Source organism: Ambystoma mexicanum, chromosome 10 (assembly GCF_040938575.1).
Source record: "Ambystoma mexicanum isolate Mex_15411 chromosome 10, UKY_AmexF1_1, whole genome shotgun sequence".
Taxonomy (NCBI): Eukaryota; Metazoa; Chordata; class Amphibia; order Caudata; family Ambystomatidae; genus Ambystoma; species Ambystoma mexicanum.
In genome coordinates this window covers 588,068,510-588,140,598 of record NC_090932.1, presented here as the reverse complement: position 1 = coordinate 588,140,598, position 72,089 = coordinate 588,068,510, and positions in this window count along the sequence as shown.

Below are 72,089 nucleotides of genomic sequence, written 5' to 3'. Positions count from 1 at the left end.
GAGTTCTCACGAACGAAGGAATACAGGAGCCAAGTATCCTGCAACCAAGAGGCTGGACCGAGGAATCGCTGGTGACCCGCTGAAGGACTCCTCCTTTGCACTGCTGTCGTAATGTGAAACCCTTTCCTCCTTTGATCGAACCAGAAGGCCTGTACTGGTGCTTCGACCTTTGGAATAGCAGGAACAGCTATTCTCGGCAACTTCATCATCTCCTGCCAGTAAGCCTTCGGTAGCGTCTCTGGGCCATCCAGTTGACTGACCAGCTTACACGGGAGCCCTGCTCTGTAACCGCCGCCTGGTTGTGTAGTATCTCGAGTCCTTGTCACTCTCCCACGCTTCGTACACTTGGCGTTCCCAGGTCTGAAGGGAGGAGTGTACATTTGGCTCAGATACACACGGCCGCTCCGTTGTCCTGCTGCGGCAACAAACTGTGCAGGTTTCTTCGATTGGGACGTCTTTTTGCTCTACACGACGACGAGGCATTCCCGGCTCTTCTGAACCTGCCAGCTGCTGAAACTGACGTGGAGAAGCCTGGGTCTGCTTGCATCGGGGACCGGTGAGTAGCATAGCTAGGATCTGGTCGCCCTCCTGCAGTAGCCCATTGCTTTTCCCCGCTGTGTAAAACAGCACCCTTTTTGTCCGTACTCGCGCTCTGCTTCTGCTCGCTGTGGAGGCTGCGCTTGAGTCGCGGAACCTGTTCTTCTTCTATTGTGCACTAAACCGAACTGCCTGACTTCCTCCGAAGAGCTTCTCCTTTTGCCCGTTGGCACCAGCACGTGCAGGTACTTTGAGCACAAGGCTCCACTCTTCGCAGGGCTCGGACTTCCATCTAGTTAGGTGCCTCTGAAGGCGAACTGAGTCTAAAGCATTATCGCACTGCCTGTTTTCCTTCCCTTTCAGGTGGACTACACATTTCGTGCATATAACGCTTGCGACTGTCGTATTTGTATATATATTGTGTTGATATGGTATGTGTTGGTTTAATATTGTTATAGTGTGATTTTCTCGCTACGGTCGTTGTTTTAAAGGCCTTAAAATAAATGTGTATATATTTTTGATATAACACCTGTTTGGAGTAGTTTGTAAGTGATCTTGCTTTGTGTGCTAATTGCGGCCTTTCAGTCACCCTCACCCCTCTTGAGACCTAGTCTTGACCGCCGCGATCGCTACCTTGATTGGTCTGGCTCGTCCAGAGGTTACCCTGTTCCAAGTAATTAGGTTGGCCTTCTGAACTTCTGCGCCACCAGGACAGAGTTCAGAAATCCGTCTTAACACATTTGTTATAGGATGGTTCTCAGGTTTGGTTTTAGAAGCATTAAGATATCACATCTCATGCTATAGGAAGGGTCTCATGTTTGGAATGGGAAGGAGTTGGATACACATCTCATGTTATAGGAAGGATCTCAGGTTTGGTATTAGAAGCATTGAGATATCACATATCATGCTATAGGAAGGGTCTCAGGATTGGAATGGGAAGGAGTTGGATATCACATCTCATGCTAAAGGAAAGGTCTCAGGTTTGGAAGGGGAAGGATTTGGATCTCACATATGTTTTAGGACGGGTCTCAGGTTTGGTATTAGAAGCATTGAGATATCACATCTCATGGTATAGGAAGGTTCTCAGGATTGGAATGGGAAGGAGTTGGATAGCACATCTCAAGCTATCTCAGGATTGGAATGGGAAGGAGTTAGATATCACATCTCAAGCTATAGGAAGAGTCTCAGGTTTGGAATGGGAAGGAGTTGGATATCACATCTCATGTTATAGGAAGGAACTCAGGTTTGGTATTGGAAGCATTGAGATATCACATCTCATGCTATAGGATGGGTCTCAGGATTGGAATGGGAAGGAGTTGGATATCACATCTCATGCTATAGGAAGGATCTCAGGTTTGGTATTAGAAGCATTGAGATATCACATCTCATGCTATCGGAAGGATCTCAGGTTTGGAATTAGAAGCATTGGGATATCACATCTCATGCTATCAGAAGGGTCTCAGGATTGGAATGGGAAGGAGTCGGATATCACATCTCATGTTTTAGGAACGATCTCAGGTTTGGTATTAGAAGCATTGAGATATCACATCTAATTCTATAGGAAGGATCTCAGGTTTGGTATTAGAAGCATTGAGATATCACATCTCATGCTATCAGAAGGGTCTCAGGATTGGAATGGGACAGAGTTTTATATCACATCTCATGCTATAGGAAGGATCCAGGTTTGGTATTAGAAGCATTGAGATATCACATCTCATACTATAGGAAGAGTCTCAGGATTGGAATGGGAAGGAGTTGGATATCACATCTCATGCCATAGGAAGGGTCTCAGGTTTGGTATAAGCAATGAGATATCACATCTCTGCTATCGGAAGTGTCTCATGATTGGGATGGGAAGGAGTTGGATATCACATCTCATGCTATACGAAGGGTCTCAGATTTGGAATGGGAAGGAGTTGGATATCCCATCTCATGTTATAGGACGGGTCTCAGGTTTGGTATTAGAAGCATTGAGATATCACATTGCATGCTGTAAGAAGGGTCTCAGGTTTGGAATGGGAAGGAATTGGATATCACATCTCATGTCACAGGAAGGATCTCAGGTTTGGTATTAGAAGCATTGAGATATCACATCTCATGCTATAGGATTGGTCTCAGGATTGGAATGGGAAGGAGTGGATATCCCATCTCATGTTATAGGAAGGACATCAGGTTTGGTATTAGAAGCATTGAGATATCACATCTCATGCTATAGGAATGGTCTCAGGATTGGAATGGGAAGGAGTTGGACATTACATTCTTGCTATAGGAAGGGTCTCATGTTTGGAATGGGAAGGAGTTGGATATCACATATGCTATAGGAAGGGTCTCAGGTTTGGAACGGGAAGGAGTTGGGTATCACATCTCATGTTATAGGAAGGGTCTCAGGTTTGGTATAAGCATTGAGATATCACATCTCTTCTATCGGAAGTGTCTCAGGATTGGAATGGGAAGGAGTTGGATATCCCATCTCATGCTATAGGAAGGGTCTCAGGTTTGGTATTAGAAGCATTGAGATGTCACGTCTCATGATATAGGAAGGGTCTCAGGATTGGAATAGGAAGGAGTTGGATATCACATCTCATGCTATATGAAGGGACTCAGGTTTGGTATTACAAGCATTGTGATATTACATCTAATGCTATAGGAAGGGTCTCAGGATTGGATTGGGAAGGAGTCGGATATCACATCTCATGCTATATGAAGGGTCTCAGGTTTGGAATGGGAAGGATTTGTATATCACATCTTGCTATAGGAAGGGCCTCGGGTTTGGTATGAGAAACATTGAGATATCACATCTCATGGTATAGGAAGGATCTCAGGATTGGAATGGGAAGGAGTTGGATATCCCATCTCATGTTATAGGAAGGATATCAAGTTTGGTATTAGAAGCATTGAGATATCACATCTCATGCTATAGGAAGGGTCTCAGGATTGGAATGGGAAGGAGTTGGATATCACATCTCATGCTATAGGAAGGGTCTCAGATTTGGTAGAAGCATTGAGATATCACATCTCATGCTATAGGCAGGGTCTCAGGATTGGAATGGGAAGGAGTAGTATATGAAATCTCATGTCATAGGAAGGGTCTCAGGTTTGGTATAAGCATTGATATATCACATCTCTGCTATCGGAAGGGTCTCGGGATTGGAATGGGAAGGAGTTGGATATCCCATCTCATGTTATAGGAAGTGTCTCAGGTTTGGTATTAGAAGCATTGAGATACCACATCTCATGTTATAGGAAGAGTCTCAGGATTGGAATGGGAAGGAGTTGGATATCACATCTCATGCTAAAGGAAGAGTCTCAGGCTTGGAAGGGGAAGGATTAGGATATTACATCTCATGTTATAGGACGGGTCTCAGGTTTAGTATTAGAAGCATTGAGATATCACATCTCATGGTATAGGAAGGGTCTCAGGATTGGAATGGGAAGGAGTTGGATATCCCTTCTCATGCTATAGGAAGGGTCTCAGGTTGGAATGGGAAGGAATTGGATATCACATCTCATGTTATAGGAAGGGTCTCAGGATTCAAATGGGAAGGCATTGGATATCACATCTCTTGCTATAGGAAGGGTCTCAGGTTTTTTATTAGAAACATTGAGATATCACATCTCATGCTATAGGAAGGGTTTCAGGATTGGAATGGGAAGGATTTGGATATCACATCTCATGCTAAAGGAAGGGTCTCAGGTTTGGAAGGGGAAGGATTTGGATATCATATCTCATGTCATAGGACGGGTCCCAGGTTTGGTATTAGAAGCATTGAGATATCACATCTCATGGTATAGGAAGGGTCTCAGGATTGGAATGGGAAGGAGTTGGTTATCACATCTCATCCAATAGGAAGGGTCTCAGGTTTGGAATGGGAAGGAAATGGATATCACATCTCATGTTATAGGAAGGATCTCAGGATTGGAATGGGAAGGATTTGGATATCACATCTCTTGCTATAGGAAGGGTCTCAGGTTTTTTATTAGAAACATTGAGATATCACATCTCATGCTATAGGAAGGGTTTCAGGATTGGAATGGGAAGGAGTTGGATATCACATCTCATGTTATAGAAAAGGTCTCAGGATTGGAATGGGAAGGATTTGGATATCACATCGCTTGCTATAGGATGGGTCTCAGGTTTTTTATTAGAAACATTGAGATATCACATCTCATGCTATAGGAAGGGTTTCAGGATTGGAATGCGAAGGATTTGGATATCACATCTCATGCTAAAGGAAGGGTCTCAGGTTTGGAATGGGAAGGAATTGGATATCACATCTCATGTTATAGGAAGGATCTCACGATTGGAATGGGAAGGATTTGGATATCACATCTCTTACTATAGGAAGGGTCTCAGGTTTTTTATCAGAAACATTGAGATATCACATCTCATGCTATAGGAAGGGTCTCAGGATTGGAATGGGAAGGAGTTTGATATCACATCTCATGCCATAGGAAGGTCTCAGGTTTGGTAGAAGCATTAAGATATCACATCTCATGCTATCGGAAGGGTCTCAGGATTGGATTGGGAAGGAGTTGGATATCCCATCTCATGCTATAGGAAGGGTCACAGGTTGGAATTCGAAGGAGTTGGATATCACCTCTCATGCTATCGGAAGGGTCTCAGGATTGGAATGGGAAGGAGTTGGATATCACATCTCATGCTATAGGGAGGGTCTCAGGTTTGATATTAGAAGCATTGAGATATCACATCTAATGCTATCGGAAGGGTCTCAGGATTGGATTGGGAAGGAGGTGGATATCACATCTCATGTAATAGGAAAGGTCTCAGGTTTGAAATGGGAAGGATTTGGATATCACATCTCTTGCAATAGGAAGAGTCTCAGGTCTGGTATTAGAAACATTGAGATATCACATCTCATGGTATAGGAAGGGTCTTAGGATTGGAATCAGAAGGAGTTGGACATCACATCTCATGTTATAGGAAGGGTCTCAGGTTTTGTATTAGAAGCACTGAGATATCAAATCTCATGCTGTATGAAGAGACGCAGGATTGGAATGGGAAGACGTTGGATATCACATCTCATGCTATAGGAAGGGTCTCAGGTTTGGAATGGGAAGGATTTGGATATCACATCTCTTGCAATAGGAAGGGTCTCAGGTTTGGTATTAGAAACATTGAGATATCTCATCTCATGGTATAGGAAGGGTCTCAGGATTGGAATCGGAAGGAGTTGGATATAACATCTCATGTTATAGGAAGGGTCTCAGGTTTGTTATTAGAAGCACTGAGATATCAAATCTTATGCTACATGAAGGGACGCAGGATTGGAATGGGAAGGAGTTGGATATCACATCTCATGCTATAGGAACGGTCCAACTTTGGTATTAGAAGCATTGAGATAGCACATCTCATGGAAGGGGCTCAGGATTGGAATGGGAAGGAGTTGGATATCACATCTCATGTTATAGGAATGATCGCAGGTTTGGTATTAAGAGCATTGAGATATCACATCTCATGCTATAGGAAGGGTCTCAGGATTGGATCGGGAAGGAGTTGGATATCACATCTCATGCTATAGGAAGGGTCTCAGGTTTGGTAGAAGCATTGAGATATCACATCTCATGCTATAGGAAGGGCCTCATGATTGGAATGGGAAGGAGTTGGATATCACATCTCATGTTATAGGAAGGGACTCAGGTTTGGTATTAGAAGCACTGAGATATCAGATCTCATCCTTTAGGAAGTGACTCAAGTTTGGTATTTGAAGGAGTGAGATAATAAATCTCATCCTATCGGAAGGGTCTCAGGATTGGAATGGGAAGGAGTTGAATATCACATTTCATGCTATAGGAAGGATCTCAGGTTTTGTAGAAGCATTGAGATATCACATCTCATGCTATAGGAATGGTCTCAGGATTGGAATGGGAAGGAGTTGGATATCACTTCTCATGCTATAGATAGGGTCTCAGGGATGGATGGGAATAAGTTGGATATCACATTTCATGCTATAGGAAGGGTCTCAGATTTGGTAGAAGCATTGAGATATCACATCTCATGCTATAGGAAGGGCCTCATGATTGGAATGGGAAGGAGTTGGATATCACATCTCATGCCATCGGAAAGGTCTCAGGTTTGGCAGAAGCATTGGGATATCACATCTCATGCTATAGGAAGGGTCTCAGGATTGGAATGGGAAGGAGTTGGATATCACATCTCATGTTATAGGAATGATCACAGGTTTGGTATTAAGAGCATTGAGATATCACATCTCATGCTATAGGAAGGGTCTCAGGATTGGATCGGGAAGGAGTTGGATATCACATCTCATGCTATAGGAAGGGTCTCAGGTTTGGTAGAAGCATTGAGATATCACATCTCATGCTATAGGAAGGGCCTCATGATTGGAATGGGAAGGAGTTGGATATCACATCTCATGTTATAGGAAGGGACTCAGGTTTGGTATTAGAAGCACTGAGATATCAGATCTCATCCTTTAGGAAGGGACTCAAGTTTGGTATTTGAAGAAGTGAGATAATAAATCTTATCCTATCGGAAGGGTCTCAGGATTGGAATGGGAAGGAGTTGAATATCACATCTCATGCTATAGGAAGGATCTCAGGTTTGGTAGAAGCATTGAGATATCACATCTCATGCTATAGGAAGGGTCTCAGGATTGGAATGGGAAGGAGTTGGATATCATCTCATGCTATAGGAAGGGCCTCATGATTGGAATGGGAGGAGTTGGATATCACATCTCAGGCTATCAGAAGGGACTCAGGATTGGAATGGGAAGGAGTTGGATATCACATCTCATGCTATAGGGAGGGTCTCAGGTTTGGTATTAATAGCATTGAGATATCACTTCTCATGCTAAAGGAAGGGTCTCAGGATTGGATGGGAATAATTTGGATATCACATTTCATGCTATAGGAAGGGTCTCAGATTTGGTAGAAGCATTGAGATATCACATCTCATGCTATAGGAAGGGCCTCATGATTGGAATGGGAAGGAGTTGGATATCACATCTCATGCCATCGGAAAGGTCTCAGGTTTGGCAGAAGCATTGGGATATCACATCTCATGCTATAGGAAGGGTCTCAGGATTGGAATGGGAAGGAGTTGGATATCACATCTCAGGCTATCGGAAGGGACTCAGGATTGGAATGGGAAGGAGTTGGATATCACATCTCATGCTATAGGGAGGGTCTCAGGTTTGGTATTAATAGCATTGAGATATCACTTCTCATGCTATAGGAAGGGTCTCAGGATTGGATGGGAATAAGTTGGATATCACATTTCATGCTATAGGAAGGGTCTCAGATTTGGTAGAAGCATTGAGATATCACATCTCATGCTATAGGAAGGGCCTCATGATTGGAATGGGAAGGAGTTGGATATCACATCTCATGCCATCGGAAAGGTCTCAGGGTTGGTAGAAGCATTGGGATATCACATCTCATGCTATAGGAAGGGTCTCAGGTTTGGAATGGGAAGGAGTTGGATATCACATCTCATGGCAAAGGAAAGGTCTCAGGTTTGGAAGGGGAAGGATTTGGATATCACATCTCAAGTTATAGGACGGGTCTGTGGTTTGGTATTAGAAGCATTGAGATATATCTCATGGTATAGTATGGGTCTCAGGATTGGAATGGGAAGGAGTTGGATATCACATCTCATGCTATAGGAAGGGTCTCAGGATTGGAATGGGAAGGACTTGGACATCACATCATGTTATAGGAAGGGTCGCAGGTTTGTTATTAGAAGGATTGAGATATCACATCTCATGTTATAGGACAGTCTCAGGTTTGGTATTAGAAGCATTGAGATATCACATCTCATGGCATAGGACGGGTCTCAGGATTGGAATGGGAAGGAGTTGGATATCACATCTCATGCTATAGGAAGGGTCTCAGGATTGGAATGGGAAGGAGTTTGATATCACATCTCATGCCATAGGAAGGTCCAGGTTTGGTAGAAGCATTGAGATATCACATCTCATGGTATAGGATGGGTCTCAGGATTGGAATGGGAAGGAGTTGGATATCACATCTCATGCTATAGGATGGGTCACAGGTTGGAATTCGAAGGAGTTGGATATCACATCTCATGCTATCGGAAGGGTCTCAGGATTGGAATGGGAAGGAGTTGGATATCACATCTCATGCTATAGGGAGGGTCTCAGGTTTGATATTAGAAGCATTGAGAAATCACATCTAATGCTATCGGAAGGGTCTCAGGATTGGATTGGGAAGGAGTTGGATATCACATCTCATGCAATAGGAAAGGTCTCAGGTTTGGAATGGGAAGGATTTGGATATCACATCTCTTGCAATAGGAAGGGTCTCAGGTCTGGTATTAGAAACATTGAGATATCACATCTCATGGTATAGGAAAGGTCTCAGGATTGGAATCGGAAGGAGTTGGATATCACATCTCATGCCATCGGAACGGTCTCAGGGTTGGTAGAAGCATTGGGATATCACATCTCATGCTATAGGAAGGGTCTCAGGATTGGAATGGGAAGGAGTTGGATATCACATCTCATGGCAAAGGAAAGGTCTCAGGTTTGGAACGGGAAGGATTTGGATATCACATCTCAAGTTATAGGACGGGTCTGTGGTTTGGTATTAGAAGCATTGAGATATATCTCATGGTATAGTATGGGTCTCAGGATTGGAATGGGAAGGAGTTGGATATCACATCTCATGCTATAGGAAGGGTCTCAGGATTGGAATGGGAAGGACTTGGACATCACATCTCATGTTATAGGAAGGGTCTCAGGTTTGTTATTAGAAGGATTGAGATATCACATCTCTTGTTATAGGACAGTCTCAGGTTTGGTATTAGAAGCATTGAGATATCACATCTCATGGTATAGGACGGTTCTCAGGATTGGAATGGGAAGGAGTTGGATATCACATCTCATTCTATAGGAAGGGTCTCAGGATTGGAATGGGAAGGAGTTTGATATCACATCTCATGCCATAGGAAGGTCTCAGGTTTGGTAGAAGCATTGAGATATCACATCTCATGGTATAGGACGGGTTTCAGGATTGGAATGGGAAGGAGTTGGATATCATCTCATGCTATAGGAAGGGTCTCAGGATTGGAATGGGAAGGTTTTGGATATCACATCTCATCCTATAGGAAGGGTCTCAGGTTTGGAATGGGAAGCATTTGGATATCACATCTCTTGCAATAGGAATGATCCAAGGTTTGGTATTAAGAGCATTGAGATATCACATATCATGCTATAGGAAGGGTCTCAGGATTGGAACGGGAAGGAGTTGGATATCACATCTCATGCTATAGGAAGGGTCTCAGGTTTGGTAGAAGCATTGAGATATCACATCTCATGCTATAGGAAGGGCCTCTTGATTGGAATGGGAGGAGTTGGATATCACATCTCAGGCTATCGGAAGGGACTCAGGATTGGAATGGGAAGGAGTTGGATATCACATCTCATGCCATCGGAAAGGTCTCAGGTTTGGTAGAAGCATTGGGATATCACATCTCATGCTATAGGAAGGGTCTCAGGATTGGAATGGGAAGGAGTTGGATATCACATCTCATGGCAAAGGAAAGGTCTCAGGTTTGGAAGGGGAATGTTTTGGATATCACATCTCAAGTTATAGGACGGGTCTGTGGTTTGGTATTAGAAGCATTGAGATATATCTCATGGTATAGTATGGGTCTCAGGATTGGAATGGGAAGGAGTTGGATATCACATCTCATGCTATAGGAAGGGTCTCAGGATTGGAATGGGAAGGACTTGGACATCACATCTCATGTTATAGGAAGGGTCTCAGGTTTGTTATTAGAAGGATTGAGATATCACATCTCATGTTATAGGACAGTCTCAGGTTTGGTATTAGAAGCATTGAGATATCACATCTCATGGTATAGGACGGGTCTCAGGATTGGAATGGGAAGGAGTTGGATATCACATCTCATGCTATAGGAAGGGTCTCAGGATTGGAATGGGAAGGTGTTTGATATCACATCTCATGCCATAGGAAGGTCTCAGGTTTGATAGAAGCATTAATATCACATCTCATGCAATCGGAATGGTCTCAGGATTGGATTGGGAAGGAGTTGGATATCCCATCTCATGCTATAGGAAGGGTCACAGGTTGGAATTCGAAGGAGTTGGATATCACATCTCATGCTATCGGAAGGGTCTCAGGATTGGAATGGGAAGGAGTTGGATATCACATCTCATGCTATAGGGAGGGTCTCAGGTTTGATATTAGAAGCACTGAGATATCACATCTAATGCTATCGGAAGGGTCTCAGGATTGGATTGGGAAGGAGTTGGATATCACATCTCATGCAATAGGAAAGGTCTCAGGTTTGGAATGGGAAGAATTTGGATATCACATCTCTTGCAATAGGAAGGGTCTCAGGTCTGGTATTAGAAACATTGAGATATCACATCTCATGGTATAGGAAGGGTCTCAGGATTGGAATCGGAAGGAGTTGGATATCACATCTCATTATATAGGAAGGGTCTCAGGTTTTGTATTAGAAGCACTGAGATATCAAATCTCATGCTGTATGAAGAGACGCAGGATTGGAATGGGAAGAAGTTGGATATCACATCTCATGCTATAGGAAGGGTCTCAGGTTTGGAATGGGAAGGATTTGGATATCACATCTCTTGCAATAGGAAGGGTCTCAGGTTTGTTATTAGAAGCACTGAGATATCAAATCTTATGCTACATGAAGGGACGCAGGATTGGAATGGGAAGGAGTTGGATATCACATCTCATGCTATAGGAACGGTCCAACTTTGGTATTAGAAGCATTGAGATAGCACATCTCATGGAAGGGGCTCAGGATTGGAATGGGAAGGAGTTGGATATCACATCTCATGTTATAGGAATGATCGAAGGTTTGGTATTAAGAGCATTGAGATATCACATCTCATGCTATAGGAAGGGTCTCAGGTTTGGTAGAAGCATTGAGATATCACATCTCATGCTATAGGAAGGGCCTCATGATTGGAATGGGAAGGAGTTGGATATCACATCTCATGCCATCGGAAAGGTCTCAGGTTTGGTAGAAGCATTGGGATATCACATCTCATGCTATAGGAAGGGTCTCAGGATTGGAATGGGAAGGAGTTGGATATCACATCTCATGGCAAAGGAAAGGTTTCAGGTTTGGAAGGGGAAGGATTTGGATATCACATCTCAAGTTATAGGACGGGTCTGTGGTTTGGTATTAGAAGCATTGAGATATATCTCATGGTATAGTATGGGTCTCAGGATTGGAATGGGAAGGAGTTGGATATCACATCTCATGCTATAGGAAGGGTCTCAGGATTGGAATGGGAAGGACTTGGACATCACATCTCATGTTATAGGAAGGGTCTCAGGTTTGTTATTAGAAGGATTGAGATATCACATCTCATGTTATAGGACAGTCTCAGGTTTGGTATTAGAAGCATTGAGATATCACATCTCATGGTATAGGACGGGTCTCAGGATTGGAATGGGAAGGAGTTGGATATCACATCTCATGCTATAGGAAGGGTCTCAGGTTTGGTAGAAGCATTGAGATATCACATCTCATGCTATAGGAAGGGCCTCATGATTGGAATGGGAAGGAGTTGGATATCACATCTCATGCTATAGAAAGGGTCTCAGGTTTGGTAGAAGCATTGAGATATCACATCTCATGCTATAGGAAGGGCCTCATGATTGGAATGGGAAGGAGTTGGATATCACATCTCATGCCATCGGAAAGGTCTCAGGTTTGGTAGAAGCATTGGGATATCACATCTCATGCTATAGGAAGGGTCTCAGGATTGGAATGGGAAGGAGTTGGATATCACATCTCATGGCAAAGGAAAGGTCTCAGGTTTGGAAGGGGAAGGATTTGGATATCACATCTCAAGTTATAGGACGGGTCTGTGGTTTGGTATTAGAAGCATTGAGATATATCTCATGGTATAGTATGGGTCTCAGGATTGGAATGGGAAGGAGTTGGATATCACATCTCATGCTATAGGAAGGGTCTCAGGATTGGAATGGGAAGGACTTGGACATCACATCTCATGTTATAGGAAGGGTCTCAGGTTTGTTATTAGAAGGATTGAGATATCACATCTCATGTTATAGGACAGTCTCAGGTTTGGTATTAGAAGCATTGAGATATCACATCTCATGGTATAGGACGGGTCTCAGGATTGGAATGGGAAGGAGTTGGATATCACATCTCATGCTATAGGAAGGGTCTCAGGATTGGAATGGGAAGGTGTTTGATATCACATCTCATGCCATAGGAAGGTCTCAGGTTTGGTAGAAGCATTAATATCACATCTCATGCTATCGGAAGGGTCTCAGGATTGGATTGGGAAGGAGTTGGATATCCCATCTCATGCTATAGGAAGGGTCATAGGTTGGAATTCGAAGGAGTTGGATATCACATCTCATGCTATCGGAAGGGTCTCAGGATTGGAATGGGAAGGAGTTGGATATCACATCTCATGCTATAGGGAGGGTCTCAGGTTTGATATTAGAAGCATTGAGATATCACATCTAATGCTATCGGAAGGGTCTCAGGATTGGATTGGGAAGGAGTTGGATATCAAATCTCATGCAATAGGAAAGGTCTCAGGTTTGGAATGGGAAGAATTTGGATATCACATCTCTTGCAATAGGAAGGGTCTCAGGTCTGGTATTAGAAACATTGAGATATCACATCTCATGGTATAGGAAGGGTCTCAGGATTGGAATCGGAAGGAGTTGGATATCACATCTCATGTTATAGGAAGGGTCTCAGGTTTTGTATTAGAAGCACTGAGATATCAAATCTCATGCTGTATGAAGAGACGCAGGATTGGAATGGGAAGAAGTTGGATATCACATCTCATGCTATAGGAAGGGTCTCAGGTTTGGAATGGGAAGGATTTGGATATCACATCTCTTGCAATAGGAAGGGTCTCAGGTTTGTTATTAGAAGCACTGAGATATCAAATCTTATGCTACATGAAGGGACGCAGGATTGGAATGGGAAGGAGTTGGATATCACATCTCATGCTATAGGAACGGTCCAATTTTGGTATTAGAAGCATTGAGATAGCACATCTCATGGAAGGGGCTCAGGATTGGAATGGGAAGGAGTTGGATATCACATCTCATGTTATAGGAATGATCGCAGGTTTGGTATTAAGAGCATTGAGATATCACATCTCATGCTATAGGAAGGGTCTCAGGATTGGATCGGGAAGGAGTTGGATATCACATCTCATGCTATAGGAAGGGTCTCAGGTTTGGTAGAAGCATTGAGATATCACATCTCATGCTATAGGAAGGGCCTCATGATGGGAATGGGAAGGAGTTGGATATCACATCTCATGTTATAGGAAGGGACTCAGGTTTGGTATTAGAAGCACTGAGATATCAGATCTCATCCTTTAGGAAGGGACTCAAGTTTGGTATTTGAAGGAGTGAGATAATAAATCTCATCCTATCGGAAGGGTCTCAGGATTGGAATGTGAAGGAGTTGAATATCACATCTCATGCTATAGGAAGGATCTCAGGTTTGGTAGAAGCATTGAGATATCACATCTCATGCTATAGGAAGGGTCTCAGGATTGGAATGGCAAGGAGTTGGATATCACATCTCATCCTATAGGAAGGGTCTCAGGTTTGTTAGAAGCATTGAGATATCACATCTCATGCTATAGGAAGGGCCTCATGATTGGAATGGGAAGGAGTTGGATATCACATTTCAGGCTATCGGAAGGGTCTCAGGATTGGAATGGGAAGGAGTTGGATATCACATCTCATGCTATAGGGAGGGTCTCAGGTTTGGTATTAATAGCATTGAGATATCACTTCTCATGCTATAGGAAGGGTCTCAGGATTGGATGGGAATAAGTTGGATATCACATTTCATGCTATAGGAAGGGTCTCAGATTTGGTAGAAGCATTGAGATATCACATCTCATGCTATAGGAAGGGCCTCATGATTGGAATGGGAAGGAGTTGGATATCACATCTCATGCTATGTGATATCCAACTCCTTCCCATTCCAATCCTGAGACCCTTCCGATAGCATGAGATGTGATATCCAACTCCTTCGAATTCCAACCTGTGACCCTTCCTATAGCATGAGATGGGATATCCAACTCCTTCCCAATCCAATCCTGAGACCCTTCCGATAGCATGCGATGTGATATTAATGCTTCTACCAAACCTGAGACCTTCCTATGGCATGAGATGTGATATCAAACACCTTCCCATTCCAATCCTGAGACCCTTCCTATAGCATGAGATGTGATATCCAACTCCTTCCCATTCCAATCCTGAGACCCGTCCTATACCATGAGATGTGATATCTCAATGCTTCTACCAAATCTGAGACCCTTCCTATAGCATGAAATGTGATATCAAACTCCTTCCCATTCCAATCCTGAGACCCTTCCTATAGCATGAGATGTGATATCCAACTCCTTCCCATTCCAATCCTGAGACCCGTCCTATACCATGAGATGTGATATCTCAATGCTTCTAATAACAAACCTGAGACCCTTCCTATAACATGAGATGTGATGTCCAAGTCCTTCCCATTCCAATCCTGAGACCCTTCCTATAGCATGAGATGTGATATCCAACTCCTTCCCATTCCAATCCTGAGACCCATACTATACCATGAGATATATCTCAATGCTTCTAATACCAAACCACAGACCCGTCCTATAACTTGAGATGTGATATCCAAATCCTTCCCCTTCCAAACCTGAGACCTTTCCTTTGCCATGAGATGTGATATCCAACTCCTTCCCATTCCAATCCTGAGACCCTTCCTATAGCATGAGATGTGATATCCCAATGCTTCTACCAAACCTGAGACCTTTCCGATGGCATGAGATGTGATATCCAACTCCTTCCCATTTCAATCATGAGGCCCTTCCTATAGCATCAGATGTGATATATCAATGCTTATACCAAACCTGAGACCCTTCCTATGACATGAGATTTCATATACTACTCCTTCCCATTCCAATCCTGAGACCCTGCCTATAGCATGAGATATGATATCTCAATGCTTCTACCAAATCTGAGATCCTTCCTATAGCATGAGATGTGATATCCAACTCCTTCCCATTCCAATCCTGAGACCCTTCCTATAGCATGAGATGTGATATCTCAATGCTTCTAATACCAAACCTGATATCCTTCCTATAACATGAGATGGGATATCCAAATCCTTCCCATTCCAAACCTGAGACCATTCCTATAGCATGAGATGTGATATCCGACTCCTTCCCAATCCAATCCTGAGACCCTTCCTATAGCATGAGATGTAATATCACAATGCTTGTAATACCAAACCTGAGTCCCTTCATATAGCATGAGATGTGATATCCAACTCCTTCCTATTCCAATCCTGAGACCCTTCCTATATCATGAGACGTGACATCTCAATGCTTCTAATACCAAACCTGAGACCCTTCCTATAACATGAGATGTGATACCCAACTCCTTCCCGTTCCAAACCTGAGACCCTTCCTATAGCATATGTGATATCCAACTCCTTCCCATTCCAAACATGAGACCCTTCCAATAGCAAGAATGTAATGTCCAACTCCTTCCCATTCCAATCCTGATACCATTCCTATAGCATGAGATGTGATATCTCAATGCTTCTAATACCAAACCTGAGATCCTTCCTATGACATGAGATGTTATATCCAATTCCTTCCCATTCCAAACCTGAGACCCTTCTTACAGCATGCGATGTGATATCTCAATGCTTCTAATACCAAACCTGAGACCCGTCCTATAACATGAGATGGGATATCCAACTCCTTCCCATTCCAAATCTGAGACCCTTCGTATAGCATGAGATGTGATATCCAACTCCTTCCCATCCCAATCATGAGAGACTTCCGATAGCAGAGATGTGATATCTCAATGCTTATACCAAACCTGAGATCCTTCCGATAGCATGAGATGTGATATCTCAATGCTTCTAATACCAAACCTGAGATCATTCCTATAGCATGAGATGTGATATCCAACTCCTTCCCATTCCAATCCTGAGACCCTTCCTATAGCATGAGATGTGATATCTCAATGCTTCTAAAACCAAACATGAGAACCATCCTATAACATGAGATGTGAAATCCAAATCCTTCTTTTCCAAACCTGAGACCCTTCCTATAGCTTGAGATGTGATATCTCAATGCTTCTAAACCAAACATGAGAACCATCCTATAACATGAGATGTGAAATCCAAATCCTTCCCTTTCCAAACCTGAGACCCTTCCTATAGCTTGAGATGTGATATCCAACTCCTTCCCATTCCAATCCTGAGACCCTTCCGATAGCATGAGATGTGATATCCCAATGCTTCTATCAAACCTGAGACCCTTCCTTTAGCATGAGATGTGATATCCAACTCCTTCCCATTCCAATCCTGAGACCCTTCCTAGAGCATGAGATGTGATATCTCAATGCTTCTAATACCAAACCTGGGACCCGTCCTATAACATGAGATATGATATCAAAATCCTTCCCCTTCCAAACCTGAGACCCTTCCTTTAGCATGAGATGTGATATCCAAATCCTTCCCATTCCAATCCTGAAACCCTTCCTATAACATGAGATGTGATATCCAACTCCTTCCCATTCCAACCTGAGACCCTTCCTATAGCATGAGAAGGGATATCCAACTCCTTCCCATTCCAATTCTGAAACCCTTCCTATAGCATGAGATGTGATATCTCAATGTTTCTAATAAAAAACCTGCAACCCTTCCTATAGCAAGAGATGTGATATCCAAATCCTTCCCATTCCAATCCTGAGATCCTTCCGATAACATGAGATGTGATATCCAATTCCTTCCCATTCCAAACCTGAGATCCTTCCTATTGGATGAGATGTGATATCCAATTCCTTCCCATTCCAATCCTGAGACCCTTCCTATACCATGAGATGTGATATCTCAATGCTTCTAAGACCAAACCTGGGACCCGTCCAATAACATGAGATATGATGTCCAAATCCTTCCCCTTCCAAACCTGAGATACTTCCTTTAGCATGAGATGTGATATCCAAATCCTTCCCATTCCAATCCTGAAACCCTTCCTATAGCATGAGATGTGATATCTCAATGTTTCTAATAAAAAACCTGAGACCCATCCTATAGCAAGAGATGTGATATCCAAATCCTTCCCATTCCAATCCTGAGACCCTTCCTATAACATGAGATGTGATATCCAACTCCTTCCCATTCCAACCTGAGACCCTTCCTATAGCATGAGAAGGGATATCCAAATCCTTCCCATTCCAATCCTGAAACCCTTCCTATAGCATGAGATGTGATATCTCAATGTTTCTAATAAAAAACCTGAAACCCATCCTATAGCAAGAGATGTGATATCCAAATCCTTCCAATTTGAATCCTGAAACCCTTCCTATAACATGAGATGTGATATCCAACTCCTTCCCATTCCAACCTGAGACCCTTCCTATAGCATGAGAAGGGATATCCAACTCCTTCCCATTCCAATCCTGAGACCCTTCCTATACCATGAGATGTGATATCTCAATGCTTCTAAGACCAAACCTGGGACCCGTCCTATAACATGAGATATGATGTCCAAATCCTTCCCCTTCCAAACCTGAGACCCTTCCTTTAGCATGAGATGTGATATCCAAATCCTTCCCATTCCAATCCTGAAACCCTTCCTATAGCATGAGATGGGATATCTCAATGTTTCTAATAAAAAACCTGAGACCCTTCCTATAGCAAGAGATGTGATATCCAAATCCTTCCCATTCCAATCCTGAGATCCTTCCTATAACATGAGATGTGATATCCAATTCCTTCCCATTCCAAACCTGAGACCCTTCCTATTGGATGAGATGTGATAACCAACTCCTTCCAATTCCAATCCTGAGACCCTTCCTATACCATGAGATGTGATATCTCAATGCTTCTAATACCAAACCTGGGACCCGTCCTATAACATGAGATATGATATCCAAATCCTTCCCCTTCCAAACCTGAGACCCTTCCTTTAGCATGAGATGTGATATCCAAATCCTTCCCATTCCAATCCTGAAACCCTTCCTATAGCATAAGGGATATCCAAATCTTTCCAATTTGAATCCTGAGACCCTTCCTATAACATGAGATGTGATATCCAACTCCTTCCCATTCCAACCTGAGACCCTTCCTATAGCATGAGAAGGGATATCCAACTCCTTCCCATTCCAATCCTGAGACCCTTCCTGTAAAATGAGATGTGATATCTCAATGTTTCTAATAAAAAACCTGAGACCCTTCCTATAGCAAGAGATGTGATATCCAAATCCTTCCCATTTGAATCCTGAGACCCTTCCTATAACATGAGATGTGATATCCAACTCCTTCCCATTCCAACCTGAGACCCTTCCTATAGCATGAGAAGGGATATCCAACTCCTTCCCATTCCAATCCTGAGACCCTTCCTATACCATGAGATGTGATATCTCAATGCTTCTAATACCAAACCTGGGACCCGTCCTATAACATGAGATATTATATCCAAATCCTTACCCTTCCAAACCTGAGACCCTTCCTTTAGCATGAGATGTGATATCCAAATCCTTCCCATTCCAATCCTGAAACCCTTCCTATAGCATGAGATGTGATATCTCAATGTTTCTAATAAAAAACCTGAGACCCATCCTATAGTAAGAGATGTGATATCCAAATCCTTCCCATTCCAATCCTGAGATCCTTCCTATAACATGAGATGTGATATCCAATTCCTTCCCATTCCAAACCTGAGATCCTTCCTATTGGATGAGATGTGATATCCAATTCCTTCCCATTCCAATCCTGAGACCCTTCCTATACCATGAGATGTGATATCTCAATGCTTCTAAGACCAAACCTGGGACCCGTCCTATAACATGAGATATGATGTCCAAATCCTTCCCCTTCCAAACCTGAGACCCTTCCTTTAGCATGAGATGTGATATCCAAATCCTTCCCATTCCAATCCTGAGACCCTTCCTATACCATGAGATGTGATATCTCAATGCTTCTAATACCAAACCTGGGACCCGTCCTATAACATGAGATATGATATCCAAATCCTTCCCCTTCCAAACCTGAGACCCTTCCTTTAGCATGAGATGTGATATCCAAATCCTCCCCATTCCAATCCTGAAACCCTTCCTATAGCATGAGATGTGATATCTCAATGGTTCTAATAAAAAACCTGAGACCCTTCCTATAGCAAGAGATGTGATATCCAAATCCTTCCCATTTGAATCCTGAGACCCTTCCTATAACATGAGATGTGATATCCAACTCCTTCCCATTCCAATCCTGAGACCCTTCCTATACCATGAGATGTGATATCTCAATGCTTCTAATACCAAACCTGGGACCCGTCCTATAACATGAGATATGATATCCAAATCCTTCCCCTTCCAAACCTGAGACCCTTCCTTTAGCATGAGATGTGATATCCAAATCCTTCCCATTCCAATCCTGAAACCCTTCCTATAGCATGAGATGTGATATCTCAATGTTTCTAATAAAAAACCTGAGACCCTTCCTATAGCAAGAGATGTGATATCCAAATCCTTCCCATTTGAATCCTGAGACTCTTCCTATAACATGAGATGTGATATCCAACTCCTTCCCATTCCAACCTGAGACCCTTCCTGTAGCATGAGAAGGGATATCCAAGCATGAGATATGATATCCAAATCCTTCCCCTTCCTATAAAATGAGATGTGATATCCAACTCCTTCCCATTCCAACCTGAGACCCTTCCTATAGCATGAGAAGGGATATCCAACTCCTTCCCATTCCAATCCTGAGACCCTTCCTATACCATGAGATGTGATATCTCAATGCTTCTAATACCAAACCTGGGACCCGTCCTATAACATGAGATATGATATCCAAATCCTTCCCCTTCCAAACCTGAGACCCTTCCTTTAGCATGAGATGTGATATCCAAATCCTTCCCATTCCAATCCTGAAACCCTTCCTATAGCATGAGATGGGATATCTCAATGTTTCTAATAAAAAACCTGAGACCCTTCCTATAGCAAGAGATATGATATCCAAATCCTTCCCATTTGAATCCTGAGACCCTTCCTATAACATGAGATGTGATATCCAACTCCTTCCCATTCCAACCTGAGACCCTTCCTGTAGCATGAGAAGGGATATCCAAGCATGAGATATGATATCCAAATCCTTCCCCTTCCTATAAAATGAGATGTGATATCCAACTCCTTCCCATTCCAACCTGAGACCCTTCCTATAGCATGAGAAGGGATATCCAACTCCTTCCCATTCCAATCCTGAGACCCTTCCTATACCATGAGATGTGATATCTCAATGCTTCTAATACCAAACCTGGGACCCGTCCTATAACATGAGATATGATATCCAAATCCTTCCCCTTCCAAACCTGAGACCCTTCCTTTAGCATGAGATGTGATATCCAAATCCTTCCCATTCCAATCCTGAAACCCTTCCTATAGCATGAGATGTGATATCTCAATGTTTCTAATAAAAAACCTGAGACCCTTCCTATAGCAAGAGATGTGATATCCAAATCCTTCCCATTTGAATCCTGAGACCCTTCCTATAACATGAGATGTGATATCCAACTCCTTCCCATTCCAACCTGAGACCCTTCCTATAGCATGAGAAGGGATATCCAACTCCTTCCCATTCCAATCCTGAGACCCTTCCTATACCATGAGATGTGATATCTCGATGCTTCTAATACCAAACCTAGGACCCGTCCTATAACATGAGATATGATATCCAAATCCTTCCCCTTCCAAACCTGAGACCCTTCCTTTAGCATGAGATGTGATATCCAAATCCTTCCCATTCCAATCCTGAAACCCTTCCTATAGCATGGGATGTGATATCTCAATGTTTCTAATAAAAAACCTGAGACCCTTCCTATAGCAAGAGATGTGATATCCAAATCCTTCCAATTTGAATCCTGAGACCCTTCCTATAACATGAGATGTGATATCCAACTCCTTCCCATTCCAACCTGAGACCCTTCCTATAGCATGGGAAGGGATATCCAACTCCTTCCCATTCCAATCCTGAGACCCTTCCTATACCATGAGATGTGATATCTCAATGCTTCTAATACCAAACCTGGGACCCGTCCTATAACATGAGATATGATATCCAAATCATTCACCTTCCAAACCTGAGACCCTTCCTTTAGCATGAGATGTGATATCCAAATCCTTCCCATTCCAATTCTCAATGCTTCTACCAAACCTGATATCGTTCCTATAGCATGAGATTTGAAATTCAAAACCTTCCCATTCCAATCCTGAGACCCTTCCGATAGCATGAGATGTGATATCTCAGTGCTTCTAATACCAAACCTGAGACCCTCCCTATGGCATGACATGTGATATCCAACTCCTTCCCTTTCCAATCCTGAGACTCAGATCTCCCTAACTTCTCACCACTCCTAGCTCCCGGATTGATCCCGTTCGCTGTCTCATCTCTCCCTTCTTCGGCTTTCTTCTTCCATTAACCTACAGGTTCCTGACCTGGACTCTAACGAAATCTGCAACTCTGGCCCTACACACTCTGCAGGGAATACTCTGGATTTTCTGGTCTCAGACCTCTATTTTAGACGCGAGTTCCCTGCCTTCTCTCCTCTTCCCGCTGCCTTCAAAACAACAAATGAGCTCCAAAAGATACAGTGCTCAGAATGCTTTATAACACCCATTATTCAACTCATAGCCGTAACCCCCTAGACGTATTGAAACGTGCTAAAAACTAGCAAAAACAGCTAGAAAATGTACTTTCCTCGCGTTTTGGTAAATGCTAATTTTGTTGCGTTTCTTGTTTGTACAGTGTCCGTGCGTTTGTTCAGTCGAACCTGATGTTTTTAACCACTCGTCTCCCATACAAGGGGGCTCAAACTGTACTTTGTTTACAGGCTGAGGGTATACTGCTGAAATCTTCAATGCATTATCAGCTTTCCTTACTGTTCTGGAACGTGTATTTGCCATCTGTTAATCCAGTCACCATGTGTGCCTTCTAGTTTACAAGCTGCACTCCCTTGGTGATCCCGTTCTCTCCAAAGTAGGCTAATCCAGTTGCTCCTCCTCAGAGGCGTTCTTCCTTTCTTTTCTTGTTCCCTGCAGTTTCGCATTGCAAGTGCTCGCTTCCCAGCTCTGGTTTAGACGCTGTTCCTCCTCAGAGGCGTTATTCCTTTCTTTTACTGTTCCCTGCAGTTTCGCGTTGCAAGTGCTCGCTTCCCAGCTCTGGTTTAGACGCGTGTTCCCTGACTTCTCTCCTCTTCCCGCTGCCTTCAAAACAACACATGAGCTCCAAAATATACACAGTGCTCAGAATGCTTTATAACACCCATTATTCAACTAATAGCCGTAACCCGCTAGACGTATTGAAATGTGCTAACAACTAGCAAAAACAGCTAGAAAATGTACTTTCCTCGCGGTTTGGTAAATGCTAATTCTGTTGCGTTTCCTGTTTGTAGTGTCCGTGCGTTAGTTCAGTTGAACCTGACGTTTTTAACCACTCGTCTCCCATACAAGGAGGATCAAAATGTACTTTGTTTACAGGCTGAAGGTATACTGCTGAAATCTTCAATGCATTATCAGCTATCCTGACTGTTCTGGAACGTGTATGTGACATCTGTTAATCCAGTCGTCCCTTCTAGTTTACAAGCTGCACTTTATGAGCTCATTTGTTGATTTGAAGGCAGCGGGAAGAGGAGAGAGGGCAGGGAAAACGCATCTAAACCAGAGCTGGGAAGCGAGCACTTGCAACGCGAAACTGCAGGGAACAGGAAAACAAAGGAAGAACGCCTCTGAGGAGGAACAGCGTCTAAACCAGAGAGCAGGGAAGCGAGTGTTTGCAACGCGAAACGATGCAGAGGGCAAGCATAGAAAGGAAGAACGCCTCTGAAGAGGAGCAACTGGATTAGCCTACTTTGGAGAGAACGGGATCATCAGGGGAGTGCAGCCTGTAAACTAGAAGAGACACATGGTGACTGGATTAACAGATGGCAAATACACGTTCCAGAACAGTCAGGAAAGCTGATAATGCATTGAAGATTTCAGCAGTATACCTTCAGCCTGTAAACAAAGTACATTTTGATCCTCCTTGTATGGGAGACGAGTGGTTAAAAACATCAGGTTCAACTGCACTAACGCACGGACACTACGAACAGGAAACGCAACAGAATTAGCATTTACCAAAACGCGAGGAAAGTACATTTCCTAGCTGTTTCTGCTAGTTTTTAGCACGTTTCAATACGTCTAGCGGGTTACGGCTATAAATTGAATAATGTGTGTTATAAAGCATTCTGAGCACTGTGTATCTTATGGAGCTCATTCGTTGTTTAGAAGGCAGCGGGAAGAGGAGAGAAGGCAGGGAACACGCGTCTAAACCAGAGCTGGGAAGCGGGCACTTGCAACGCGAAACTGCAGGGAACAGGAAAAGTAAGGAAGAACGCCTCTGAGGAGGAACAGCGTCTAAACCAGAGAGCAGGGAAGCGAGTGTTTGCAACGCAAAACGATGCAGAGGGCAAGTATAGAAAGGAAGAACGCCTCTGAAGAGGAGCAACTGGATTAACCTACTTTGGAGAGAACGGGATCATCAGGGGAGTGCAGCCTGTAAACTAGAAGGGACACATGGTGACTGGATTAACAGATGGCAAATACACGTTCCGGAAAAGTCAGGAAAGCAGATAATGCATTGAAGATTTCAGCAGTATACCTTCAGCCTGTAAACAAAGTACATTTTGATCCTCCTTGTATGGGAGACGAGTGGTTAAAAACATCAGGTTCAACTGCACTAACGCAAGGACACTACGAACAGGTAACGCAACAGAATTAGCATTGACCAAAACGCGAGGAAAGTACATTTCCTAGCTGTTTTTGCTAGTTTTTAGCACGTTTCAATACGTCTAGCGGGTTACGGCTATAAATTGAATAATGTGTGTTATAAAGCATTCTGAGCACTGTGTATCTTATGGAGCTCATTCGTTGTTTAGAAGGCAGCGGGAAGAGGAGAGAAGGCAGGGAACACGCGTCTAAACCAGAGCTGGGAAGCGGGCACTTGCAACGCGAAACTGCAGGGAACAGGAAAAGAAAGGAAGAACTCCTCTGAGGAGGAACAGCGTCTAAACCAGAGAGCAGGGAAGCGAGTGTTTGCAACACGAAACGATGCAGAGGGCAAGGATAGAAAGGAAGAACGCCTCTGAAGAGGAGCAACTGGATTAACCTACTTTGGAGAGAACGGGATCATCAGGGGAGTGCAGCCTGTAAACTAGAAGGGACACATGGTGACTGGATTAACAGATGGCAAATATGCGTTCCAGAACAGTCAGGAAAGCAGATAATGCATTGAAGATTTCAGCAGTATACCTTCAGCCTGTAAACAAAGTACATTTTGATCCCCCTTGTATAGGAGACGAGTGGTTAAAAACATCAGGTTCGACTGAACAAACGCACGGACACTGCAGGAAACGCAACAGAATTAGCATTTACCAAAACGCGAGGAAAGTACATTTTCTAGCTGTTTTTGCTAGTTTTTAGCACGTTTCAATACGTCTAGCGGGTTACGGCTATAAGTTGAATAATGGGTGTTATAAAGAATTCTGAGAACTGTATCTTTTGGAGCTCATTTGTTGTTTTGAAGGCAGCGGAAAGAGGAGAGAAGGCAGGGAACTCGCGTCTAAATTAGAGGTCTGAGACCAGAGTATTCCCTGCAGAGTGTGTAGGGCCAGCGGCAAGAAGAGTTGCAGATTTCGTTAGAGTCCAGGTCAGGAACCTGTAGGTTAATGGAAGAAGGAAGCAGAAGAGGGGAGAGACGAGACAGCGAACAGGATCAATCCGGGAGCTAGGAGTGGTGAGAAGTTAGGGAGATCTGAGTCTCAGGATTGGAAAGGGAAGGAGTTGGATATCACGTCATGCCATAGGAAGGGTCACAGGTTTGGTATTAGAAGCACTGAGCTATCACATCTCATGCTATCGGAAGGGTCTCAGGATTGGAATGGGAAGGAGTTGGATTTCACATCTCATGCTATCAGAAGGGTCTCAAGGATTGGACTGGGAAGCATTTGGATATCACATCTCTTGCAATAGGAATGGTCTCAGGTTTGGTATTAGAAACATTGAGATATCACATCTCATGCTATAGGAAGGGTCTCAGGATTGGAACGGGAAGGAGTTGGATATCACATCTCATGCTATAGGAAGGGTCTCAGGTTTGGTAGAAGCATTGAGATATCACATCTCATGCTATAGGAAGGGCCTCTTGATTGGAATGGGAGGAGTTGGATATCACATCTCAGGCTATCGGAAGGGACTCAGGATTGGAATGGGAAATAGTTGGATATCACATTTCATGCTATAGGGAGGGTCTCAGGTTTGGTATTAATAGCATTGAGATATCACTTCTCATGCTATAGGAAGGGTCTCAGGATTGGATGGGAATAAGTTGGATATCACATTTCATGCTATAGGAAGGGTCTCAGATTTGGTAGAAGCATTGAGATATCACATCTCATGCTATAGGAAGGGCCTCATGATTGGAATGGGAAGGAGTTGGATATCACATCTCATGCCATCGGAAAGGTCTCAGGGTTGGTAGAAGCATTGGGATATCACATCTCATGCTATAGGAAGGGTCTCAGGTTTGGAATGGGAAGGAGTTGGATATCACATCTCATGGCAAAGGAAAGGTCTCAGGTTTGGAAGGGGAAGGATTTGGATATCACATCTCAAGTTATAGGACGGGTCTGTGGTTTGGTATTAGAAGCATTGAGATATATCTCATGGTATAGGACGGGTCTCAGGATTGGAATGGGAAGGAGTTGGATATCACATCTCATGCTATAGGAAGGGTCTCAGGATTGGAATGGGAAGGAGTTTGATATCACATCTCATGCTATAGGGAGGGTCTCAGGTTTGGTATTAATAGCATTGAGAAATCACTTCTCATGCTATAGGAAGGGTCTCAGGATTGGATGGGAATAAGTTGGATATCACATTTCATGCTATAGGAAGGGTCTCAGATTTGGTAGAAGCATTGAGTTATCACATCTCATGCTATAGGAAGGGCCTCATGATTGGAATGGGAAGGAGTTGGATATCACATCTCATGCCATCGGAAAGGTCTCAGGGTTGGTAGAAGCATTGGGATATCACATCTCATGCTATAGGAAGGGTCTCAGGTTTGGAATGGGAAGGAGTTGGATATCACATCTCATGGCAAAGGAAAGGTCTCAGGTTTGGAAGGGGAAGGATTTGGATATCACATCTCAAGTTATAGGACGGGTCTGTGGTTTGGTATTAGAAGCATTGAGATATATCTCATGTTATAGGACGGGTCTCAGGATTGGAATGGGAAGGAGTTGGATATCACATCTCATGCTATAGGAAGGGTCTCAGGATTGGAATGGGAAGGAGTTTGATATCACATCTCATGCTATAGGAAGGGTCTCAGGTTTGGTAGAAGCATTGAGATATCACATCTCATGCTATAGGAAGGGACTCAGGATTGGAATGGGAAGGAGTTGGATATCACATCTCATGCTATAGGGAGGGTCTCAGGTTTGGTATTAATAGCATTGAGATATCACTTCTCATGCTATAGGAAGGGTCTCAGGATTGGATGGGAATAAGTTGGATATCACATTTCATGCTATAGGAAGGGTCTCAGATTTGGTAGAAGCATTGAGTTATCACATCTCATGCTATAGGAAGGGCCTCATGATTGGAATGGGAAGGAGTTGGATATCACATCTCATGCCATCGGAAAGGTCTCAGGGTTGGTAGAAGCATTGGGATATCATATCTCATGCTATAGGAAGGGTCTCAGGTTTGGAATGGGAAGAAGTTGGATATCACATCTCATGGCAAAGGAAAGGTCTCAGGTTTGGAAGGGGAAGGATTTGGATATCACATCTCAAGTTATAGGACGGGTCTGTGGTTTGGTATTAGAAGCATTGAGATATATCTCATGGTATAGGACGGGTCTCAGGATTGGAATGGGAAGGAGTTGGATATCACATCTCATGCTATAGGAAGGGTCTCAGGATTGGAATGGGAAGGAGTTTGATATCACATCTCATGCCATAGGAAGGTCTCAGGTTTGGTAGAAGCATTGAGATATCACATCTCATGGTATAGGACGGGTCTCAGGATTGGAATGGGAAGGAGTTGGATATCACATCTCATGCTATAGGATGGGTCACAGGTTGGAATTCGAAGGAGTTGGATATCACATCTCATGCTATCGGAAGGGTCTCAGGATTGGAATGGGAAGGAGTTGGATATCACATCTCATGCTATAGGGAGGGTCTCAGGTTTGATATTAGAAGCATTGAGATATCACATCTAATGCTATCGGAAGGGTCTCAGGATTGGATTGGGAAGGAGTTGGATATCACATCTCATGCAATAGGAAAGGTCTCAGGTTTGGAATGGGAAGGATTTGGATATCACATCTCTTGCAATAGGAAGGGACTCAGGTCTGGTATTAGAAACATTGAGATATCACATCTCATGGTATAGGAAGGGTCTCAGGATTGGAATCGGAATGAGTTGGATATCACATCTCATGCCATCGGAAAGGTCTCAGGGTTGGTAGAAGCATTGGGATATCACATCTCATGCTATAGGAAGGGTCTCAGGATTGGAATGGGAAGGCGTTGGATATCACATCTCAAGTTATAGGACGGGTCTGTGGTTTGGTATTAGAAGCATTGAGATATATCTCGTGCTATAGTATGGGTCTCAGGATTGGAATGGGAAGGAGTTGGATATCACATCTCATGCTATAGGAAGGGTCTCAGGATTGGAATGGGAAGGACTTGGACATCACATCTCATGTTATAGGAAGGGTCTCAGGTTTGTTATTAGAAGGATTGAGATATCACATCTCATGTTATAGGACAGTCTCAGGTTTGGTATTAGAAGCATTGAGATATCACATCTCATGGTATAGGACGGGTCTCAGGATTGGAATGGGAAGGAGTTGGATATCACATCTCATGCTATAGGAAGGGTCTCAGGATTGGAATGGGAAGGAGTTTGATTTCACATCTCATGCCATAGGAAGGTCTCAGGTTTGGTAGAAGCATTGAGATATCACATCTCATGGTATAGGACGGGTCTCAGGATTGGAATGGGAAGGAGTTGGATATCATCACATGCTATAGGAAGGTTCTCGGGATTGGAATGGGAAGGTTTTGGATATCACATCTCATCCTATAGGAAGGGTCTCAGGTTTGGAATGGGAAGCATTTGGATATCACATCTCTTGCAATAGGAATGATCCAAGGTTTGGTATTAAGAGCATTGAGATATCACATCTCATGCTATAGGAAGGGTCTCAGGATTGGAACGGGAAGGAGTTGGATATCACATCTCATGCTATAGGAAGGGTCTCAGGTTTGGTAGAAGCATTGAGATATCACATCTCATGCTATAGGAAGGGCCTCTTGATTGGAATGGGAGGAGTTGGATATCACATCTCAGGCTATCGGAAGGGACTCAGGATTGGAATGGGAAGGAGTTGGATATCACATCTCATGCTATAGGAAGGGTCTCAGGATTGGATGGGAATAAGTTGGATATCACATTTCATGCTATAGGAAGGGTCTCAGATTTGGTAGAAGCATTGAGATATCACATCTCATGCTATAGGAAGGGCCTCATGATTGGAATGGGAAGGAGTTGGATATCACATCTCATGCCATCGGAAAGGTCTCAGGTTTGGTAGAAGCATTGGGATATCACATCTCATGCTATAGGAAGGGTCTCAGGATTGGAATGGGAAGGAGTTGGATATCACATCTCATGGCAAAGGAAAGGTCTCAGGTTTGGAAGGGGAAGGATTTGGATATCACATCTCAAGTTATAGGACGGGTCTGTGGTTTGGTATTAGAAGCATTGAGATATATCTCATGGTATAGGACGGGTCTCAGGATTGGAATGGGAAGGAGTTGGATATCACATCTCATGCCATATTAAGGTCTCAGGTTTGGTAGAAGCATTGAGATATCACATCTCATGGTATAGGACGGGTCTCAGGATTGGAATGGGAAGGAGTTGGATATCACATCTCATGCTATAGGATGGGTCACAGGTTGGAATTCGAAGGAGTTGGATATCACATCTCTTGCTATCGGAAGGGTCTCAGGATTGGAATGGGAAGGAGTTGGATATCACATCTCATGCTATAGGGAGGGTCTCAGGTTTGATATTAGAAGCTTTGAGATATCACATCTAATGCTATCGGAAGGGTCTCAGGATTGGATTGGGAAGGAGTTGGATATCACATCTCATGCAATAGGAAAGGTCTCAGGTTTGGAATGGGAAGGATTTGGATATCACATCTCTTGCAATAGGAAGGGTCTCAGGTCTGGTATTAGAAACATTGAGATATCACATCTCATGGTATAGGAAGGGTCTCAGGATTGGAATCGGAATGAGTTGGATATCACATCTCATGCCATCGGAAAGGTCTCAGGGTTGGTAGAAGCATTGGGATATCACATCTCATGCTATAGGAAGGGTCTCAGGATTGCAATGGGAAGGAGTTGGATATCACATCTCATGGCAAAGGAAAGGTCTCAGGTTTGGAAGGGGAAGGATTTGGATATCACATCTCAAGTTATAGGTCGGGTCTGTGGTTTGGTATTAGAAGCATTGCGATATATCTCATGGTATAGTATGCGTCTCAGGATTGGAATGGGAAGGAGTTGAATATCACATCTCATGCTATAGGAAGGGTCTCAGGATTGGAATGGGAAGGACTTGGACATCACATCATGTTATAGGAAGGGTCTCAGGTTTGTTATTAGAAGGATTGAGATATCACATCTCATGTTATAGGACAGTCTCAGGTTTGGTATTAGAAGCATTGAGATATCACATTTCATGGTATAGGACGGGTCTCAGGATTGGAATGGGAAGGAGTTGGATATCACATCTCATGCTATAGGAAGGGTCTCAGGATTGGAATGGGAAGGAGTTTGATATCACATCTCATGCCATAGGAAGGTCTCAGGTTTGGTAGAAGCATTGAGATATCACATCTCATGGTATAGGACGGGTCTCAGGATTGGAATGGGCAGGAGTTGGATATTATCACATCTCATGCTATAGGATGGGTCACAGGTTGGAATTCGAAGGAGTTGGATATCGCATCTCATGCTATCGGAAGGGTCTCGGGATTGGAATGGGAAGGAGTTGGATATCACATCTCATGCTATAGGGAGGGTCTCAGGTTTGATATTAGAAGCATTGAGATATCACATCTAATGCTATCGGAAGGGTCTCAGGATTGGATTGGGAAGGAGTTGGATATCACATCTCATGCAATAGGAAAGGTCTCAGGTTTGGAATGGGAAGGATTTGGATATCACATCTCTTGCAATAGGAAGGGACTCAGGTCTGGTATTAGAAACATTGAGATATCACATCTCATGGTATAGAAAGGGTCTCAGGATTGGAACCGGAATGAGTTGGATATCACATCTCATGCCATCGGAAAGGTCTCAGGGTTGGTAGAAGCATTGGGATATCACATCTCATGCTATACGAAGGGTCTCAGGATTGGAATGGGAAGGAGTTGGATATCACATCTCAAGTTATAGGACAGGTCTGTGGTTTGGTATTAGAAGCATTGAGATATATCTCGTGCTATAGTATGGGTCTCAGGATTGGAATGGGAAGGAGTTGGATATCACATCTCATGCTATAGGAAGGGTCTCAGGATTGGAATGGGAAGGACTTGGACATCACATCTCATGTTATAGGAAGGGTCTCAGGTTTGTTATTAGAAGGATTGAGATATCACATCTCATGTTATAGGACAGTCTCAGGTTTGGTATTAGAAGCATTGAGATATCACATCTCATGGTATAGGACGGGTCTCAGGATTGGAATGGGAAGGAGTTGGATATCACATCTCATGCTATAGGCAGGGTCTCAGGATTGGAATGGGAAGGAGTTTGATTTCACATCTCATGCCATAGGAATGTCTCAGGTTTGGTAGAAGCATTGAGATATCACATCTCATGGTATAGGACGGGTCTCAGGATTGGAATGGGAAGGAGTTGGATATCATCTCATGCTATAGGAAGGTTCTCAGGATTGGAATGGGAAGGTTTTGGATATCACATCTCATCCTATAGGAAGGGTCTCAGGTTTGGAATGGGAAGCATTTGGATATCACATCTCTTGCAATAGGAATGATCCAAGGTTTGGTATTAAGAGCATTGAGATATCACATCTCATGCTATAGGAAGGGTCTCAGGATTGGAACGGGAAGGAGTTGGATATCACATCTCATGCTATAGGAAGGGTCTCAGGTTTGGTAGAAGCATTGAGATATCACATCTCATGCTATAGGAAGGGCCTCTTGATTGGAATGGGAGGAGTTGGATATCACATCTCAGGCTATCGGAAGGGACTCAGGATTGGAATGGGAAGGAGTTGGATATCACATCTCATGCTATAGGAAGGGTCTCAGGATTGGATGGGAATAAGTTGGATATCACATTTCATGCTATAGGAAGGGTCTCAGATTTGGTAGAAGCATTGAGATATCACATCTCATGCTATAGGAAGGGCCTCATGATTGGAATGGGAAGGAGTTGGATATCACATCTCATGCCATCGGAAAGGTCTCAGGTTTGGTAGAAGCATTGGGATATCACATCTCATGCTATAGGAAGGGTCTCAGGATTGGAATGGGAAGGAGTTGGATATCACATCTCATGGCAAAGGAAAGGTCTCAGGTTTGGAAGGGGAAGGATTTGGATATCACATCTCAAGTTATAGGACGGGTCTGTGGTTTGGTATTAGAAGCATTGAGATATATCTCATGGTATAGTATGGGTCTCAGGATTGGAATGGGAAGGAGTTGGATATCACATCTCATGCTATAGGAAGGGTCTCAGGATTGGAATGGGAAGGACTTGGACATCACATCTCATGTTATAGGAAGGGTCTCAGGTTTGTTATTAGAAGGATTGAGATATCACATCTCATGTTATAGGACAGTCTCAGGTTTGGTATTAGAAGCATTGATATATCACATCTCATGGTATAGGACGGGTCTCAGGATTGGAATGGGAAGGAGTTGGATATCACATCTCATGCTATAGGAAGGGTCTCAGGATTGGAATGGGAAGGAGATTGATATCACATCTCATGCCATAGGAAGGTCTCAGGTTTGGTAGAAGCATTAATATCACATCTCATGCTATCGGAAGGGTCTCAGGATTGGATTGGGAAGGAGTTGGATATCCCATCTCATGCTATAGGAAGGGTCACAGGTTGGAATTCGAAGGAGTTGGATATCACATCTCATGCTATCAGAAGGGTCTCAGGATTGGAATGGGAAGGAGTTGGATATCACATCTCATGCTATAGGGAGGGTCTCAGGTTTGATATTAGAAGCATTGAGATATCACATCTAATGCTATCGGAAGGGTCTCAGGATTGGATTGGGAAGGAGTTGGATATCACATCTCATGCAATAGGAAAGGTCTCAGGTTTGGAATGGGAAGGATTTGGATATCACATCTCTTGCAATAGGAAGGGTCTCAGGTCTGGTATTAGAAACATTGAGATATCACATCTCATGGTATAGGAAGGGTCTCAGGATTGGAATGGGAAGAAGTTGGATATCACATCTCATGCTATAGGAAGGGTCTCAGGTTTAGAATGGGAAGGATTTGGATATCACATCTCTTGCAATAGGAAGGGTCTCAGGTTCGGTATTAGAAACATTGAGATATCTCATCTCATGGTATAGGAAGGGTCTCAGGATTGGAATCGGAAGGAGTTGGATATAACATCTCATGTTATAGGAAGGGTCTCAGGTTTGTTATAAGAAGCACTGAGATATCAAATCTTATGCTACATGAAGCTATGCAGGATTGGAATGGGAAGGAGTTGGATATCACATCTCATGCTATAGGAACGGTCCAACTTTGGTATTAGAAGCATTGAGATAGCACATCTCATGGAAGGGGCTCAGGATTGGAATGGGAAGGAGTTGGATATCACATCTCATGTTATAGGAATGATCGCAGGTTTGGTATTAAGAGCATTGAGATATCACATCTCATGCTATAGGAAGGGTCTCAGGATTGGATCGGGAAGGAGTTGGATATCACATCTCATGCTATAGGGAGGGTCTCAGGTTTGATATTAGAAGCATTGAGATATCACATCTAATGCTATCGGAAGGGTCTCAGGATTGGATTGGGAAGGAGTTGGATATCACATCTCATGCAATAGGAAAAGTCTCAGGTTTGGAATGGGAAGGATTTGGATATCACATCTCATGGCAAAGGAAAGGTCTCAGGTTTGGAAGGGGAAGGATTTGGATATCACATCTCAAGTTATAGGACGGGTCTGTGGTTTGGTATTAGAAGCATTGAGATATATCTCATGGTATAGTATGGGTCTCAGGATTGGAATGGGAAGGAGTTGGATATCACATCTCATGCTATAGGAAGGGTCTCAGGATTGGAATGGGAAGGACTTGGACATCACATCTCATGTTATAGGAAGGGTCTCAGGTTTGTTATTAGAAGGATTGAGATATCACATCTCATGTTATAGGACAGTCTCAGGTTTGGTATTAGAAGCATTGAGATATCACATCTCATGGTATAGGACGGGTCTCAGGATTGGAATGGGAAGGAGTTGGATATCACATCTCATGCTATAGGAAGGGTCTCAGGATTGGAATGGGAAGGAGTTTGATATCACATTTCATGCTATAGGAAGGGTCTCAGATTTGGTAGAAGCATTGAGATATCACATCTCATGCTATAGGAAAGGGCCTCATGATTGGAATGGGAAGGAGTTGGATATCACATCTCAGGCCATCGGAAAGGTCTCAGGTTTGGTAGAAGCATTGGGGTATCACATCTCATGCTAAAGGCAAGGTCTCAGGTTTGGAAGGGGAAGGATTTGGATATCACATCTCAAGTTATAGGACAGGTCTGTGGTTTGGTATTAGAAGCATTGAGATATAATATCTCATGGTATAGTATGGGTCTCAGGATTGGAATGGGAAGGAGTTGGATATCACATCTCATGCTATAGGAAGGGTCTCAGGATTGGAACGGGAAGGAGTTGGATATCACATCTCATGCTATAGGAAGGGTCTCAGGTTTGGTAGAAGCATTGAGATATCACATCTCATGCTATAGGAAGGGCCTCATGATTGGAATGGGAAGGAGTTGGATATCACATCTCATGCTATAGGAAGGGTCTCAGATTTGGTAGAAGCATTGAGATATCACATCTCATGCTATAGGAAAGGGCCTCATGATTGGAATGGGAAGGAGTTGGATATCACATCTCAGGCCATCGGAAAGGTCTCAGGTTTGGTAGAAGCATTGGGATATCACATCTCATGCTAAAGGAAAGGTCTCAGGTTTGGAAGGGGAAGGATTTGGATATCACATCTCAAGTTATAGGACGGGTCTGTGGTTTGGTATTAGAAGCATTGAGATATATCTCATGGTATAGTATGGGTCTCAGGATTGGAATGGGAAAGAGTTGGATATCTCATCTCATGCTATAGGAAGGGTCTCAGGATTGGAACGGGAAGGAGTTGGATATCACATCTCATGCTATAGGAAGGGTCTCAGGTTTGGTAGAAGCATTGAGATATCACATCTCATGCTAAAGGAAAGGTCTCAGGTTTGGAAGGGGAAGGATTTGGATATCACATCTCAAGTTATAGGACGGGTCTGTGGTTTGGTATTAGAAGCATTGAGATATATCTCATGGTATAGTATGGGTCTCAGGATTGGAATGGGAAAGAGTTGGATATCTCATCTCATGCTATAGGAAGGGCCTCATGATTGGAATGGGAGGAGTTGGATATCACATCTCAGGCTATCGGAAGGGACTCAGGATTGGAATGGGAAGGAGTTGGATATCACATCTCATGCAATAGGAAAGGTCTCAGGTTTGGAATGGGAAGAATTTGGATATCACATCTCTTGCAATAGGAATGGTCTCAGGTTTGGTATTAGAAACATTGAGATATCACATCTCATGCTATAGGAAGGGTCTCAGGATTGGAACGGGAAGGAGTTGGATATCACATCTCATGCTATAGGAAGGGTCTCAGGTTTGGTAGAAGCATTGAGATATCACATCTCATGCTATAGGAAGGGCCTCTTGATTGGAATGGGAGGAGTTGGATATCACATCTCAGGCTATCGGAAGGGACTCAGGATTGGAATGGGAAGGAGTTGGATATCACATCTCATGCTATAGGGAGGGTCTCAGGTTTGGTATTAATAGCATTGAGATATCACTTCTCATGCTATAGGAAGGGTCTCAGGATTGGATGGGAATAAGTTGGATATCACATTTCATGCTATAGGAAGGGTCTCAGATTTGGTAGAAGCATTGAGATATCACATCTCATGCTATAGGAAGGGCCTCATGATTGGAATGGGAAGGAGTTGGATATCACATCTCAGGCCATCGGAAAGGTCTCAGGTTTGGTAGAAGCATTGGGATATCACATCTCATGCTATAGGAAGGGTCTCAGGATTGGAATGGGAAGGAGTTGGATATCACATCTAATGCTATCGGAAGGGTCTCAGGATTGGAATGGGAAGGAGTTGGATATCACATCTAATGCTATCGGAAGGGTCTCATGATTGGAATGGGAAGGAGTTGGATATCACATCTCATGCTATAGGAAGGGTCTCAGGATTGGAATGGGATGGACTTGGACATCACATCTCATGTTATAGGAGGGTCTCAGGTTTGTTATTAGAAGGATTGAGATATCACATCTCATGTTATAGGACAGTGTCAGGTTTGGTATTAGAAGCATTGAGATATCACATCTCATGGTATAGGACGGGTCTCAGGATTGGAATGGGAAGGAGTTGGATATCACATCTCATGCTATAGGAAGGGTCTCAGGATTGGAATGGGAAGGAGTTTGATATCACATCTCATGCCATAGGAAGGTCTCAGGTTTGGTAGAAGCATTAAGATATCACATCTCATGCTATCGGAAGGGTCTCAGGATTGGATTGGGAAGGAGTTGGATATCCCATCTCATGCTATAGGAAGGGTCACAGGTTGGAATTCGAAGGAGTTGGATATCACATCTCATGCTATCGGAAGGGTCTCAGGATTGGAATGGGAAGGAGTTGGATATCACATCTAATGCTATCGGAAGGGTCTCAGGATTGGATTGGGAAGGAGTTGGATATCACATCTCATGCAATAGGAAAAGTCTCAGGTTTGGAATGGGAAGGATTTGGATATCACATCTCATGGCAAAGGAAAGGTCTCAGGTTTGGAAGGGGAAGGATTTGGATATCACATCTCAAGTTATAGGACGGGTCTGTGGTTTGGTATTAGAAGCATTGAGATATATCTCATGGTATAGTATGGGTCTCAGGATTGGAATGGGAAGGAGTTGGATATCACATCTCATGCTATAGGAAGGGTCTCAGGATTGGAATGGGAAGGACTTGGACATCACATCTCATGTTATAGGAAGGGTCTCAGGTTTGTTATTAGAAGGATTGAGATATCACATCTCATGTTATAGGACCGTCTCAGGTTTGGTATTAGAAGCATTGAGATATCACATCTCATGCTATAGGAAGGGTCTCAGGATTGGAATGGGAAGGAGTTTGATATCACATTTCATGCTATAGGAAGGGTCTCAGATTTGGTAGAAGCATTGAGATATCACATCTCATGCTATAGGAAAGGGCCTCATGATTGGAATGGGAAGGAGTTGGATATCACATCTCAGGCCATCGGAAAGGTCTCAGGTTTGGTAGAAGCATTGGGGTATCACATCTCATGCTAAAGGCAAGGTCTCAGGTTTGGAAGGGGAAGGATTTGGATATCACATCTCAAGTTATAGGACGGGTCTGTGGTTTGGTATTAGAAGCATTGAGATATAATATCTCATGGTATAGTATGGGTCTCAGGATTGGAATGGGAAGGAGTTGGATATCACATCTCATGCTATAGGAAGGGTCTCAGGATTGGAACGGGAAGGAGTTGGATATCACATCTCATGCTATAGGAAGGGTCTCAGGTTTGGTAGAAGCATTGAGATATCACATCTCATGCTATAGGAAGGGCCTCATGATTGGAATGGGAGGAGTTGGATATCACATCTCAGGCTATCGGAAGGGACTCAGGATTGGAATGGGAAGGAGTTGGATATCACATCTCATGCTATAGGGAGGGTCTCAGGTTTGGTATTAATAGCATTGAGATATCACTTCTCATGCTATAGGAAGGGTCTCAGGATTGGATGGGAATAAGTTGGATATCACATTTCATGCTATAGAAAGGGTCTCAGATTTAGTAGAAGCATTGAGATATCACATCTCATGCTATAGGAAGGGCCTCATGATTGGAATGGGAAGGAGTTGGATATCACATCTCATGCCATCGGAAAGGTCTCAGGGTTGGTAGAAGCATTGGGATATCACATCTCATGCTATAGGAAGGGTCTCAGGTTTGGAATGGGAAGGAGTTGGATATCACATCTCATGGCAAAGGAAAGGTCTCAGGTTTGGAAGGGGAAGGATTTGGATATCACATCTCAAGTTATAGGACGGGTCTGTGGTTTGGTATTAGAAGCATTGAGATATATCTCATGGTATAGGACGGGTCTCAGGATTGGAATGGGAAGGAGTTGGATATCACATCTCATGCTATAGGAAGGGTCTCAGGATTGGAATGGGAAGGAGTTTGATATCACATCTCATGCCATAGGAAGGTCTCAGGTTTGGTAGAAGCATTGAGATATCACATCTCATGGTATAGGACGGGTCTCAGGATTGGAATGGGAAGGAGTTGGATATCACATCTCATGCTATAGGATGGGTCACAGGTTGGAATTCGAAGGAGGGTCTCAGGTTTGTTATTAGAAGGATTGAGATATCACATCTCATGTTATAGGACAGTGTCAGGTTTGGTATTAGAAGCATTGAGATATCACATCTCATGGTATAGGACGGGTCTCAGGATTGGAATGGGAAGGAGTTGGATATCACATCTCATGCTATAGGAAGGGTCTCAGGATTGGAATGGGAAGGGGTTTGATATCACATCTCATGCCATAGGAAGGTCTCAGGTTTGGTAGAAGCATTAAGATATCACATCTCATGCTATCGGAAGGGTCTCAGGATTGGATTGGGAAGGAGTTGGATATCCCATCTCATGCTATAGGAAGGGTCACAGGTTGGAATTCGAAGGAGTTGGATATCACATCTCATGCTATCGGAAGGGTCTCAGGATTGGAATGGGAAGGAGTTGGATATCACATCTCATGCTATAGGGAGGGTCTCAGGTTTGATATTAGAAGCATTGAGATATCACATCTAATGCTATCGGAAGGGTCTCAGGATTGGATTGGGAAGGAGTTGGATATCACATCTCATGCAATAGGAAAGGTCTCAGGTTTGGAATGGGAAGGATTTGGATATCACATCTCTTGCAATAGGAAGGGTCTCAGGTCTGGTATTAGAAACATTGAGATATCACATCTCATGGTATAGGAAGGGTCTCAGGATTGGAATCGGAATGAGTTGGATATCACATCTCATGCCATCGGAAAGGTCTCAGGGTTGGTAGAAGCATTGGGATATCACATCTCATGCTATAGGAAGGGTCTCAGGATTGGAATGGGAAGGAGTTGGATATCACATCTCATGGCAAAGGAAAGGTCTCAGGTTTGGAAGGGGAAGGATTTGGATATCACATCTCAAGTTATAGGACGGGTCTGTGGTTTGGTATTAGAAGCATTGAGATATATCTCATGGTATAGTATGGGTCTCAGGATTGGAATGGGAAGGAGTTGAATATCACATCTCATGCTATAGGAAGGGTCTCAGGATTGGAATGGGAAGGACTTGGACATCACATCATGTTATAGGAAGGGTCTCAGGTTTGTTATTAGAAGGATTGAGATATCACATCTCATGTTATAGGACAGTCTGAGGTTTGGTATTAGAAGCATTGAGATATCACATCTCATGGTATAGGACGGGTCTCAGGATTGGAATGGGAAGGAGTTGGATATCACATCTCATGCTATAGGAAGGGTCTCAGGATTGGAATGGGAAGGAGTTTGATATCACATTTCATGCTATAGGAAGGGTCTCAGATTTGGTAGAAGCATTGAGATATCACATCTCATGCTATAGGAAAGGGCCTCATGATTGGAATGGGAAGGAGTTGGATATCACATCTCAGGCCATCGGAAAGGTCTCAGGTTTGGTAGAAGCATTGGGATATCACATCTCATGCTAAAGGAAAGGTCTCAGGTTTGGAAGGGGAAGGATTTGGATATCACATCTCAAGTTATAGGACGGGTCTGTGGTTTGGTATTAGAAGCATTGAGATATATCTCATGGTATAGTATGGGTCTCAGGATTGGAATGGGAAAGAGTTGGATATCTCATCTCATGCTATAGGAAGGGTCTCAGGATTGGAACGGGAAGGAGTTGGATATCACATCTCATGCTATAGGAAGGGTCTCAGGTTTGGTAGAAGCATTGAGATATCACATCTCATGCTATAGGAAGGGCCTCATGATTGGAATGGGAGGAGTTGGATATCACATCTCAGGCTATCGGAAGGGACTCGGGATTGGAATGGGAAGGAGTTGGATATCACATCTCATGCAATAGGAAAGGTCTCAGGTTTGGAATGGGAAGAATTTGGATATCACATCTCTTGCAATAGGAATGGTCTCAGGTTTGGTATTAGAAACATTGAGATATCACATCTCATGCTATAGGAAGGGTCTCAGGATTGGAACGGGAAGGAGTTGGATATCACATCTCATGCTATAGGAAGGGTCTCAGGTTTGGTAGAAGCATTGAGATATCACATCTCATGCTATAGGAAGGGCCTCTTGATTGGAATGGGAGGAGTTGGATATCACATCTCAGGCTATCGGAAGGGACTCAGGATTGGAATGGGAAGGAGTTGGATATCACATCTCATGCTATAGGGAGGGTCTCAGGTTTGGTATTAATAGCATTGAGATATCACTTCTCATGCTATAGGAAGGGTCTCAGGATTGGACGGGAATAAGTTGGATATCACATTTCATGCTATAGGAAGGGTCTCAGATTTGGTAGAAGCATTGAGATATCACATCTCATGCTATAGGAAGGGCCTCATGATTGGAATGGGAAGGAGTTGGATATCACATCTCAGGCCATCGGAAAGGTCTCAGGTTTGGTAGAAGCATTGGGATATCACATCTCATGCTATAGGAAGGGTCTCAGGATTGGAATGGGAAGGAGTTGGATATCACATCTCAAGTTATAGGACGGGTCTGTGGTTTGGTATTAGACGCATTGAGATATATCTCATGGTATAGTATGGGTCTCATGATTGGAATGGGAAGGAGTTGGATATCACATCTCATGCTATAGGAAGGGTCTCAGGATTGGAATGGGATGGACTTGGACATCACATCTCATGTTATAGGAGGGTCTCAGGTTTGTTATTAGAAGGATTGAGATATCACATCTCATGTTATAGGACAATGTCAGGTTTGGTATTAGAAGCATTGAGATATCACATCTCATGGTATAGGACGGGTCTCAGGATTGGAATGGAAAGGAGTTGGATATCACATCTCATGCTATAGGAAGGGTCTCAGGATTGGAATGGGAAGGAGTTTGATATCACATCTCATGCCATAGGAAGGTCTCAGGTTTGGTAGAAGCATTAAGATATCACATCTCATGCTATCGGAAGGGTCTCAGGATTGGATTGGGAAGGAGTTGGATATCCCATCTCATGCTATAGGAAGGGTCACAGGTTGGAATTCGAAGGAGTTGGATATCACATCTCATGCTATCGGAAGGGTCTCAGGATTGGAATGGGAAGGAGTTGGATATCACATCTCATGCTATAGGGAGGGTCTCAGGTTTGATATTAGAAGCATTGAGATATCACATCTAATGCTATCGGAAGGGTCTCAGGATTGGATTGGGAAGGAGATATCACATCTCATGCAATAGGAAAGGTCTCAGGTTTGAAATGGGAAGGATTTGGATATCACATCTCTTGCAATAGGAAGGGTCTCAGGTCTGGTATTAGAAACATTGAGATATCACATCTCATGGTATAGGAAGGGTCTTAGGATTGGAATCGGAAGGAGTTGGACATCACATCTCATGTTATAGGAAGGGTCTCAGGTTTTGTATTAGAAGCACTGAGATATCAAATCTCATGCTGTATGAAGAGACGCAGGATTGGAATGGGAAGACGTTGGATATCACATCTCATGCTATAGGAAGGGTCTCAGGTTTGGAATGGGAAGGATTTGGATATCACATCTCTTGCAATAGGAAGGGTCTCAGGTTTGGTATTAGAAACATTGAGATATCTCATCTCATGGTATAGGAAGGGTCTCAGGATTGGAATCGGAAGGAGTTGGATATAACATCTCATGTTATAGGAAGGGTCTCAGGTTTGTTATTAGAAGCACTGAGATATCAAATCTTATTCTACATGAAGGGACGCAGGATTGGAATGGGAAGGAGTTGGATATCACATCTCATGCTATAGGAACGGTCCAACTTTGGTATTAGAAGCATTGAGATAGCACATCTCATGGAAGGGGCTCAGGAGTGGAATGGGAAGGAGTTGGATATCACATCTCATGTTATAGGAATGATCGCAGGTTTGGTATTAAGAGCATTGAGATATCACATCTCATGCTATAGGAAGGGTCTCAGGATTGGATCGGGAAGGAGTTGGATATCACATCTCATGCTATAGGAAGGGTCTCAGGTTTGGTAGAAGCATTGAAATATCACATCTCATGCTATAGGAAGGGCCTCATGATTGGAATGGGAAGGAGTTGGATATCACATCTCATGTTATAGGAAGGGACTCAGGTTTGGTATTAGAAGCACTGAGATATCAGATCTCATCCTTTAGGAAGTGACTCAAGTCTCATCTCATCCTATCGGAAGGGTCTCAGGATTGGAATGGGAAGGAGTTGAATATCACATCTCATGCTATAGGAAGGATCTCAGGTTTTGTAGAAGCATTGAGATATCACATCTCATGCTATAGGAATGGTCTCAGGATTGGAATGGGAAGGAGTTGGATATCACTTCTCATGCTATAGGAAGGGTCTCAGGGATGGATGGGAATAAGTTGGATATCACATTTCATGCTATAGGAAGGGTCTCAGATTTGGTAGAAGCATTGAGATATCACATCTCATGCTATAGGAAGGGCCTCATGATTGGAATGGGAAGGAGTTGGATATCACATCTCATGCCATCGGAAAGGTCTCAGGTTTGGCAGAAGCATTGGGATATCACATCTCATGCTATAGGAAGGGTCTCAGGATTGGAATGGGAAGGAGTTGGATATCACATCTCATGTTATAGGAATGATCACAGGTTTGGTATTAAGAGCATTGAGATATCACATCTCATGCTATAGGAAGGGTCTCAGGATTGGATCGGGAAGGAGTTGGATATCACATCTCATGCTATAGGAAGGGTCTCAGGTTTGGTAGAAGCATTGAGATATCACATCTCATGCTATAGGAAGGGCCTCATGATTGGAATGGGAAGGAGTTGGATATCACATCTCATGTTATAGGAAGGGACTCAGGTTTGGTATTAGAAGCACTGAGATATCAGATCTCATCCTTTAGGAAGGGACTCAAGTTTGGTATTTGAAGGAGTGAGATAATAAATCTTATCCTATCGGAAGGGTCTCAGGATTGGAATGGGAAGGAGTTGAATATCACATCTCATGCTATAGGAAGGATCTCAGGTTTGGTAGAAGCATTGAGATATCACATCTCATGCTATAGGAAGGGTCTCAGGATTGGAATGGGAAGGAGTTGGATATCATCTCATGCTATAGGAAGGGCCTCATGATTGGAATGGGAGGAGTTGGATATCACATCTCAGGCTATCAGAAGGGACTCAGGATTGGAATTGGAAGGAGTTGGATATCACATCTCATGCTATAGGGAGGGTCTCAGGTTTGGTATTAATAGCATTGAGATATCACTTCTCATGCTAAAGGAAGGGTCTCAGGATTGGATGGGAATAAGTTGGATGTCACATTTCATGCCATAGGAAGGGTCTCAGATTTGGTAGAAGCATTGAGATATCACATCTCATGCTATAGGAAGGGCCTCATGATTGGAATGGGAAGGAGTTGGATATCACATCTCATGCCATCGGAAAGGTCTCAGGTTTGGCAGAAGCATTGGGATATCACATCTCATGCTATAGGAAGGGTCTCAGGATTGGAATGGGAAGGAGTTGGATATCACATCTCATGTTATAGGAATGATCGCAGGTTTGGTATTAAGAGCATTGAGATATCACATCTCATGCTATAGGAAGGGTCTCAGGATTGGATCGGGAAGGAGTTGGATATCACATCTCATGCTATTTTTTTTTTTTTTAAAACGTATTTTATTGGTTTTGATAGAAAAAAGAAAAAGAAAACGTGCAATACAACAAGAAATCAACATTGGTTTGAACTGGGGAGGAGACGGTGAGGGGGAAACAAGGGGGGGGGAACGAACAAATCAACAACAGTCTTCATGTTGTAGCAAACTTACAGTGGACGGGTGGGTTAGGGGCAATGACCCAAAGTTTCAGGAAGCAAGAGGGGTCAAACACAGGGGTGGTTCCACCAATGCCGGCATCCGAGCAGTGTCAATGCAGTGGTGTGGGACTTCAGGGGGGTTTGTAGTCAGCGCTGAAGCGTATGTCTCTGAGGAGGGCCTTCCATGATTCCAAAGTGCCACCTTCGGTTTCGCCACTGTTCGTGATTCCTTCCTGCCAGGCCCTGGTTTCAGCTGTTGTCCATCTCTCGAGTTCTTTGAGCCATCTCTCTTGCCTGGGGCCCGACGGCGTCTTCCAGGCCATCGCTATTGTTCTTTTAGCCAGGATACATGAGATGTCCATTAATTTAACAGCGTGCTTGGATTTGCTAGGTCTGGGGTAGGTCCCCAGGAGGCACTCGCCAGGAGTCCATTCGTATCTTGTCATTCCGGCGTCCATGCAGGTCTGTTTGGCCTTGGACCACAGTGCCATCGCCTTGGTGCAGGTCCAGAACATGTGAATCACATCTGCTTTATCATTCCCGCACCAGGGGCATGCAGGGGAGGATGTCTTATTGAAGGAGGCAACCCTATGTGGGGTCATGTATGTCCTGTAGAGAACGTTCAATTGGATCTGGCCAAACCTGGTGTTCCTGGATACTTTTTTGGGAAATATCAGCGCTCTTTCCCATTCTTTATCTGAAATCGGGGTCTCAAGGTCCGCCTCCCATTTTGTCCTCAGATCTTCGCATTTAGGGTTGGTTTTATCACATAGTCTGCTGTAAAGCCTGGAGACAGGTCTCCAGCCGTCCGAGAGGTCATGCATCTCTTGTAGCAGAGGGTCAGGGGAGGGCTCCTCCGGCCATCCGGTCCATTGTTTCTTAGCAGTTTGTTTGAGGCGATGGTACCAGAGGAACTGGCCCGGGGGAATTCCATCGGCAGCCTTAAGAGATTCGAAATCCCTGAATTCTCCCTCCTCATACATGTCGCTCCATGTGTAAATGCCGGCCTCTTCCCACCTCCTTGCCGTAGAGATGTCTGCAGCCGTTCGACAGGTGTCTGCTAGGATGGGATTGTCCGGAGAGTATGGGTGTCGTATTCGCCTGATGCAGCAGGACCTGGCCCATATCTTTCTTCCCAGGTCAATCACCATGGAGGGGACCGGGGGTTGCCATGTAGGGTGCCATAGGATCTCCTTGGGGATCACATTGTCCAAGGGTTGCCTCAGCAGTTCGGTCTCTGCTGAAGGCTCATCCGAGAGCCATCTCGTTATGTGACTCAGCTGGGCAGCCAGGTAGTACAACTGGAGATCCGGTAACTTTATTCCGCCTTCTTTGTGTGGGAGAGAGAGGACGGACAGCGACAGTTTATGCCTGTGTGGGCCCCAAAGGAAGTCCCTGATGATGGCCTCCAGCTTCTTGAAGAAGGACGGTCTAATGTAATGGCAAATGTTTACGAAGAAATACAGGAATCGGGGGAGTACGATCATCTTGACAATCGCTGCCCTGCCCACCATGGCCAATGGGAGCTTGGACCAAAACTTTATAGAACTTCGGAGACTCGTGATGGCGGCCTCGGTGTTGTGTTCATGCATGAGTAGCGGGGTGTGGCTTATGTTGATCCCCAAATAACGGAACTGGACCAGTTGCCAGCTTATTCCTATCTCTGGGAGATTGTTTTCCGGAATGTTGCGTAAGCCCGCCAAGGGGAAGGCAGAGGACTTATTCCTACTAAAGCGGATCCCTGAGTACTTCGCATAGTTGTCCAGTATCTCCAACGCGGTTGGCGCGTTAACTTCGGGGGAGCTTAGGTAAAGAAGGACGTCGTCTGCATACAAGGATATTATGTGGTGTGCATTGCCCACCTTAATGCCAGCATCGAAAAGCTGCTGCCTGAAGTATAATGCAATCGGTTCCAGGCCCAGTATGTACAGCATGGGTGATAACGGGCAGCCCTGCCTTGTTCCCCTTTGTATATCCCAAGCCGCTGAAACCACTCTTCCCGTTCTTACTCTCGCCGTCGGGGAATTGTAGAGGACCTCAACCCACCTGATGAAGCCCCCTCCAAAGCCAAATCTTCTCAGGACCTCCCTGATCCACTCCCAGTATATGGAGTCGAAGGCCTTGATGGCGTCGAGCGACAACACCGCCAGGTCCTCGTCCCTGTCATATGTTTCGGCCATTACATGCTGCAACCTCCGGAGGTTAGCAGTGGTGTTGCGCCCAGGAACGAATCCGTTCTGATCTTCGTGAACGATGGAACCCACCACCCTGGCTAGCTTGCGGGCCAATATGGATGTGAGGATCTTGGCATCGTAGTTTAGCATAGCCAGAGGGCGATAGGACTCACAGTCGGTGGGCGATTTGTGTGGCTTGAGCATGGGGACTATTATGGTTTCCTTCATGGTGTTGGGGAGAATCCCATCCGTGTGTGCCTCCTGGTAGACCTCGTGGAGAACTGGGGCAAGGATGGACTCATACGCTTTATAGAACTCAGGTGGGAGGCCGTCACTGCCAGGGGCTTTGTTGTTGGAGAGGGACCTGATTGCCCCTTGAACGTCCTCAAGAGTGATCTCGGTTTCCAGCTCCTCTCTCTGCTCGAGCGAAATGTGGGGAAGTTCTATCTCCTCGAGTGTGTCTATGATGTCTGCAGCAGGAATCTGGGTCTTGTGGGTATACAGTTCTGTGTAGAATTTAGCAAAGGCTTCATTGATCCCTAGCTGAGTCGAGTGGGATGACCCATTAGCGTCCCGTATCTCCACTGGGAGATGTTTGGGGTGTTCCCGTTTGCAGAGCCATGCTAGTAGTCTTCCCGGTTTGTCCGATTCTTTATGAGATCTGGCGGTGTGCGTGGCGAAATCAAATTTTTCCAGTCTTTCCCATGCCTGCTGACATTCTGTGCGGGCTTCCTTCAGCTTGGTCTCTGTCTCCATAGAGTTGTCGCATGTGGACTCCAGTCGGGAGATCTCAGCTTCCTGTGCTTCCAGGGTTCTCCGCAACTGCCTGCGAGTTCCGCCGGCTCTCGATATGATTTCGCCTCTGGTCACCACCTTCATTGCTTCCCATAATGTGCCCCAGGAGGGGACCGAACCGATGTTGTTCTCCAAGTATTCTTCCAATTTTTCGGCAAGGGTTTCCCTGAACTCGAGGTCCGCAAGTGCCGCGGTCGGCATCCTCCACATGGGGATCGGGGGTCTGGGGCCTCTCATTTGCCATAACATGGTCAGTGGGGAGTGGTCGGAGATCGTCCGCCCCAGGTATTCTGTGGTTGCTATGTGTGGGGTAAGTTCCTTATTGATGAACAGATAGTCAATTCTTGTGTGAACTCCGTGTGGAGCTGAGTAGTGGGAGTAGGACCTGTCGGTCGGATGGTGTTCCCTCCAGATGTCCACTAAGTTGAGTTGCTCCAGAGTTTCCCTCAAGGCACCGGATGTGAGGCTGCTCGGGCGTGGGGGGGGCAGCGATCTGTCTGCACTCGTGTCAGCAACACAGTTGAAGTCCCCTCCCCATATGAAGGTGCGGTCCCGGTACCGAGTCAGCTTCGTTATCAATGTGGCGAGGTACGCCGATATCCCGTGATGAGGGAAGTAAGAGTTGATGAAGCAGACTGGGGTTTGTTCCAATGTGCCCCAAATCGCTGTGAATCTCCCTTCTTTATCTTGTTCACTTCCCTCCATCTGGAAGGGGACGTCCGGGCTTATCCATATTAGCACCCCTCTGGCGTATTTAGAGTAGGGGGACCCTCTAACAGTCCCAGCCCATCGGTCTGCAATTTTAGACATGGCCTCCGTCGTGAGGTGAGTCTCTTGAAGGAGTGCAATGGAGATTTTCTTCCTCCTGAGGTAGGACTGTATACGATTGCGCCTGAGGTATGAGCCCATGCCCCGCACATTCCAGGTCATTACAGTAAGCTGTGCCGCCATCCGGTTCGAGTTTCAGATTTGGTGTGGGACTCTGGGGTCCGACTCCACTTTAGTCTTGTTCGGGTGGGCTGCAGGGGGGATACCACTGCATTTCGTTCATCGGTGTCATGTCCCAGACCCATCTCGGTCTGCGTTGGCAAAAGAGGCATGAAGACTGTACAACTAATAAAACTAACAACAAAACTTAAACTGGTGCGCCCAGCAACTACAACATTGTCGCGGTGCTCAGGCGCTCTCGAGCCGTCGGAGCCCATCCGGGAGTCGGGCGCGAGCTGGGTCAGGCGGGTGCCCAGACCGGGTAAATACTACGCTGGGGGTGGGGCAAGGGCCTGGCGGCAGAGCCGAACGAGGCCGTTTCCAAGTGAAAAAACTGTAGTTGGATTATCTTCTGTATTCCGGTCTCACGTGCGATGTTTCTTACATGGGGGTCGCTGGGGGGTTAGGTCTCAGTCTGTGAGTTGTCCTTGCCATCCGCCAGGTTATTATCCTCAAGCCACATGTTGGCCGCATCTGGGTTCTCGAGAAATACCACTCTCTCCTTGTAGACAACCCTTAGGCGCGATGGATAAAGTAGTCTATATTTTAGGTTCAGTTGTCGGAGCCGGGCTTTTATCGGGACAAATGAGTTCCGCTCTCTTTGTACCTTCTGCGTGTAGTCCGGATAAATGGAGATTTTGGAGTCTCCTCGCTCGATGGGGCCCCCCTCCCTGGATCGCCGTAAGATAGTTTCTCTGTCCTGAAAGTTCAGTATCTTAGCGATTATGGGTCTGGGGTGCGATCCGGGGGGAGGGCGCCTCTGAAGGGATCTGTGGGCCCTTTCGACAGAGAATCCCTGGGTCAATTTGCCGGCCCCTATTTCTTGTAGCAGAAGGGTTTCGACGAAGGATGTGGTATTTACTCCCTCGTTCCCCTCTGGGACCCCCAGGATCCTGATGTTGCTCCGTCTGGCCCGACCTTCGGCCTCCTCCGCCTTTTCCTCCAAAAAGGTGACTTTCCTCTTCAGGAGGACAACTTCGGACTTTATGGCTGTGATGGCCGTGGAGGCTTCCTCTGCCGACTGTTCAACGGTCGCGACCTTCTCCGTTAAGTTGCGAGCGTCTTGGCGGATCAGTTGAATATCGACTTTGAATTCGTCGATCTTGGAGTCTATATGCGTCTTTAGCGAGGCTATAGCATCAAGTATCTGAGAGTGGTTATCGGCCGCCACCTCTTCGCTCGACTGGGCAACTTCAGAGGAGCTGGCCTTGGATTGAGTGGGGGTCTTCGCCCTGGTGGAAACAAAGGAGTCCATGGTGGCGGCTCTGGTCTTGTTCTTGGCGGCCATCTTGGGGCGATGGTTGCGGGTGTTTTAGGCCTCAAAAGTTAGTTCACTTGTGAGATCACTGGTGGGGCCCTTCACCTGGCCAAATATCGGGCCGTGAGCTGTGGTCTGCCCCCGTGTGTGATGGTGTGGTCCGTAGAGGTGGTCTCTAGAAGAGCGGAGCCTCTCTTTTGCTGCTGCCTCTCCCCGCCGGGCCCTGGAATCCGTTGGGGGAGGGGGTACCCCTCGCAGGCACCGCTATGCTGTGCGGGGCGCCATCTTGGATCCAGTAAGAACGGGAGGGGGGGAGAACCGATTCAGGGCCACCGGAGTCTCAGGGGGGTCCAATTTGGTGGGCCCAACAACTATTCAGGTGCAGGGCTGCTTCGCCCAACCGCTCGTTCCTTTTCAGAAGTCGGGGTCGCACGCGAGCCGGAGAAAAAGGATCAGGAAACGGCGTCTCGGCCGGAGCTCGGCGGATCAGCTACCGCTCGCCATCGGCGCCAAGCCACGCCCCCCATCACATCTCATGCTATAGGAAGGGTCTCAGGTTTGGTAGAAGCATTGAGATATCACATCTCATGCTATAGGAAGGGCCTCATGATTGGAATGGGAAGGAGTTGGATATCACATCTCATGTTATAGGAAGGGACTCAGGTTTGGTATTAGAAGCACTGAGATATCAGATCTCATCCTTTAGGAAGGGACTCAAGTTTGGTATTTGAAGGAGTGAGATAATAAATCTCATCCTATCGGAAGGGTCTCAGGATTGGAATGGGAAGGAGTTGAATATCACATCTCATGCTATAGGAAGGATCTCAGGTTTGGTAGAAGCATTGAGATATCACATCTCATGCTATAGGAAGGGTCTCAGGATTGGAATGGGAAGGAGTTGGATATCATCTCATGCTATAGGAAGGGCCTCATGATTGGAATGGGAGGAGTTGGATATCACATCTCAGGCTATCGGAAGGGACTCAGGATTGAAATGGGAAGGAGTTGGATATCACATCTCATGCTATAGGGAGGGTCTCAGGTTTGGTATTAATAGCATTGAGATATCACTTCTCATGCTAAAGGAAGGGTCTCAGGATTGGATGGGAATAAGTTGGATATCACATTTCATGCTATAGGAAGGGTCTCAGATTTGGTAGAAGCATTGAGATATCACATCTCATGCTATAGGAAGGGCCTCATGATTGGAATGGGAAGGAGTTGGATATCACATCTCATGCCATCGGAAAGGTCTCAGGTTTGGCAGAAGCATTGGGATATCACATCTCATGCTATAGGAAGGGTCTCAGGATTGGAATGGGAAGGAGTTGGATATCACATCTCAGGTTATCGGAAGGGACTCAGGATTGGAATGGGAAGGAGTTGGATATCACATCTCATGCTATAGGGAGGGTCTCAGGTTTGGTATTAATAGCATTGAGATATCACTTCTCATGCTATAGGAAGGGTCTCAGGATTGGATGGGAATAAGTTGGATATCACATTTCATGCTATAGGAAGGGTCTCAGATTTGGTAGAAGCATTGAGATATCACATCTCATGCTATAGGAAGGGCCTCATGATTGGAATGGGAAGGAGTTGGATATCACATCTCATGCCATCGGAAAGGTCTCAGGGTTGGTAGAAGCATTGGGATATCACATCTCATGCTATAGGAAGGGTCTCAGGTTTGGAATGGGAAGGAGTTGGATATCACATCTCATGGCAAAGGAAAGGTCTCAGGTTTGGAAGGGGAAGGATTTGGATATCACATCTCAAGTTATAGGACGGGTCTGTGGTTTGGTATTAGAAGCATTGAGATATATCTCATGGTATAGTATGGGTCTCAGGATTGGAATGGGAAGGAGTTGGATATCACATCTCATGCTATAGGAAGGGTCTCAGGATTGGAATGGGAAGGACTTGGACATCACATCATGTTATAGGAAGGGTCTCAGGTTTGTTATTAGAAGGATTGAGATATCACATCTCATGTTATAGGACAGTCTCAGGTTTGGTATTAGAAGCATTGAGATATCACATCTCATGGCATAGGACGGGTCTCAGGATTGGAATGGGAAGGAGTTGGATATCACATCTCATGCTATAGGAAGGGTCTCAGGATTGGAATGGGAAGGAGTTTGATATCACATCTCATGCCATAGGAAGGTCTCAGGTTTGGTAGAAGCATTGAGATATCACATCTCATGGTATAGGATGGGTCTCAGGATTGGAATGGGAAGGAGTTGGATATCACATCTCATGCTATAGGATGGGTCACAGGTTGGAATTCGAAGGAGTTGGATATCACATCTCATGCTATCGGAAGGGTCTCAGGATTGGAATGGGAAGGAGTTGGATATCACATCTCATGCTATAGGGAGGGTCTCAGGTTTGATATTAGAAGCATTGAGAAATCACATCTAATGCTATCGGAAGGGTCTCAGGATTGGATTGGGAAGGAGTTGGATATCACATCTCATGCAATAGGAAAGGTCTCAGGTTTGGAATGGGAAGGATTTGGATATCACATCTCTTGCAATAGGAAGGGTCTAGGGTCTGGTATTAGAAACATTGAGATATCACATCTCATGGTATAGGAAAGGTCTCAGGATTGGAATCGGAAGGAGTTGGATATCACATCTCATGCCATCGGAACGGTCTCAGGGTTGGTAGAAGCATTGGGATATCACATCTCATGCTATAGGAAGGGTCTCAGGATTGGAATGGGAAGGAGTTGGATATCACATCTCATGGCAAAGGAAAGGTCTCAGGTTTGGAACGGGAAGGATTTGGATATCACATCTCAAGTTATAGGACGGGTCTGTGGTTTGGTATTAGAAGCATTGAGATATATCTCATGGTATAGTATGGGTCTCAGGATTGGAATGGGAAGGAGTTGGATATCACATCTCATGCTATAGGAAGGGTCTCAGGATTGGAATGGGAAGGACTTGGACATCACATCTCATGTTATAGGAAGGGTCTCAGGTTTGTTATTAGAAGGATTGAGATATCACATCTCATGTTATAGGACAGTCTCAGGTTTGGTATTAGAAGCATTGAGATATCACATCTCATGGTATAGGACGGTTCTCAGGATTGGAATGGGAAGGAGTTGGATATCACATCTCATTCTATAGGAAGGGTCTCAGGATTGGAATGGGAAGGAGTTTGATATCACATCTCATGCCATAGGAAGGTCGCAGGTTTGGTAGAAGCATTGAGATATCACATCTCATGGTATAGGACGGGTTTCAGGATTGGAATGGGAAGGAGTTGGATATCATCTCATGCTATAGGAAGGGTCTCAGGATTGGAATGGGAAGGTTTTGGATATCACATCTCATCCTATAGGAAGGGTCTCAGGTTTGGAATGGGAAGCATTTGGATATCACATCTCTTGCAATAGGAATGATCCAAGGTTTGGTATTAAGAGCATTGAGATATCACATCTCATGCTATAGGAAGGGTCTCAGGATTGGAACGGGAAGGAGTTGGATATCACATCTCATGCTATAGGAAGGGTCTCAGGTTTGGTAGAAGCATTGAGATATCACATCTCATGCTATAGGAAGGGCCTCTTGATTGGAATGGGATGAGTTGGATATCACATCTCAGGCTATCGGAAGGGACTCAGGATTGGAATGGGAAGGAGTTGGATATCACATCTCATGCTATAGGGAGGGTCTCAGGTTTGGTATTAATAGCATTGAGATATCACTTCTCATGCTATAGGAAGGGTCTCAGGATTGGATGGGAATAAGTTGGATATCACATTTCATGCTATAGGAAGGGTCTCAGATTTGGTAGAAGCATTGAGATATCACATCTCATGCTATAGGAAGGGCCTCATGATTGGAATGGGAAGGAGTTGGATATCACATCTCATGCCATCGGAAAGATCTCAGGTTTGGTAGAAGCATTGGGATATCACATCTCATGGTATAGGATGGGTCTCAGGATTGGAATGGGAAGGAGTTGGATATCACATCTCATGCTATAGGATGGGTCACAGGTTGGAATTCGAAGGAGTTGGATATCACATCTCATGCTATCGGAAGGGTCTCAGGATTGGAATGGGAAGGAGTTGGATATCACATCTCATGCTATAGGGAGGGTCTCAGGTTTGATATTAGAAGCATTGAGAAATCACATCTAATGCTATCGGAAGGGTCTCAGGATTGGATTGGGAAGGAGTTGGATATCACATCTCATGCTATAGGAAGGGTCTCAGGATTGGAATGGGAAGGAGTTTGATATCACATCTCATGCCATAGGAAGGTCTCAGGTTTGGTAGAAGCATTGAGATATCACATCTCATGGTATAGGATGGGTCTCAGGATTGGAATGGGAAGGAGTTGGATATCACATCTCATGCTATAGGATGGGTCACAGGTTGGAATTCGAAGGAGTTGGATATCACATCTCATGCTATCGGAAGGGTCTCAGGATTGGAATGGGAAGGAGTTGGATATCACATCTCATGCTATAGGGAGGGTCTCAGGTTTGATATTAGAAGCATTGAGAAATCACATCTAATGCTATCGGAAGGGTCTCAGGATTGGATTGGGAAGGAGTTGGATATCACATCTCATGCAATAGGAAAGGTCTCAGGTTTGGAATGGGAAGGATTTGGATATCACATCTCTTGCAATAGGAAGGGTCTCAGGTCTGGTATTAGAAACATTGAGATATCACATCTCATGGTATAGGAAAGGTCTCAGGATTGGAATCGGAAGGAGTTGGATATCACATCTCATGCCATCGGAACGGTCTCAGGGTTGGTAGAAGCATTGGGATATCACATCTCATGCTATAGGAAGGGTCTCAGGATTGGAATGGGAAGGAGTTGGATATCACATCTCATGGCAAAGGAAAGGTCTCAGGTTTGGAACGGGAAGGATTTGGATATCACATCTCAAGTTATAGGACGGGTCTGTGGTTTGGTATTAGAAGCATTGAGATATATCTCATGGTATAGTATGGGTCTCAGGATTGGAATGGGAAGGAGTTGGATATCACATCTCATGCTATAGGAAGGGTCTCAGGATTGGAATGGGAAGGACTTGGACATCACATCTCATGTTATAGGAAGAGTCTCAGGTTTGTTATTAGAAGGATTGAGATATCACATCTCATGTTATAGGACAGTCTCAGGTTTGGTATTAGAAGCATTGAGATATCACATCTCATGGTATAGGACGGTTCTCAGGATTGGAATGGGAAGGAGTTGGATATCACATCTCATTCTATAGGAAGGGTCTCAGGATTGGAATGGGAAGGAGTTTGATATCACATCTCATGCCATAGGAAGGTCTCAGGTTTGGTAGAAGCATTGAGATATCACATCTCATGGTATAGGACGGGTTTCAGGATTGGAATGGGAAGGAGTTGGATATCATCTCATGCTATAGGAAGGGTCTCAGGATTGGAATGGGAAGGTTTTGGATATCACATCTCATCCTATAGGAAGGGTCTCAGGTTTGGAATGGGAAGCATTTGGATATCACATCTCTTGCAATAGGAATGATCCAAGGTTTGGTATTAAGAGCATTGAGATATCACATCTCATGCTATAGGAAGGGTCTCAGGATTGGAACGGGAAGGAGTTGGATATCACATCTCATGCTATAGGAAGGGTCTCAGGTTTGGTAGAAGCATTGAGATATCACATCTCATGCTATAGGAAGGGCCTCTTGATTGGAATGGGAGGAGTTGGATATCACATCTCAGGCTATCGGAAGGGACTCAGGATTGGAATGGGAAGGAGTTGGATATCACATCTCATGCTATAGGGAGGGTCTCAGGTTTGGTATTAATAGCATTGAGATATCACTTCTCATGCTATAGGAAGGGTCTCAGGATTGGATGGGAATAAGTTGGATATCACATTTCATGCTATAGGAAGGGTCTCAGATTTGGTAGAAGCATTGAGATATCACATCTCATGCTATAGGAAGGGCCTCATGATTGGAATGGGAAGGAGTTGGATATCACATCTCATGCCATCGGAAAGGTCTCAGGTTTGGTAGAAGCATTGGGATATCACATCTCATGCTATAGGAAGGGTCTCAGGATTGGAATGGGAAGGAGTTGGATATCACATCTCATGGCAAAGGAAAGGTCTCAGGTTTGGAAGGGGAAGGATTTGGATATCACATCTCAAGTTATAGGACGGGTCTGTGGTTTGGTATTAGATGCATTGAGATATATCTCATGGTATAGTATGGGTCTCAGGATTGGAATGGGAAGGAGTTGGATATCACATCTCATGCTACAGGAAGGGTCTCAGGATTGGAATGGGAAGGACTTGGACATCACATCTCATGTTATAGGAAGGGTCTCAGGTTTGTTATTAGAAGGATTGAGATATCACATCTCATGTTATAGGACAGTCTCAGGTTTGGTATTAGAAGCATTGAGATATCTCATGGTATAGGACGGGTCTCAGGATTGGAATGGGAAGGAGTTGGATATCACATCTCATGCTATAGGAAGGGTCTCAGGATTGGAATGGGAAGGTGTTTGATATCACATCTCATGCCATAGGAAGGTCTCAGGTTTGGTAGAAGCATTAATATCACATCTCATGCTATCGGAATGGTCTCAGGATTGGATTGGGAAGGAGTTGGATATCCCATCTCATGCTATAGGAAGGGTCACAGGCTGGAATTCGAAGGAGTTGGATATCACATCTCATGCTATCGGAAGGGTCTCAGGATTGGAATGGGAAGGAGTTGGATATCACATCTCATGCTATAGGGAGGGTCTCAGGTTTGATATTAGAAGCATTGAGAAATCACATCTAATGCTATCGGAAGGGTCTCAGGATTGGATTGGGAAGGAGTTGGATATCACATCTCATGCAATAGGAAAGGTCTCAGGTTTGGAATGGGAAGGATTTGGATATCACATCTCTTGCAATAGGAAGGGTCTCAGGTCTGGTATTAGAAACATTGAGATATCACATCTCATGGTATAGGAAAGGTCTCAGGATTGGAATCGGAAGGAGTTGGATATCACATCTCATGCCATCGGAACGGTCTCAGGGTTGGTAGAAGCATTGGGATATCACATCTCATGCTATAGGAAGGGTCTCAGGATTGGAATGGGAAGGAGTTGGATATCACATCTCATGGCAAAGGAAAGGTCTCAGGTTTGGAACGGGAAGGATTTGGATATCACATCTCAAGTTATAGGACGGGTCTGTGGTTTGGTATTAGAAGCATTGAGATATATCTCATGGTATAGTATGGGTCTCAGGATTGGAATGGGAAGGAGTTGGATATCACATCTCATGCTATAGGAAGGGTCTCAGGATTGGAATGGGAAGGATTGGACATCACATCTCATGTTATAGGAAGAGTCTCAGGTTTGTTATTAGAAGGATTGAGATATCACATCTCATGTTATAGGACAGTCTCAGGTTTGGTATTAGAAGCATTGAGATATCACATCTCATGGTATAGGACGGTTCTCAGGATTGGAATGGGAAGGAGTTGGATATCACATCTCATTCTATAGGAAGGGTCTCAGGATTGGAATGGGAAGGAGTTTGATATCACATCTCATGCCATAGGAAGGTCTCAGGTTTGGTAGAAGCATTGAGATATCACATCTCATGGTATAGGACGGGTTTCAGGATTGGAATGGGAAGGAGTTGGATATCATCTCATGCTATAGGAAGGGTCTCAGGATTGGAATGGGAAGGTTTTGGATATCACATCTCATCCTATAGGAAGGGTCTCAGGTTTGGAATGGGAAGCATTTGGATATCACATCTCTTGCAATAGGAATGATCCAAGGTTTGGTATTAAGAGCATTGAGATATCACATCTCATGCTATAGGAAGGGTCTCAGGATTGGAACGGGAAGGAGTTGGATATCACATCTCATGCTATAGGAAGGGTCTCAGGTTTGGTAGAAGCATTGAGATATCACATCTCATGCTATAGGAAGGGCCTCTTGATTGGAATGGGAGGAGTTGGATATCACATCTCAGGCTATCGGAAGGGACTCAGGATTGGAATGGGAAGGAGTTGGATATCACATCTCATGCTATAGGGAGGGTCTCAGGTTTGGTATTAATAGCATTGAGATATCACTTCTCATGCTATAGGAAGGGTCTCAGGATTGGATGGGAATAAGTTGGATATCACATTTCATGCTATAGGAAGGGTCTCAGATTTGGTAGAAGCATTGAGATATCACATCTCATGCTATAGGAAGGGCCTCATGATTGGAATGGGAAGGAGTTGGATATCACATCTCATGCCATCGGAAAGGTCTCAGGTTTGGTAGAAGCATTGGGATATCACATCTCATGCTATAGGAAGGGTCTCAGGATTGGAATGGGAAGGAGTTGGATATCACATCTCATGGCAAAGGAAAGGTCTCAGGTTTGGAAGGGGAAGGATTTGGATATCACATCTCAAGTTATAGGACGGGTCTGTGGTTTGGTATTAGATGCATTGAGATATATCTCATGGTATAGTATGGGTCTCAGGATTGGAATGGGAAGGAGTTGGATATCACATCTCATGCTATAGGAAGGGTCTCAGGATTGGAATGGGAAGGACTTGGACATCACATCTCATGTTATAGGAAGGGTCTCAGGTTTGTTATTAGAAGGATTGAGATATCACATCTCATGTTATAGGACAGTCTCAGGTTTGGTATTAGAAGCATTGAGATATCTCATGGTATAGGACGGGTCTCAGGATTGGAATGGGAAGGAGTTGGATATCACATCTCATGCTATAGGAAGGGTCTCAGGATTGGAATGGGAAGGTGTTTGATATCACATCTCATGCCATAGGAAGGTCTCAGGTTTGGTAGAAGCATTAATATCACATCTCATGCTATCGGAATGGTCTCAGGATTGGATTGGGAAGGAGTTGGATATCCCATCTCATGCTATAGGAAGGGTCACAGGTTGGAATTCGAAGGAGTTGGATATCACATCTCATGCTATCGGAAGGGTCTCAGGATTGGAATGGGAAGGAGTTGGATATCACATCTCATGCTATAGGGAGGGTCTCAGGTTTGATATTAGAAGCATTGAGATATCACATCTAATGCTATCGGAAGGGTCTCAGGATTGGATTGGGAAGGAGTTGGATATCACATCTCATGCAATAGGAAAGGTCTCAGGTTTGGAATGGGAAGAATTTGGATATCACATCTCTTGCAATAGGAAGGGTCTCAGGTCTGGTATTAGAAACATTGAGATATCACATCTCATGGTATAGGAAGGGTCTCAGGATTGGAATCGGAAGGAGTTGGATATCACATCTCATTATATAGGAAGGGTCTCAGGTTTTGTATTAGAAGCACTGAGATATCAAATCTCATGCTGTATGAAGAGACGCAGGATTGGAATGGGAAGAAGTTGGATATCACATCTCATGCTATAGGAAGGGTCTCAGGTTTGGAATGGGAAGGATTTGGATATCACATCTCTTGCAATAGGAAGGGTCTCAGGTTTGTTATTAGAAGCACTGAGATATCAAATCTTATGCTACATGAAGGGACGCAGGATTGGAATGGGAAGGAGTTGGATATCACATCTCATGCTATAGGAACGGTCCAACTTTGGTATTAGAAGCATTGAGATAGCACATCTCATGGAAGGGGCTCAGGATTGGAATGGGAAGGAGTTGGATATCACATCTCATGTTATAGGAATGATCGCAGGTTTGGTATTAAGAGCATTGAGATATCACATCTCATGCTATAGGAAGGGTCTCAGGATGGATCGGGAAGGAGTTGGATATCACATCTCATGCTATAGGAAGGGTCTCAGGTTTGGTAGAAGCATTGAGATATCACATCTCATGCTATAGGAAGGGCCTCATGATTGGAATGGGAAGGAGTTGGATATCACATCTCATGCCATCGGAAAGGTCTCAGGTTTGGTAGAAGCATTGGGATATCACATCTCATGCTATAGGAAGGGTCTCAGGATTGGAATGGGAAGGAGTTGGATATCACATCTCATGGCAAAGGAAAGGTCTCAGGTTTGGAAGGGGAAGGATTTGGATATCACATCTCAAGTTATAGGACGGGTCTGTGGTTTGGTATTAGAAGCATTGAGATATATCTCATGGTATAGTATGGGTCTCAGGATTGGAATGGGAAGGAGTTGGATATCACATCTCATGCTATAGGAAGGGTCTCAGGATTGGAATGGGAAGGACTTGGACATCACATCTCATGTTATAGGAAGGGTCTCAGGTTTGTTATTAGAAGGATTGAGATATCACATCTCATGTTATAGGACAGTCTCAGGTTTGGTATTAGAAGCATTGAGATATCACATCTCATGGTATAGGACGGGTCTCAGGATTGGAATGGGAAGGAGTTGGATATCACATCTCATGCTATAGGAAGGGTCTCAGGATTGGAATGGGAAGGTGTTTGATATCACATCTCATGCCATAGGAAGGTCTCAGGTTTGGTAGAAGCATTAATATCACATCTCATGCTATCGGAAGGGTCTCAGGATTGGATTGGGAAGGAGTTGGATATCCCATCTCATGCTATAGGAAGGGTCATAGGTTGGAATTCGAAGGAGTTGGATATCACATCTAATGCTATCGGAAGGGTCTCAGGATTGGATTGGGAAGGAGTTGGATATCACATCTCATGCAATAGGAAAGGTCTCAGGTTTGGAATGGGAAGAATTTGGATATCACATCTCTTGCAATAGGAAGGGTCTCAGGTCTGGTATTAGAAACATTGAGATATCACATCTCATGGTATAGGAAGGGTCTCAGGATTGGAATCGGAAGGAGTTGGATATCACATCTCATGTTATAGGAAGGGTCTCAGGTTTTGTATTAGAAGCACTGAGATATCAAATCTCATGCTGTATGAAGAGACGCAGGATTGGAATGGGAAGAAGTTGGATATCACATCTCATGCTATAGGAAGGGTCTCAGGTTTGGAATGGGAAGGATTTGGATATCACATCGCTTGATATAGGAAGGGTCTCAGGTTTGTTATTAGAAGCACTGAGATATCAAATCTTATGCTACATGAAGGGACGCAGGATTGGAATGGGAAGGAGTTGGATATCACATCTCATGCTATAGGAACGGTCCAACTTTGGTATTAGAAGCATTGAGATAGCACATCTCATGGAAGGGGCTCAGGATTGGAATGGGAAGGAGTTGGATATCACATCTCATGTTATAGGAATGATCGCAGGTTTGGTATTAAGAGCATTGAGATATCACATCTCATGCTATAGGAAGGGTCTCAGGATTGGATCGGGAAGGAGTTGGATATCACATCTCATGCTATAGGAAGGGTCTCAGGTTTGGTAGAAGCATTGAGATATCACATCTCATGCTATAGGAAGGGCCTCATGACGGGAATGGGAAGGAGTTGGATATCACATCTAATGTTATAGGAAGGGACTCAGGTTTGGTATTAGAAGCACTGAGATATCAGATCTCATCCTTTAGGAAGGGACTCAAGTTTGGTATTTGAAGGAGTGAGATAATAAATCTCATCCTATCGGAAGGGTCTCAGGATTGGAATGTGAAGGAGTTGAATATCACATCTCATGCTATAGGAAGGATCTCAGGTTTGGTAGAAGCATTGAGATATCACATCTCATGCTATAGGAAGGGTCTCAGGATTGGAATGGCAAGGAGTTGGATATCACATCTCATCCTATAGGAAGGGTCTCAGGTTTGTTAGAAGCATTGAGATATCACATCTCATGCTATAGGAAGGGCCTCATGATTGGAATGGGAAGGAGTTGGATATCACATTTCAGGCTATCGGAAGGGTCTCAGGATTGGAATGGGAAGGAGTTGGATATCACATCTCATGCTATAGGGAGAGTCTCAGGTTTGGTATTAATAGCATTGAGATATCACTTCTCATGCTATAGGAAGGGTCTCAGGATTGGATGGGAATAAGTTGGATATCACATTTCATGCTATAGGAAGGGTCTCAGATTTGGTAGAAGCATTGAGATATCACATCTCATGCTATAGGAAGGGCCTCATGATTGGAATGGGAAGGAGTTGGATATCACATCTCATGCTATGTGATATCCAACTCCTTCCCATTCCAATCCTGAGACACTTCCGATAGCATGAGATGTGATATCCAACTCCTTCGAATTCCAACCTGTGACCCTTCCTATAGCATGAGATGGGATATCCAACTCCTTCCCAATCCAATCCTGAGACCCTTCCGATAGCATGCAATGTGATATTAATGCTTCTACCAAACCTGAGACCTTCCTATGGCATGAGATGTGATATCAAACACCTTCCCATTCCAATCCTGAGATCCTTCCTATAGCATGAGATGTGATATCCAACTCCTTCCCATTCCAATCCTGAGACCCATACTATACCATGAGATATATCTCAATGCTTCTAATACCAAACCACAGACCCGTCCTATAACTTGAGATGTGATATCCAAATCCTTCCCATTCCAATCCTGAGACCCTTCCTATAGCATGAGATGTGATATCCCAATGCTTCTACCAAACCTGAGACCTTTCCGATGGCATGAGATGTGATATCCAACTCCTTCCCATTCCAATCATGAGGCCCTTCCTATAGCATGAGATGTGATATATCAATGCTTATACCAAACCTGAGACCCTTCCTATGACATGAGATTTCATATACTACTCCTTCCCATTCCAATCCTGAGACCCTGCCTATAGCATGAGATATGATATCTCAATGCTTCTACCAAATCTGAGATCCTTCCTATAGCATGGGATGTGATATCCAACTCCTTCCCATTCCAATCCTGAGACCCTTCCTATAGCATGAGATGTGATATCTCAATGCTTCTAATACCCAACCTGATATCCTTCCTATAACATGAGATGGGATATCCAAATCCTTCCCATTCCAAACCTGAGACCCTTCCTATAGCATGAGATGTGATATCCGACTCCTTCCCAATCCAATCCTGAGACCCTTCCTATAGCATGAGATGTAATGTCACAATGCTTGTAATACCAAACCTGAGTCCCTTCATATAGCATGAGATGTGATATCCAACTCCTTCCTATTCCAATCCTGAGACCCTTCCTATATCATGAGACGTGACATCTCAATGCTTCTAATACCAAAACTGAGACCCTTCCTATAACATGAGATGTGATACCCAACTCCTTCCCGTTCCAAACCTGAGACCCTTCCTATAGCATATGTGATATCCAACTCCTTCCCATTCCAAACATGAGACCCTTCCAATAGCAAGAATGTAATGTCCAACTCCTTCCCATTCCAATCCTGATACCATTCCTATAGCATGAGATGTGATATCTCAATGCTTCTAATACCAAACCTGAGATCCTTCCTATGACATGAGATGTTATATCCAATTCCTTCCCATTCCAAACCTGAGACCCTTCTTACAGCATGCGATGTGATATCTCAATGCTTCTAATACCAAACCTGAGACCCGTCCTATAACATGAGATGGGATATCCAACTCCTTCCCATTCCAAATCTGAGACCCTTCGTATAGCATGAGATGTGATATCCAACTCCTTCCCATCGCAATCATGAGAGACTTCCGATAGCAGAGATGTGATATCTCAATGCTTATACCAACCTGAGATCCTTCCGATAGCATGAGATGTGATATCTCAATGCTTCTAATACCAAACCTGAGATCCTTCCTTTAGCATGAGATGTGATATCCAACTCCTTCCCATTCCAATCCTGAGACCCTTCCTATAGCATGAGATGTGATATCTCAATGCTTCTAAAACCAAACATGAGAACCATCCTATAACATGAGATGTGAAATCCAAATCCTTCTTTTCCAAACCTGAGACCCTTCCTATAGCTTGAGATGTGATATCTCAATGCTTCTAAACCAAACATGAGAACCATCCTATAACATGAGATGTGAAATCCAAATCCTTCCCTTTCCAAACCTGAGACCCTTCCTATAGCTTGAGATGTGATATCCAACTCCTTCCCATTCCAATCCTGAGACCCTTCCGATAGCATGAGATGTGATATCCCAATGCTTCTATCAAACCTGAGACCCTTCCTTTAGCATGAGATGTGATATCCAACTCCTTCCCATTCCAATCCTGAGACCCTTCCTATAGCATGAGATGTGATATCTCAATGCTTCTAATACCAAACCTGGGACCCGTCCTATAACATGAGATATGATATCAAAATCCTTCCCCTTCCAAACCTGAGACCCTTCCTTTAGCATGAGATGTGATATCCAACTCCTTCCCATTCCAACCTGAGACCCTTCCTATAGCATGAGAAGGGATATCCAACTCCTTCCCATTCCAATTCTGAAACCCTTCCTATAGCATGAGATGTGATATCTCAATGTTTCTAATAAAAAACCTGCAACCCTTCCTATAGCAAGAGATGTGATATCCAAATCCTTCCCATTCCAATCCTGAGATCCTTCCTATAACATGAGATGTGATATCCAATTCCTTCCCATTCCAAACCTGAGATCCTTCCTATTGGATGAGATGTGATATCCAATTCCTTCCCATTCCAATCCTGAGACCCTTCCTATACCATGAGATGTGATATCTCAATGCTTCTAAGACCAAACCTGGGACCCGTCCAATAACATGAGATATGATGTCCAAATCCTTCCCCTTCCAAATCTGAGACCCTTCCTTTAGCATGAGATGTGATATCCAAATCCTTCCCATTCCAATCCTGAAACCCTTCCTATAGCATGAGATGTGATATCTCAATGTTTCTAATAAAAAACCTGAGACCCATCCTATAGCAAGAGATGTGATATCCAAATCCTTCCCATTCCAATCCTGAGACCCTTCCTATAACATGAGATGTGATATCCAACTCCTTCCCATTCCAACCTGAGACCCTTCCTATAGCATGAGAAGGGATATCCAAATCCTTCCTATTCCAATCCTGAAACCCTTCCTATAGCATGAGATGTGATATCTCAATGTTTCTAATAAAAAACCTGAAACCCATCCTATAGCAAGAGATGTGATATCCAAATCCTTCCAATTTGAATCCTGAAACCCTTCCTATAACATGAGATGTGATATCCAACTCCTTCCCATTCCAACCTGAGACCCTTCCTATAGCATGAGAAGGGATATCCAACTCCTTCCCATTCCAATCCTGACACCCTTCCTATACCATGAGATGTGATATCTCAATGCTTCTAAGACCAAACCTGGGACCAGTCCTATAACATGAGATATGATGTCCAAATCCTTCCCCTTCCAAACCTGAGACCCTTCCTTTAGCATGAGATGTGATATCCAAATCCTTCCCATTCCAATCCTGAAACCCTTCCTATAGCATGAGATGGGATATCTCAATGTTTCTAATAAAAAACCTGAGACCCTTCCTATAGCAAGAGATGTGATATCCAAATCCTTCCCATTCCAATCCTGAGATCCTTCCTATAACATGAGATGTGATATCCAATTCCTTCCCATTCCAAACCTGAGACCCTTCCTATTGGATGAGATGTGATAACCAACTCCTTCCAATTCCAATCCTGAGACCCTTCCTATACCATGAGATGTGATATCTCAATGCTTCTAATACCAAACCTGGGACCCGTCCTATAACATGAGATATGATATCCAAATCCTTCCCCTTCCAAACCTGAGACCCTTCCTTTAGCATGAGATGTGATATCCAAATCCTTCCCATTCCAATCCTGAAACCCTTCCTATAGCATAAGGGATATCCAAATCCTTCCAATTTGAATCCTGAGACCCTTCCTATAACATGAGATGTGATATCCAACTCCTTCCCATTCCAACCTGAGACCCTTCCTATAGCATGAGAAGGGATATCCAACTCCTTCCCATTCCAATCCTGAGACCCTTCCTATACCATGAGATGTGATATCTCAATGTTTCTAATAAAAAACCTGAGACCCTTCCTATAGCAAGAGATGTGATATCCAAATCCTTCCCATTTGAATCCTGAGACCCTTCCTATAACATGAGATGTGATATCCAACTCCTTCCCATTCCAACCTGAGACCCTTCCTATAGCATGAGAAGGGATATCCAACTCCTTCCCATTCCAATCCTGAGACCCTTCCTATACCATGAGATGTGATATCTCAATGCTTCTAATACCAAACCTGGGACCCGTCCTATAACATGAGATATTATATCCAAATCCTTACCCTTCCAAACCTGAGACCCTTCCTTTAGCATGAGATGTGATATCCAAATCCTTCCCATTCCAATCCTGAAACCCTTCCTATAGCATGAGATGTGATATCTCAATGTTTCTAATAAAAAACCTGAGACCCATCCTATAGTAAGAGATGTGATATCCAAATCCTTCCCATTCCAATCCTGAGATCCTTCCTATAACATGAGATGTGATATCCAATTCCTTCCCATTCCAAACCTGAGATCCTTCCTATTGGATGAGATATGATATCCAATTCCTTCCCATTCCAATCCTGAGACCCTTCCTATACCATGAGATGTGATATCTCAATGCTTCTAAGACCAAACCTGGGACCCGTCCTATAACATGAGATATGATGTCCAAATCCTTCCCCTTCCAAACCTGAGACCCTTCCTTTAGCATGAGATGTGATATCCAAATCCTTCCCATTCCAATCCTGAGACCCTTCCTATACCATGAGATGTGATATCTCAATGCTTCTAATACCAAACCTGGGACCCGTCCTATAACATGAGATATGATATCCAAATCCTTCCCCTTCCAAACCTGAGACCCTTCCTTTAGCATGAGATGTGATATCCAAATCCTCCCCATTCCAATCCTGAAACCCTTCCTATAGCATGAGATGTGATATCTCAATGGTTCTAATAAAAAACCTGAGACCCTTCCTATAGCAAGAGATGTGATATCCAAATCCTTCCCATTTGAATCCTGAGACCCTTCCTATAACATGAGATGTGATATCCAACTCCTTCCCATTCCAATCCTGAGACCCTTCCTATACCATGAGATGTGATATCTCAATGCTTCTAATACCAAACCTGGGACCCGTCCTATAACATGAGATATGATATCCAAATCCTTCCCCTTCCAAACCTGAGACCCTTCCTTTAGCATGAGATGTGATATCCAAATCCTTCCCATTCCAATCCTGAAACCCTTCCTATAGCATGAGATGTGATATCTCAATGTTTCTAATAAAAAACCTGAGACCCTTCCTATAGCAAGAGATGTGATATCCAAATCCTTCCCATTTGAATCCTGAGACCCTTCCTATAACATGAGATGTGATATCCAACTCCTTCCCATTCCAACCTGAGACCCTTCCTGTAGCATGAGAAGGGATATCCAAGCATGAGATATGATATCCAAATCCTTCCCCTTCCTATAAAATGAGATGTGATATCCAACTCCTTCCCATTCCAACCTGAGACCCTTCCTATAGCATGAGAAGGGATATCCAACTCCTTCCCATTCCACTCCTGAGACCCTTCCTATACCATGAGATGTGATATCTCAATGCTTCTAATACCAAACCTGGGACACGTCCTATAACATGAGATATGATATCCAAATCCTTCCCCTTCCAAACCTGAGACCCTTCCTTTAGCATGAGATGTGATATCCAAATCCTTCCCATTCCAATCCTGAAACCCTTCCTATAGCATGAGATGTGATATCTCAATGTTTCTAATAAAAAACCTGAGACCCTTCCTATAGCAAGAGATGTGATATCCAAATCCTTCCCATTTGAATCCTGAGACCCTTCCTATAACATGAGATGTGATATCCAACTCCTTCCCATTCCAACCTGAGACCCTTCCTGTAGCATGAGAAGGGATATCCAAGCATGAGATATGATATCCAAATCCTTCCCCTTCCTATAAAATGAGATGTGATATCCAAATCCTTCCCCTTCCAAACCTGAGACCCTTCCTTTAGCATGAGATGTGATATCCAAATCCTTCCCATTCCAATCCTGAAACCCTTCCTATAGCATGAGATGGGATATCTCAATGTTTCTAATAAAAAACCTGAGACCCTTCCTATAGCAAGAGATGTGATATCCAAATCCTTCCCATTCCAATCCTGAGATCCTTCCTATAACATGAGATGTGATATCCAATTCCTTCCCATTCCAAACCTGAGACCCTTCCTATTGGATGAGATGTGATAACCAACTCCTTCCAATTCCAATCCTGAGACCCTTCCTATACCATGAGATGTGATATCTCAATGCTTCTAATACCAAACCTGGGACCCGTCCTATAACATGAGATATGATATCCAAATCCTTCCCCTTCCAAACCTGAGACCCTTCCTTTAGCATGAGATGTGATATCCAAATCCTTCCCATTCCAATCCTGAAACCCTTCCTATAGCATAAGGGATATCCAAATCCTTCCAATTTGAATCCTGAGACCCTTCCTATAACATGAGATGTGATATCCAACTCCTTCCCATTCCAACCTGAGACCCTTCCTATAGCATGAGAAGGGATATCTCAATGTTTCTAATAAAAAACCTGAGACCCTTCCTATAGCAAGAGATGTGATATCCAAATCCTTCCCATTTGAATCCTGAGACCCTTCCTATAACATGAGATGTGATATCCAACTCCTTCCCATTCCAACCTGAGACCCTTTCTATAGCATGAGAAGGGATATCCAACTCCTTCCCATTCCAATCCTGAGACCCTTCCTATACCATGAGATGTGATATCTCGATGCTTCTAATACCAAACCTAGGACCCGTCCTATAACATGAGATATGATATCCAAATCCTTCCCCTTCCAAACCTGAGACCCTTCCTTTAGCATGAGATGTGATATCCAAATCCTTCCCATTCCAATCCTGAAACCCTTCCTATAGCATGAGATGTGATATCTCAATGTTTCTAATAAAAAACCTGAGACCCTTCCTATAGCAAGAGATGTGATATCCAAATCCTTCCCATTTGAATACTGAGACCCTTCCTATAACATGAGATGTGATATCCAACTCCTTCCCATTCCAACCTGAGACCCTTCCTATAGCATGGGAAGGGATATCCAACTCCTTCCCATTCCAATCCTGAGACCCTTCCTATACCATGAGATGTGATATCTCAATGCTTCTAATACCAAACCTGGGACCCGTCCTATAACATGAGATATGATATCCAAATCATTCACCTTCCAAACCTGAGACCCTTCCTTTAGCATGAGATGTGATATCCAAATCCTTCCCATTCCAATTCTCAATGCTTCTACCAAACCTGATATCGTTCCTATTGCATGAGATTTGATATTCAAAACCTTCCCATTCCAATCCTGAGACCCTTCCGATAGCATGAGATGTGATATCTCAGTGCTTCTAATACCAAACCTGAGACCCTTCCTATGGCATGACATGTGATATCCAACTCCTTCCCTTTCCAATCCTGAGACTCAGATCTCCCTAACTTCTCAACACTCCTAGCTCCCGGATTGATCCCGTTCGCTGTCTCGTCTCTGCCTTCTTCGGCTTTCTTCTTCCATTAACCTACAGGTTCCTGACCTGGACTCTAACGAAATCTGCAACTCTGGCCCTACACACACTGCAGGGAATACTCTGGATTTTCTGGTCTCAGACCTCTATTTTAGACGCGAGTTCCCTGCCTTCTCTCCTCTTCCCGCTGCCTTCAAAACAACAAATGAGCTCCAAAAGATACAGTGCTCAGAATGCTTTATAACACCCATTATTCAACTTATAGCCGTAACCCGCTAGACGTATTGAAACGTGCTAAAAACTAGCAAAAACAGCTAGAAAATGTACTTTCCTCGCGTTTTGGTAAATGCTAATTTTGTTGCGTTTCTTGTTTGTACAGTGTCCGTGCGTTTGTTCAGTCGAACCTGATGTTTTTAACCACTCGTCTCCCATACAAGGGGGATCAAACTGTACTTTGTTTACAGGCTGAGGGTATACTGCTGAAATCTTCAATGCATTATCAGCTTTCCTTACTGTTCTGGAACGTGTATTTGCCATCTGTTAATCCAGTCACCATGTGTGCCTTCTAGTTTACAAGCTGCACTCCCCTGGTGATCCCGTTCTCTCCAAAGTAGGCTAATCCAGTTGCTCCTCCTCAGAGGCGTTCTTCCTTTCTTTTCTTGTTCCCTGCAGTTTCGCATTGCAAGTGCTCGCTTCCCAGCTCTGGTTTAGACGCTGTTCCTCCTCAGAGGCGTTATTCCTTTCTTTTACTGTTCCCTGCAGTTTCGCGTTGCAAGTGCTCGCTTCCCAGCTCTGGTTTAGACGCGTGTTCCCTGACTTCTCTCCTCTTCCCGCTGCCTTCAAAACAACACATGAGCTCCAAAATATACACAGTGCTCAGAATGCTTTATAACACCCATTATTCAACTAATAGCCGTAACCCGCTAGACGTATTGAAATGTGCTAACAACTAGCAAAAACAGCTAGAAAATGTACTTTCCTCGCGGTTTGGTAAATGCTAATTCTGTTGCGTTTCCTGTTTGTAGTGTCCGTGCGTTAGTTCAGTTGAACCTGACGTTTTTAACCACTCGTCTCCCATACAAGGAGGATCAAAATGTACTTTGTTTACAGGCTGAAGGTATACTGCTGAAATCTTCAATGCATTATCAGCTATCCTGACTGTTCTGGAACGTGTATGTGACATCTGTTAATCCAGTCGTCCCTTCTAGTTTACAAGCTGCACTTTATGAGCTCATTTGTTGATTTGAAGGCAGCGGGAAGAGGAGAGAGGGCAGGGAAAACGCGTCTAAACCAGAGCTGGGAAGCGAGCACTTGCAACGCGAAACTGCAGGGAACAGGAAAACAAAGGAAGAACGCCTCTGAAGGTGACGAACGGGTGAACAAAGGGAATGGAGGAGGCACCCCGATAACCGGGGCAGGGGCCGTCCTCCTGCCGCTCTCTCGTCCCTTCCCCCACAGGGGCAGGGGAGAGGGCGGCAAGGTGAACAGAAGAAAGGGCGCCAAAAAGCCCGCAAAGCCCGCGAAGGGGGACAAAGGAAGGAGGAGGAGCTTGGGCTTCATATGCGGCGGGCGCCCGGCACTGAAGCACTTCCAGCTCTTCCAGCAGCCGGGCGCCCGCCAAAATCGGAGGATTTCGTTTTGAGGATTTCGTTTTCGCGCAGCAGAAGCAAGGCCCGGATCGAGGACTTGAGCCGATCGCGGGGAGAAGCTAGCAGCCACTCGCAGCCGGAGGGAAGACGAAGCGGGGCCAGCAACAGCGCAGCTCAGAGGACCGAAGTAGGCAGCACGTTGAAATCTCTGACCGCACGTACCGACAGGAAGGTGATCGGGACGGCGGCAGGAGGCAGGCGAACAAAGTCGAGCAGGATTGGAAGGTGACCGGGCGTCGGCGCGGGCCCAAGCAGAGGCGGAGTAGTATTTCGCAGTCCGGGGCTCAGTGAGGAGGTGCGGCAGGTCCTGCGAGCTTCCGGTGAGCTCCCGGTGAAAATCGTGCGCAAGGAGCGGTGCGTGTGGGAGAACATCACAGGGCTAAGACGATTTGGGCGGTGCAGCCGAGCAACAAACTGAGAGCGGCGCTTCTCCTCACACACACGGAAAAGGAGGGCAGAGGAGTCGCAAGGTGGAAATCAGCAGCAAAAGGGGACGGCAGCGCTGAAAGGAGGTCTTAACCAGCGGTGCATTGATCATGGAAGTACAGGGCAGGAGCCAGGAGGAGCAGCAGAGGGAAGACTTGGAGGCCTTCCTGATGATGGCAAGGAGGGCGGGCGACAGATATGGCAACAATTGGATGCAGTACATGGCAGCTCAAGTGGGAGCTGAGGTGGCAGGGCGGACCCAGCGGTCAGACTCCCCACTGCTATTTCCACCAACACCCATGGAAGAGGCATGGGTAGAGGTACACTCCCAGGAGGGGGCAGCCCAGGACATTGAGGAGTTGGATGAGGAGATCGAGCCGGCCAGCAAGAGAAAGAGAGTCATGACCAAAAGAGCGAAGGACAGTCAGCAGCAGGCGGCGGCGGCACGGAAGCAAAAATCGAACCCTAAGGGAAAAGAGAGGGTGCAGGAGGTTGAAGCCACACCGGCACCTGTTCCTGCTGAGGCTCCAAGGCCAACGGGAGGTCCTCGAGAAGCACCTGTAGCCACACCGGCGGTGGCTGTTGAGGGTCCAACCACCTTGGAGATAGTGAAAGGTATGTTCAGGGAATGCATGGTAGCATGGGGGGCTGGTATGAATGGACAAATACCTGTGAATAATGAGCATGCTTTGAATCTAGGATGCAAAGGGCCCCAAGGGGGAAGTGTGGTCTCGGGGCAAGGGGGCCAGTTGGGGACGCCGCCTGGGGTAAGCACGGGTCAGCCAACAATTGGGAGGGACCCGGGGCAGATAGCGGGGCAAGGGGCGAGCACTCCCTACACCCCACAGATAGGGGGAACACCGTGGTGGGGCACACAGGCTCATTTGCAGGTGCAGGAACAGGCTGGTAACAATACAATATATGGTAGACCTATGCCGGGGTTTGCACCAGCCAGGGTGGCAATCAATGCATTAGCGTGGCACATCCCTCTGGCATACAAGGAGCGGGTATGGAGGAAGGAGTTTATGGATATTATGGAATTGTTGGGGATGGTCCCTGCGGGACAGGGTTTCAGCGAGCCAACAGAAAGGGAAAAAGAGAAGAGGGAGAGGGAGAAGCCAAAAATTGAGTTCAATATCCATACTTGGTTAAGGGCTTTCCGGATATATGCCACTATTATGTTGGAGAAATACCCGCAGGACGGTGTGGCTTTGAT